This window comes from Schistocerca gregaria, chromosome 2 (genome assembly GCF_023897955.1).
Source record: "Schistocerca gregaria isolate iqSchGreg1 chromosome 2, iqSchGreg1.2, whole genome shotgun sequence".
NCBI classification, from domain to species: domain Eukaryota; kingdom Metazoa; phylum Arthropoda; class Insecta; order Orthoptera; family Acrididae; genus Schistocerca; species Schistocerca gregaria.
Window position 1 is genome coordinate 143,392,764 of NC_064921.1, and position 72,089 is coordinate 143,464,852.

General features: G+C 41.5%; 1 protein-coding gene across 1 annotated transcript; it reads left to right on the plus strand.

Moving 5' to 3' along the window:
• Positions 1 to 13,439: 13,439 nt before the first annotated feature.
• Positions 13,440 to 51,985, plus strand: LOC126336547 (uncharacterized). The gene is made up of 4 exons (XM_050000380.1): positions 13,440 to 13,502; positions 34,478 to 34,667; positions 51,307 to 51,458; positions 51,543 to 51,985. Exons 1-4 carry the CDS (start codon positions 13,500 to 13,502, stop codon positions 51,651 to 51,653), a joined length of 456 nt encoding a protein of 151 aa, XP_049856337.1. The 5' UTR covers positions 13,440 to 13,499; the 3' UTR covers positions 51,654 to 51,985.
• Positions 51,986 to 72,089: the final 20,104 nt, after the last annotated feature.

The window sequence follows — 72,089 nt, forward strand, 5'->3', positions numbered from 1 at the left end:
TTTGAACTTTTAGATGACAGTGATAGAGTAACAAATTACAATGACGGGCAGTCGAGATTCATTAAATGTACATCAAGAAGGACTTAGTGCTGAATTTGCAGGTGTGGAGAACTTGAAGAAATTAATGCTATACGCAGTAAAATTTCTGAAATCACACCTGTTATTCCATTTTCAGTTGAAACGTTTTTCAATAGCAATGACGGAAGAGTCAAGTACGTTGATTAAGTTAAGGGGCATTCCTGGAAATATTTTTCGATTTAAATCTCACTATTCTTGAATTTACGAAAGAAAAAGGAGTGCACGAACGAAAATTAGAACGTCCAGAATGGATTGCACGATTCGTATTTTGGGTGGACTTGACAGCACACTGCCCTCAGTAAGATACTGCAAGGTAACTTCTTTCTGCTTTGACTGAGACGCATTTAAAAAGAAAATCTGACAAGGACCATTCAGTTCGCTTAGCTCTCTGGCGTTAAAGAAAGCGTGAAGTCGCAAGATTTCTTTGAGGCCTTGGAAGAATTGCACCGATAGTTTTATACAGGTTTTCAGGACACTGTCAGTCTTGTATCTATTTTCGTGCAGTTTTCGAGACTTTTTGCCGTTTCAATCGAAAGCGCCCCTTTGCATCTGTATATGTAACTGACCTACCAGCACGGTAATTTCAGTTTTAATTAAAACTCTTTTTACATTAAACAGTCCAGGATGTCTATAATGTTTTTCTAATGTAGATGTTCCAAGTCTCCGTAATAAGATTGCGAAAGTACTATAATATTTCGATCGACATATTTCTGCGAAAGAGTTTCTTCGATTATGAAACTAAATAACTCACGATTACGTGGCAACTTGAGTCCGAAACTCGATGAAACAGTCTGTATCTGTCCGTGTGCCGACAGTCTGAATCAGATAAAAATTATATTGTGTTTTCAGCGCATTAAAACTCATACTGAAAAGTTATTTTATTTGTGTTCTGTGTTGTTGATAAATGTGAAATATTAAACCAAGTCATATGCAGTGTGACAGTACTGCCATGCAGATGCAGCGCGTTCGCTGTTTGCCCCTCTTCGCCCTCCCCGTGCTCAGACAGTGCGGCGTGGCGTTGGGGGAAACGTGAGGCGAGGATGAGTGCTGTGGCACTCGCGTCCGCCTATCGCCTGCGAGCCGAAATCTTGGCCACCTCTGTTGTGGACGGAAGCTGTAGAAATATGTGACACCTATGAAAATTTCATGTTTTCAATCTTTGTCGTCAAATGACTTCTAATGCACTAATAGAAAAACCAGACAAATACCACAGACCTGGTGTATACCAGTTAGAATTTGAAGACAAAAAATCTCCATCTCAGAATGACAGGCAGAAATTAAAATTCTACCATTGCTGAACATCTAATGAAGTGGGGACATGAACCAGCTGATATTGAACAGGATATGAAAATTGTTCAGATGAACAGTCAGAACAGAAAACTACCAACATGACAGTGTGTACGAAGAGCCCTTGCAATGAAGAAGAAAGTAATAAATGATCAAATTTACTTTATTAGCAACACAGTCATCATGTTAGCTACTAACACAAAAAAACAGATGCATAAAATACACCAAAACATAAATTCTCCATATATATATATATATATATATATATATATATATATATATATATATATATATATATTAGTTGGCAATACTACATTCAGTAAACTAACCAAACCACACAAAGCTCAATGGAAGTGAAGTGATAAGTCGGAATATGTTCGTTAAACGACGAAAATCAGAAAGCCTGCAAACCATCAAAGTACACCTCTAGAACAGCACATATGCACTAATAAGATCACATACAGTAAACAGAAACAAATATTAATTTAACACCACAACATGCTACAAAAGGTTGTTAATATTTTCCTCGTGTAATAGCAAAAGAAAAAGCAAAAACTTATGTGGTAACATCTCTGTAATTATTGTGTAACAATCAGAACCACTGTGCCTACAGTTGCAGGTAGAGTTGCGAGAATACACTACGGGCCATTAAAATTGCTGCACTACCAAGATAACGTGCTACATACGCGAAATTTAACCGACAGGAAGAAGATGCTGTGAAATGCAAATGGTTAGCTTTTCAGATCATTCACACAAGGTTGGCGCCGGTGGCGACGCGTACAACGTGCTGACATGAGGAAAGTTTACAACCAATTTCTCATACACAAACAGCAGTTGACCGGCGTCGCCTGGTGAAACGTTGTTGTGATGCCTCCTGTAAGGAGGAGAAATGCGTACCATCACGTTTCCGACTTGGTAAAGGTCGGATTGTAGCCTATCGCGATTGCGGTTTATCGTATCGCGACATTGCTGCTCGCGTTGGTCGAGATCCAATGACTGTTAGCAGAATATGGAATCGGTGGGTTCAGAAGGGTAATCCGGAACGACGTGCTAGATCCCAACGGCCTCGTATCACAAGCAGTCGAGATGGCATGCATCTTATCCGCATGGCTGTAACGGATCGTGCAGCCACGTATCGATCCCTGAGTCAACAGATGGGGACGTTTGCAAGACAACAACCATCTGCACGAACAGTTCGACGACGCTTGCAGGAGCATGGACTGTCACCTCGGAGACCATGGCTGCGGTTATCCTTGACGCTGCATCCCAGACACGAGCACCTGCGATGGTGTACTCAACGACGAACCTGGGTGCACGAATGGCAACGTCATTTTTTCGGATGAATCCAGGTTCTGTTTACAGCCTCATGATGGTCGCATCCGTGTTTGGCGACATCGCGGTGAACGCACATTAGGAGCGTGTATTCGTCATCGCCATACTGGCGTATCACCCGGCGTGATGGTATGGGCGTGAGATTAGCCGAGCGGTCTAAGGCGCTGCAGTCATGGCCTGTGCAGCTGGTCCCGGCGGAGGTTCGAGTCCTCCGTCAGGCATGGGTGTGTGTGTTTGTCCTTAGGATAATTTATGTTAAGTAGTGTGTAAGCTTAGGGACTGATGACCTTAGCAGTCCCATAATATTTCATACGTATTTGAACATTTTTTTGATGGTATGGGGTGCCATTGGTTACACGTCTCGGTCACCTCTTGTTCGAATTGACGACACTTTGAACAGTGGACGTTACATTTCAGATGTGTTACGACCCGTGGCTCTACCCTTCATTCGATCTCTGCGAAACCCTACATTTCAGCAGGATAATGCACGACCGCATGTTGCAGGTCCTGTACAGGCCTTTCTGGATACATAAAATGTTCTCCTGCTGCCCTGGCCAGCACATTCTCCAGATCTCTCACCAATTGAAAACGTCTGGTCAATGGTGGCCGAGGAACTGGCTCGTCACATCACGCCAGTCACTACTCTTGATGAACTGTGGTATCGTGTTGAAGCTGCATAGGCAGCTGTACCTTTACACGCCATCCAAGCTCTCTTTGACTCAATGCACGGACGTATCAAGGCCGTTATTACGGCCAGAGGTGGTTGTTCTGGGTACTGATTTCTCAGGATCTCTGCACCCAAATTGCGTGAAAATGTAATCACATGTCAGTTCTAGTATAATATATTCGTCCAATGAATACCCGTATATCATCTGCATTTCTTCTTGGTCTAGCAATTTTATTGGCCAGTAGTGTATGATTGTGAGGACACGGTGTGCCGCTCGTAGAGTAGTACGGATGCTAACGATTTGACAGTGTAACATTTTTAACAATCGGAAAGATGAGAAACTGGGACATTTGGAAATCCCGAAAGATGTTACTGGGACACGGGAACTTCAAATACAAAATCGGGCAATCCCAATTAATCGAGACACCTGGAACCCTCGTTAAGATAAAACCATTGGATCAGACTTTGAGATAAGTTCCGTAGCCAGATGAATGTTTTAGGAGTGGTCCTAGAAAGTAAAAGCGAGGCATGGAGACAATCGTGCTGTACTTCGAATGCTGCGAAGTGTTTTAGTTAATGCAAATACTTGCTCCTAGGTACCATTGCTTCATTTAATGCTTGAATTCACTACAATGTATAGGTCTTACAGCGGCTCATTTATTGTTGCCGAAGTATCAACGGCTGCTGATGTCACATTCGAAGTTTTCTTGTTGTTTCTGCTGCAAGGAGAGTCATAGAGATATTTCTTCCCAATTAAACTATACATTTTTCATGAGTATGAAGATTTGGATGTTGTGTACTAAAAATGTGCCTGTTGATTAAATTACATCTACCTTAATTTATACTGTTGTTTGTCACAGATACTTACGATCAATAGTAATATGTTTTATCTTTCGCTATTAACACTTTTACTGTCATAATATAAAGAATTTGTTGATAATATCACCGGCACCTTAACTGTAATGAGAAATTTTTATATGGTTACACATATCCAGCATGAATAGCTTAAAGGTCTTAACGTAATACGCACCAAACAGTCGTGCTATAACTTCTTCTCGTTGTGTGTTTCATTGGTACTAAATCTAACAGTTCTTCCGTCACGTGCAAATTTGTGTCGACTCCACCAACAGTTGTGCTGTGTCCAAAATGTCGATCGACTCGTCCAAAGCAATCGAGAATGCAGTAAACTTGCACGCACTATCAATTAACTGCCTGTACACATCCGCTGCCTTACCAGCTATGCGGCGAGCTATTCTCTGCCTGGAAACACTAATTTCACTAAACTTCTTTACTTACAGTGGCGTCAAGAGTTCCGCCGCCTCAACAATACACTTCTTGATGAAATCACCATCACTGAAAGGCTTATTCACTCTTGCAATTTTGGGCGCTATGTTGTAGCTTGCTCTTAAAGACAGGTCGCTACGTTCGGTTGCAGACTAAAAAAAGGAAACAAAAATTGAGTGAACTCTAAACTCGAATTCTAACGACAAATATGTACAAATCCAAACATCAGAAACACAAAAATTTGTAAGTGGTACTCGCGTTCGCTCGGTCTTGCTGCATAACACTACGTCTTCTTAATTCCGCCAACTTGTTTGATCTATCACCCCAACTAAATCATTAAGTGCTTCGTGTGTGGTGTTATAATGCCGTTCTATTGCAAATTTGCGGTGGCCGGCGAGTGTGCGACTTCATAATAGACACTGAGAATTTTCATTTCTCTTCGAAAAAATACTGCAATTCCCATTCAGCTTCGAAGGCTCGTGACATTGTGTCACTACCCCGCCTCTTTGTGAGCGTTTGTTTCATTGCAACAACCACTGTACAGTACTTATAAACTTCCTACGAATCGCTAACAAATAGCGAGGAATAAATAAGGCTGTCACTACGAATCAACTAATGCACCCTATTCCGGATGAAAAGATGTCGCATCGCACAGCTAGTCTAATGTCGCGCCGTGCCGATCAGTGCCGCAAAAGACCTAGGAAAGCCGAGTAGTGGCGAGGCGGACCCAGCCCTGGACGGCACGCGTGCAGCACATCTGTACACGCGTGCAGTTTGGCACGCCGTGGCCATTCCTGTCTTAAAGCGACTGTCATGGAAGCGATTGGTAAATAATCTAATAATCCATACATTACGTGATAGACTTAAAGCCTTACAGGAAAACAAGGTGGTGACCATGAAACTTATTTTAGGAAATAATACGTTGTTTCCGAGAACATTCGATGATGAACAAGAAACTGTATCGTCTAATCGTGTTGAAAATTTGGATAGTCAGGTTATTCCTTACAGTAAAGATGAGTTCGTAAACCTAAGGTGCAAACATGCAGACCAAATGAAAATGAAGTATCGGTTCACTAATCATAACTGATAGCAGATAAATCTTTTGCTATGACTTTATGACAACACATGACGACATAAGGCTGCGGGCAGCTGGCAGCGAGAAGCGGGTTGCAGCAAGGAACAAGCTCACAAATTCTTCGACAAACCATTTGAACTGATGGACAATTTCATGTTCTTACCATTTGCGACCCAATTAAAACTTTTTGCAACAAAAACGACACAATACAATTTTATGTCTGATACATCCCTCTAAAAATATAAACGTCCAAAGTCAAAGGGTGGAAAAAATATTAAAAATTCAACGACATCGAGTTTTATTATCCTGCTGAGTAACGTATCACAGTATTGTCCTCTGCGAATGATGTTCCACAAGAAAACCTTCATGAAATACAATTATTTTAAAAATATTTCGTGTCCGATACCACCGAACGCCCCTCTAATAAATGAAGAAGTCCTATAAATAATCAACGAGGAAAGATGACTCAAAGAACATACTGAATTGAGAAGCTTGAATGCTTGGATGTGGAATACGGTATGAACCACTGCTGGATATTTTAGTTGAAGGGATCATGCATAGAAGGACTGACAGGAACGGGACGAAATGTAATATATGTTTGCTAACGTAGGGTACCAAGGTTATGCTGAAATAAGGAGGATGGCTGACAAGTGACATAAACTGAAAACTCTACCAAAGCAACTTAATGAGTGATGATGGAAACAACTATAGTTTTAATTCAAAGACCGCAAAATCTGTCGAGCAACGTGAATGTTCTACAAGTTCGCAGTCCATATATATCGCAGCTATTCGTTGCCAACTTACGTTTGCGGGTTGTAAAATTGTTCCGATGAATGACGAATTTTTGTTTTGCAATCCAGACACATCTCACATAAAATTTCATTTAATTCTCCCACGTTAGTGTTGCCACACGACTTGGAAAACCGGGACCGTCCCGGACTTGAGTGGTGCAAATAATGTCCCATCTGGTTGAGTACGGGTCCAGGACTTTAAAAAGTGATCCATTTACATAGATATCGAGGAAATACAATTGAAAAGCTCGCTTGACCTTTCAGACTTCTCTTCAGTTGAATGGTCGAGTCTCAAAAGTTATCGATTACACTTACCCTTATCTATGAAGCAAATAAACTGTCGAATTATCACCTCTGTCTACGTCATTCAGGTGAAACCATTTTCTTTCCAACTGGAAAACTGGAAAGAATCTTATTCAACGTTCCGTGATTTAAGTAGAAGGTGAATGCATATCATTTTGTAAAACAGCTATTGACTTTCTCACGAAATGCAGTGAGTCTCTTCGCCCGTCTCTTCCTCGGGTCCCTGCACATGCACCCACATAGATCCCTCCTTCTCTTGTTAAATTGGTATACGCGTTTTCACCTCTTTATTGCATTTCATGAGTTACGTAATTATGATTCTCAGATGTCTGAAAGCACTAACTTATTCTATATCTTCCCGCCCTAAGTCGTTAAGTCTTTCATGAAAGTTGTAAGTTCTTTATGAAAAAAGATAATTCATATGCAGAACTCAGTAGTTTAAGTAACAGAAACTTTCTTCAAAAGCTGTGTGTCAGAAGAACAAGCTCCGAGCTGTTGTAATGGTCCAGTTTTATTCCTCTCTTTCTTGGACAGAGTGTTAATGTAGAGAGAGTGTTCTCACCTAATGAATGCTCACTTGACTGAAGAATGAAATATGTTAAATTTGCCGTCAATTAGAGCCATTCTTCAAATCCAGAGTAATATGATGGATGTCAGTTGTTCTACATTCTATAAATTAATCTCCAGTGGCAAAATATGAAAATACCTTGACTCTCTACACTAATCACAAAAATACAGTTGGCATAATAAAATATAAATAGCAATTAGCTGCAAAAAATTCATGTTATAACTGTGTCAAATAAATTTGTAATATTTATTTCACAGACAATGCGTTATATTTCATCGTTAATATGCATTTTTTGGAAGAAAATTATAGTAACCTTACTGCAGATGAGTTTCTTCATATTCTCCAGTAATTGTTTAATCTTTTCCAAGGTAATCAATTAGAGGAGTCCCTTCCACATCCCTGAAAGCGCAAAACAAAACCTTTCCAGTAGCTGAATTTTACTTCACCTTTCTTGGTACCTTGTTTTTGCAGTCATAGGACTACCACCTCATTCATAGTAAGAAGTCGATATAAAAACTCAGTTCGATTCGTTCTAAAACAAACATTCCTGATTCTTTACCGCGTTTGTTTGAGGTCATCATTCAGTAAATGTGGCACTTGGATTAAGCAGCACTTTCTCACAGATCATTCTTTGCATAAAGTAAGTGACTGCATAACCCTATCACCGACTGTCGCCCATTTCTATATTGCGCACCTTATAAACTATTTCAGTTGTGGCTGCACAATCAGGATGTCCCTTAAGTGGATCAACTTCAGAAATAGCGACCTCTTTTGAAGGTACCAATTCATTTTTTAACTAACCGTATGGCTTTTTCCTAATGGTGTCAGAAGCATAATTACAGCTACATACATATTTATACTCCGCAAGCCGACTCACTATGTGTAGCGAAGGGTATTTTGTGTACCACAGACACTCCTCCCCCAACCTCCCTTTCAATGTTCCAATCGAGTGTGGCTGACGGGAAGAAAGAATGCTGGTAAGCATCCGCATGAGTTCGAATTTTTCCATCTCGGTCTTTTCGCGTGGTATACGTTTGAGGAACATACGCTATCTCAATTTTTAAAATACACCGTGATCCACCCCTCTTATTGCGCCTGCCACCGGAGTTGAGCGAACTCTCCCTGACACTTTCCCGATTACTAAACGTCCCTATCAGGAAATACGTTATTCTTGTTTGGATATTCTCTATTTTATCTCTCCCATCTTTTAAGGGTCTGACACTGACGTGCAATACTTAAATATCAATGGAACATGTATATTGTAAGCTATCTCCTTCGTGGGTAGGCTACGCTTCCTCCGGATTCATGCAACGAATCGTTCTCTGGCATCTGTCTTTCCTAAGATTAGTTTTATGTGATCCATCCACTTTACGTCGCTCCGTGCATGAACAGCAGATATTTTATGGCGATGACTGCTCCAAGTGAATTTTCCGGAATGGTGCGATCATATAATATTGGATTCTGCCAACTATTTACGCACAGCAAGTTACGTTTGTATATGTTGAATGTCAAGTGCCAGACCCCTGCACCAAATGTATTTCCATTGGAGGTATGGATTAAACAACGCCTTCAGTCACAACTTTTTCGTATTTTACTAACTACTCGATGCATTTCAGATCCTGTGGGTCCATAGTCAGGTATAATTTGTCTTAACACATGTTTTACCTCTTCTCCCGAATGACGCGAAATGTATATTCCTGACACGAAAAGGTTTAATGTGAGGTTATGAATTTCGTAAGTCGGACGTCGAAAATATGTGCAAAATAGTGGAAAATGGACAGTGTAAACTTACCATATAATCCAAGGAAAGCATTTTTAACGTTTCAGTACCGGCAAACATTCTTTTCTCCATCGTTGTAGTACATGTCACTTCACTGAAGTGTTTATAAAGATTTGTGTGTGCAAATCTGCATCTTGTTCATTTTCCACTATTTTGCACATATTTTCCGCGTTCGACTTACGAAATTCATAACCTAACGTTAAACCTTTTCGTGACAGGAATATGCATTTCACCTCATTCAGGAGAATAAATAAAACATGACGATGGACCCAGAGGGTCCTGAAGCGCATCGCGTAGTTAATAAAACACGAAAAATTTGTGACTGAAGGCGTTGTTTAATTCATACCTCTAATGTTTTGAATACAGTCACGTTTTAAGCTGCAAAATATGGATAAAATTAAAATGTCCTTCCTCTGCACGACCTCTTGCACTTCACTACAAATTCTCTAGGGTTGCTACGTCTATCCGCAACAGCACTAAAATGTCGAATGCAGATTCAGACGTAATCCAGTAGGTCACAGAAAACTTAAACAAAAGAAAAAACAGAACAAATAAATCAAGATGAACATATGGAGGTATGGATGCATAGAATATTACACAACAGACTACCAAAACGGCCGGCCTCTACAGTATTTTCCCTTTCATTAAATGAATCTTCCTTGGTGTAGGACGCTGGAGAGAATCGACAGCAGAGTTAATACACTGAAGCGGCAAAGAAACTAGCATAAGTAAGCGTATTCGAAACAGACATGTGTAAACAGGCAGGATACGGCGCTGACGCAGGCAACGTCTATATAAGACAATAAGTGAGTGTCTGGCGCAATTGTTAGGTGGGTTAGTGCTGATACAATGGCAGGTTATCAAGATTTAAGTGCGTTCCAACTTCGTGCTACCGTCGGCGCACGAGTGATGGGGCACAGCATCTCCGAGGTAGCGATGAAGTGGGGATTTTCGCGTACAGTCATTTCACGGGTGTACCTTGAATATCAGGAAACCGGTAAAACATCAAATCTCCGACATCACTGAGGCTGGAAAAAGATCCTGCAAGAATGGGACGAACGACGATTGAAGAATATCGTCCAACGTGACAGATCCCTGCAAATTTCAATTCTAGGCCGTCAACAAGTGTCAGCTTGCGAACCATTCAACGAAACATCGTCGACATGGGTTTTCGGAGCCGAAGGTCCACTCGTGTACCCTTGCTGACTGCTTGACACAAAGCTTTACGCCTCGCCTGGGCCCGTCAACACCGACATTGAACTGTTGATGACTGGAAAAATATTACCTGGTCGGATAAGTCTCGTTTCAGATTGTATCGAGTGGATGGACATGTACGGATATGGAGACAACCTCATGAATCCATGGACCGTGCGTTTCAGAATGAGACTGTTCAAGTGGTGTAGGCTCTGTAATGGTGTGGGGCGTGTGCATTGTGAATTCTGAGGACTTGATCAATTTCAGCAGGTCAATGCGTCAACGCACACGTCCAGGATTGCTGCAGAATAGCTCCAGCTTCACTGTTCTGAGTTTAAACACTTCCGCTGGAACTGCCCAAACACGAACATTATTGAGCAAATCTGGGACGCTTTGCAACGTGCTGTTCAGAAGAGATCTCCAATAACTTGTACTCTTGCGGATTTATGGACAGCCCAACAGGATTCGTGGTGTCAGTTCCTCCAGCACTACTTCAGGCATTAGTCGAATCCATGCCACGTCGTACTGCGGGACTTCTGCGTACACGCGAGGGCTCTACACGATATTAAGCAGGTGTACCAGTTTCTTTGGCTCTTCAGTGTAGATGGTTTGAGCTTCTTCGCAGACGCAGGCACTACTGACAACTGGAAATGCCCATTTTTCGAAATTATATTTGGATTCTCGTGCTATTGACAGACCGCCACATATGAGTTCATATTTCCTTCCGGCCATCCCTATTAAGGTTTCGCGTGTTTTCTGTAAGTCACTTAAGCGAATGCTCGCATAGCTCTTGCGAAAACACCACCTTTCTCATCCTTGCTAAGTCAGAGATTCCTATCCCCATCTAACGACTTCATCGTCGTTGAGATATAAAACTCTAACCTTACTTACTTCATTTCTTAATATTGTTGATGCTGAGCGAGCAGTTTCATCTCAACCATCCGAGAACTATGTGTAAATTTTTGTTGGGTTTAAACCGCCCGAAACAAGGAATTGTTGGTAACACGCTGTTCCACTGGATTTCGTTCAGTTCCTTGGATGATCTTCCATGTTTATGTTTTTCGTGGTTTGCGTAAAGCGATCGATATTCTTCTCCATCCTTGTGAAATCACAGCTTTTGCTGCTTATCCAGCGAACTCGTCATCGATGAGACATTAAACCCTATGACAGCCACCTGTTCTGGCCATCTTTCGTAATGTGTATTCATATGCACATAGATAACCACTTGTATCTCTCAGAGAACGTACAGTCATTCTTCTGTTTGTTGGACTAGCTGACAAGGAATGTCTTAACCAAGCGATTTCAACTCTGAGATTGTTCAGCCAAGTAGCATTGCTTGGCGCTGAGAATTGGAATGCGAGACCCTACAAGGCTTGTGGTCAAAGGGAATTTTCGCTTCCGCCTACTACTGTGAACACACTCCACTTTCGTGCTTGGGCGTGTACATGTATTTGGTACAGAAGCCAGTCTCGTCATTCTGAAATGGCCACACTGGAACGACATCGTCTAGGATTATGGCGAGATGGTTACTTGCTTAGATGGCCTTAGCGTAGCTATACGTTACGCGGTTTTCCACATTTATTCACATGATATAATTTTTAATTCGTGGGAGAAATATTAGTTTATTTGTTCCGTTTCACAACTTTGTTGGAACACTTGGGAATCACTTCATTCATCATCTTCTGTAAGCTGTCTTTCCCACTGATTTTCCACTCATTAAATAAAATTTTGCCCGCAAATATGAATACTGAAATGGGTGGTCATGTAAAATCACACTGTCCATTGAGGGGCAGTTGTTTGTAGGATATGATACTTTGTATTCATTGTCTGTACACTATATACATGTTTACTCAGTATTCATATAATTTGCTATTGTCACGAAGTCATTTCCCACTCCTCTGATCTTTGCTTAAATCCTCATATGTGGTCACTTAAGAACCTCGTTCACGAGAGAATCGGATAGAGTTTTATTATGTCTCACGACAAAGACGATATTTAGCTACCGTACAAGCACGTTTCTTTTTATTGGGTGTTGTGGTAAACGATGTGTACGTCCATATGCACTGGACGAATTACTCCTACAAGGAGTGATTCATTAACTCCTATAGGGAGTAGCTATAGCAAATTGGTTGCAAAGATTATGGTTTCAAGTTATGTTGATTTAGCCTATGTTAAATCGCCTTTCATTATTCTTCTGCACTATGATAAAGTTCCTTGTCGCTACAGTATATAAGGTAGATGTCAGATCGCGTTGTTCATCAATTAAGGGTCGGATTTCATTAAAAGCGCAGTCTTCCAGAAAACTGGAACTGGGGTCAACAGGACCGAAGTTTAGATGTAGTGACCGCCATTCATGTAATCACCCCTTTCTTCCCAATTTCCAAAGAAACACTTGTTGCGTCATGCTCTGTAGCAAACACATCGAAGATTATTCGATTACACTTATATGTCATTGGTACCAATTGAATGTAACATACTATATGGCAATCTTTAACAACGTTGGCGGTTTCCAGCAGGGCAGTGAGACTTTATGGTTGCCGAAAAGTCTCACGTGATCGTTCCTAGGGTAGTATAGAGCTTCGCATTTACTCTTTGAGTAGGCTCTATGCTGCTTAACGTCTTCCGCAACGCTCATTTTATTATCAATTCTTCTTCGTAGTCCAGTTTTCGGAATCACCTAGATAAAAATAAGCTGGAAACAAATGGACAAAATTATGATAAAACTACTTCAGAGTGCTTACATCTAAATTTTTCCAGTGTATGTGGTAATGTATCTTCTTATTCTTATCTTTAAGTACATAATTCATCTAATGCAATAATTATTTTCGCCAGACGCTTTCAGCAGGATACAGAAGTGCTGTACTACTGACTTCTCAAGTTTCGAGCATCCATTTAAATTAAAACGAAATTATCTGCACACAGCATCCCGAGACTTTGATGCATCTCAGTGTGGAAAACACAACAAGTTGCTACAAAATGAGACAATTTATCATCATCCGCTCGAGGATAAGAGTAACACAGTGCATTCGTTTTGTTTTTACTCTTGCGAGAGATAACGTAGTGGGGCAGTCCGCTGAGAATATGCGTCGCATCGAAACGTCAGTCGTTGCAGTAGCAGAAAGCGGACGGGCCAGTGCATCATGGTGAGTTGTGCACTACACGTTCCCACTGCCTTTCCTTCCAGAATGGAGAACTGACACTGTACGAGAATATTTTGGCGATACAGAGACTGTCACACTTATCGAGAAAGCCTGTTTATGTGATGAAATATTAGTGAGTAACATCTAAATGTAGACAGCCTCCCACTCTTTCTAGTTACTTTGAAATCAGCTTTTTTTCCACACTAATTTATTTCTAAGTAGTTAATTTAGAGTTTGCACAAACTGGATAGGTAGGCACTGTAATGGTTTCTTAGCTGTAACAATGACTAATGAAATTAGAGATAAAATTTGCCTAGCCGTCTTCTACACAGTCCACTCACGTTAATGTGACCACCGCCTATGTTCAACGACAACGTGAAATAACCACTTACAGATGATAGGTGGCACTACCAGCAGTGGAGGATATGTAAAGCGTCTTGGGTGGACGCGGACACAGTATGCCGATGACACCGCCTTCCTGCCCTCGGCCCCACCCTGCAACGCTCCCAACACCTTCTCCAATCCCATCTCGACCGCTTCACGAATGGTTGCTCAAGGTCAATCCTTCAAAGACCCAGGCGATCATTGTAGGCAAAACTACCCCTTCCTTCCTTCTCCTCGACTTCTATATCACCATTTATGGCCGTCCTATCACCCTCACCACCACCCTCAAGTACCTTGGCGTCATCCTTGACCGTCGCCTCTCCTGGAGCCCCCATCTCCGGACTATCCAAGCCAAGGCACACTCCCGACTCCGTCTCCTCAAGCTCCTTTCTGGCCGCACATGGGGTCCTCCACACCTATAAATCCCTCATCTGCTCAATCCTCTGCTACACCCATCCTTTCTGGATCTCCGGCCCTCCTTCCTTTTACAAATCCCTTCAAATCCTAGAACACCATGCAATGCCTATCGCATCCACCTCCCCTCCCCCATGAGGATCCCGTATGACCTCATTCCATTCCCACATATCCTCCTTTGCCTCGAACGAATACCGTCCTCTACACCTCCCGTAAACTTGATCCCCCTCACCTGCTTGTCTCTCCCATCCTCTCCCACCCCCATCTACTGCTGCTGCTCCTGTATTCCCAGGTCCCACCTGCTCTCCATCTCTCCACTCTCCATACCCTCGCCCAAGGTGGCTTCTGCCAACTCCCCCTAACTGATGATGCCGTCATCCCCTCCATCTACCCCTCCTACCAACTTTGATCCTCTCCTTCCACCCCCTGTGTCTTTTCCCAAGGGCACCCTCTCTCCATTCTCTCCCTCCTCCCTTCCTCCCTCCCTCTTCTCCCTTGGGCTTCTCCTACCCCCCTACCTTCTTTCCTCCCCCTCCCATCTCCTCTGCCAGTGGCATCTACACCCTCCCCTCTCGCTCCTCACCCACCTTTTCCCCTTTGGCAGGTTCCTGGACTCGTGCACGTTCAGTGAAAATTCGCGCTCCAGAGATCGTCGCCAGTGTTTGTGTGTACCATCGTGTTAGTGATACAGTGTTTCATCGTTTGTGCTCCTTCGTTCACATCTGTCATTTCTGTCCGCTCCGTTTCGTATCCGACTGTTGAACGTTTTTTAATTGGACACTGCACCTGTGAACTGCTTCATATATTTTAATTTTGCCTGTCAACTGTTGTTTATCCACCGTGTTTGTTTCGTTTTTCGATGTCTCCTCTTGTACTGAATGTATTATCCATGGCCGAAGAGCGACGTAGTTTTGACCTTCAAGCCTGCCTTTTGTATGAGGTTTCAAAATGACAATAAAGTAAAATGCGGACACAATGCAGTTGTTGTAATGTAGAAACGGAGTGGTTTATTTGACGTCCAAAAGGATATGATATTGGCTTTTGGGCCAAGGAGGGAGACTTTTCCGAAACAGCTAAGTTTTTAAACTGTTCTCGTGCCGCCATGGTTAAAGTATCTCGTGCATGCCAAAATGGCGCCATCCAGAAACGGCGCCCAGGCAACTGTGGCGCAGCACATGTAGCAGACGACAGGGTAGAACGACGGCTGCGAAGATGTGTACAGGTGAATCGGCGTGCAGTCGGAGAGCAACTAACCACCAGATTAACCAAAGGAAGCAGTGACACCTCATCCGCCGTTCTGACGAGTTCATCGGCGACGAAGGCTGGAGTTTGCATACCAGTACTGCAACTGGTCGTCCACTGAGTTTTATGCTCCATCAGTCAGATGGCTAGTGGCGTGTATGGCGTGAAACATATGAACGCAAACACCCTGCATGCGTTATGGTCTGGAGAACGTTTGCGTTGCATTCACTGGGTGATCTCGTCATTCTGGAAGACTTAATGGATCCGCTGCAAAAGGTCAGGCTTCTGACAGGTTGTCACGTTAACGTGACTTGTCAGTCTGTGTCTTCCACTTCTGCCATATGCAGTAAATTAATGTTAGCTGTGATGGGTATGCCCTATTTATATGACTTCTCAAGCACAAAAATTCGTAATTCCTTGTTAAAATGGGGAGATAAATAATATCATGAGATAATTAAACTGGAAGACCACTTACTTAATGAAATTCCACTGAAAATATAAATCAACTTAAAAAGACAGTGCTCGCCTGAGAGTATAATTTAGTGTAAGTCCGGATATTGTAACAATTATGTAAGATGTGCGCTTCAACCCACCGAACCGTATGTGTATCGTGAACAAAACTCCGTACTGTCCTAATAGCCTGCATAACAATACAGAGTATGCATGCATACGTCAGTGCCATTCAGCGGTTCTAGATTTTCTTACAGGTTTTGCTCTGTCGTTTATCATCACGATCATGATGATCCCAGTCATATAATGTCTACTCCTGGACACATACCTCCTCTATAGTTTTTCACGCACTTTGATCTCCAGCATGCTTTCTATTGCCATCCATCCGTACTCCATTAGATAGTCGTACGGTCTTGGCTTATCTTTTGGAATCAAGCAAAGAATTTCTTGAATCTATCTATAATTCATATGCCTGGTTAGACTTTCCGAACACATGATAAACTTTTCATTCCAATATGATCTCTTACCTGTTTGTTTCTTTTCTTGCCTCACGTAGTACGTAAGTACTAACACACTCGTCAACATTGACCGCAGCCCCCCTCATCTTAGTGGTTTTAGCATTAAATGTTCATCACACAATAAAAGATTTCGTGACCGGTTGTTTCGGTTGCTGGTGAATCGTCCGAGTTGCTGACACCAAGAAACAGCGGAACAAGGAGATATTCTGAAGATGTACAACGCAGCTCTGTGCTAAAAGTAAGGAACGAGAAAGCCTACGTTTTTCGGCAAAACGACAAAAGTGACGGTACCCTCCGATTGCAAACTTTCCATTTCAGACATATAGGAATCATCATTAGCTTGCGCAATAGTAATCTACAGCTACATGTACATCCATATTCCGCAAGCCACCTGACGGTGTGTGGCGGAGGGTACCTTTAGTACCTCTATCGGTTCTCCCTTCTGTTCCAGTCTCGTATTGTTCGTGGAAAGAAAGATTGTCGGAATGCCTCCGTGTAGGCTCTAATCTCTCAGATTTTATCCTCATGGTCTCTTCGCGAGATATACGTAGGAGGGAGCAATATACTGCTCAACTCCTCGGTGAAGGTATGTTCGTGAAACTTCAACAGAAGACCGTACCGAGCTACTGAGCGTCTCTCTAGCAGAGTCTTCCACTGGAGTTTATCCGTCATCTCCGTAACGCTTTCATGATTGCTAAATGATCCTGTAACGAAGCGCGCTGCTCCCCGTTGGATCTTCTCTATCTCTTCTATCAAACTTATCTGGTACGGATCTCACACAGGTGATCAGCATTCAAGCAGTGGGCGAACAAGTGTACTGTAACCTACTTCCTTTGTTTTCGGATTGCATTTCCTTATGATTCTTCCAATGAATCTCAGTCTGCCATCTGCTTTACCGACGATCAACTTTATATGATAATTCCATTTTAAATCACTCCTAATGCGTACTCCCAGATAATTTATGGAATTAACTGCTTCCAGTTGCTGACCTGCTATATTGTAGCTAAATGATAAGGGATATTTCTTTCTATGTATTCGCAGCAAATTACACTTGTCTACATTGAGATTCAGTTGCCATTCCCTGCACCATGCGTCAATTCGATGCAGATCCTCCTGCATTTCAGTACAATTTTCCATGGTTACAACGTCTCGATGTACTACAGCATTATCCGCAAAAGGCCTCAGTGAACTTCCAATGTCATCCACCAGGTCATTTATGTATATTGTGAATAGCAACGGTCTTACGTCACTCCCCTGCGGCACACTTGAAATCACTCTTACTTCGGAAGACTTCTCTCCATTGAGAATGACATGCTGCGTTCTGTTATCTAGGAACTCTTCAATCCAATCACACAGTTGGTCTGATAGCCCAAATTCTCTTATTTTGTTCATTAAACGACTGTGGGGAACTGTATCGAACGCCTTGCGGAAGTCAAGAAGCACGGCATCTACCTGGGAACCGGTGTCTATGGCCCTCTGAGTCTCGTGGACGAACAGCACGAGCTGGGTTTCACACGATCGCTTTTTTCCGAAATCCATGCTGATTCCTACAGAGTAGATTTCTAGTCTTCACAAAGGTCATTATACTCGAACATAATACGTGTTCCAAAATTCAACAACTGATCGAAGTTAGAGATATAGGTCTATAGTTCTGCACATCTGTTCGACGTCCCTTCTTGAAAACGGTGATGACCTGTGCCCTACGCTCTTATAGAGACCTACGGTACACCACTGCAAGAAAGGGGGGCAAGTTCCTTCGCGTACTCTGTGTAAATTCGAACTGGTATCCCATCAGGTCCATCGGCCATGTCAGATTTACCCTTACGTTTATTTTTTTTCCTGTTAATCAGGTTTTTGTCTTCAGGTTCTCTAAACACAAATAACTGGTTTCAATTAAGAAATACTCATCGTCCTAATGAAGTCTAATGCGTAGATATATACAATGTGTGATCAAAAGAATCCGAATAATCCTGTGTACTGCGGAACTGACCACTAGAGGCGCACCCACCAGTATAAAAGGTGTTGTCAGTACAGAAGCAGCAACAGAAGAATGGATCGATCAGGAAAGCTCAGTGACTTCAAACGTGGACTAGTCACCATTCCATCTCACATGAGTAACAAACACGTCAGCGACATTTCAACCCTTCTAAAGCTGTGCAAGTTGACCGCTGATGCCGTCATTGTGAGGTGGAAATGCGAAAAAACAATCGCATCTGAACCAAGCCCAGACATATCTCATGTTCTGATATACAGGGACCGCCGAGTACTGCGGAGGTAAATTGTAAAGAACCGCACGAAATCAGCGGAGGGAATCACTAGAGTTAAGAAGTGCGATCTTAGTGCATCTGGCACAACGACTGTGTAAAGGGAGATAAAAAGATTTGGGTACAGTGGTGGAGCAGCTGCTCATAAACCGCATATTCATATAGTCAATGCGTCTGACAACTGCTGGATGCTCAGCAGTGCATGAGAACGTGTTGCAATACGTATCCGCATGGCACTCCACACTTTCTCGATGGTATTTGTCGGTGAAATTGGCAGGGCAGTCAATTCCCCAAAAATCCTTTCGTTCCAAGAGCTTCTTCGCCAGCATTGTTCGATACGGTCGCGCATTGACATGCATGGGCGTACTGTATTCGAAATCTTTGCACACGATGCTCACTAAGGTTATTGTTATACTGTACTCCTCACCATGTGTTGTCAGGAGTACATTCGGCGCTAACTTCACTTTTACGGCTGGCAATGCTCGCTGCGCGATCATTGCAGGTGGAAAGCTCTTGCCACAAGAGCATAGTCGGCGAATGGACTGGCCTCCCCTTTCCCGCACTTACATCCCGTCGAGCACCAGTGGGATGCGTTGGGGAAGACGTCTTGCAGCACGCCCACATGCACGAATGACCATCCAGCCGATGTGGAGGAATGGAACGGTCTGCCACGAGAACCCCTTCACCAGCCTTATGGCCAACATCGGAACACGTCGCAGAGCATGGATTGCCTTCCGCGGTGGTCACACAGCCTCTAGAAAACGATGTCCCGACTTGTTTAATGCCCACGGGACCATCATGAGTCGGCGAGACTTCAGTGTAATCGTTGTCTTTCAACAAAACAGCAATTTCTATTCGTTTCATTGCATATTTCTTAGTTACTTTCTAAACATCCATGGTGGTGTCTGTCTGTTCTATATCATGTCTCCCTACCACTTACGCGCAACGACACTCTGAGCGTGTTTTTTAGGGAATTGACTAGTTTGAACCTGGGACCTGTTGCTGGTAAGGAAACGCCAGACCACACATGACATGTAGAATTCAGAAGAGTTCAGTGAGACTAGCGATGATATAACCAAATACTAAATGATCTCAGCGTCAGCTCCACTGCACTCCCTGTAAAAGAATCTTAATACTAACTAAATTTTGTGGAAGGGGTTCAAGGCTTTCCTATTTTTAGTTAGCTGGTAAAATAACGTCGAAAAAGCAGTTGCATTTACCATTGGAAATTTTATTCTACTCACAAAACATCGTTTATAAATTGCACTATTGATAAAAGGAAAAGTTTTAATACAGGATGGTAAAAACCAACTGCGTTCAACAAAATGTGAACGAATATTCCCTGAGTGGGTTTCCAAGTTCTACAATGGATCGAAGGATGACCTATGCCATATCACATCTATAACCTAGGTTTAAATTAAGTTTCACAAAAGAGAAAACTATCAAAATAGTCTACAGTGACCATCAGTTATCTTTAATTACTTATCTAACTTGTCTTAAATTACAGTGGCTGATGTGGCTTCTCAATAAGTATATAACAGAAAAATCATCGCGTTTCAGATTTTTCCTTCAAGTGGCAAATGTGAACACCATGCGCTTTAACTTACGATCGACACTAGTATTACGCAAAAAAAGGGGTGTAACAGATGAGACTTCTGCAGTTCTGAGTGAAGCCTTATGCGCTCAAAAATGCGGTATCGCGTGCGTTGATTACCTTGTCGGTGTTTAAGCAGCGTCAGGGCGGCAGCGGCCGGCGCAGCAGCCATCCAGCTCGCTGTCTCGGAACTCTTTCCTAACTTCTCCTTACTACAATTTACCGAAGTTGGTTTAAAAAAAACTATCTAGCTGTGTTTTCATCTGACCAATCAGGGTCTCAATGTTAATCTTAAGCTCCGCCGACAAAAATTCTGTCTATCCAATGAGAAACGTTATACTTTTCGTAGTGGGGCAACGTTTTTAAAGTTTGCAACGTAACAGAGACGCGAAAAGTCTCACGCTAAAACCTGCAGCTGGTGTGGTCCTTTTAGCGTTATCGTAAGATCTATACTGTTCTTCTAGAGGGCTCTATCTTTTAACATGGGCTGGGGGGTGGTCCTAATGTAACAGAGATGCGAAAAAGTCTCACGCTAAAACTTGCGGGTGGTTTATCGTAAGATCTATACTGTTTTTCTGGAGGGCTCTAGCTTTTAACATGGGCTGGCGGGTGGTCCTTGACATAACAAAGACGCGAAAAAGTCTCACGCTAATACTTGCGGGTGGTGTCGTCCTAAAAGTTAGCTGGCGACGTGGGTGTCCAGTCCGTCCCTTATCGTAGGGCCTTCTAGCTTAACACGGTTCTGCTCTCGGCTTCTGTTCTCGTTTCTCCCCTCGGAACTGCGTCGGTCTCACGGTGGGAAGGTACGACATGCATTTAGGCATTCTTGTGTTAGTCTGTGGTATTCGATTTGCTCACTCGTTACTTGTATGACTTTGGTTAATTTAATGTCACGATTTATTCGGAGCTATGTGACATACTACTGGATTTGCTTATCATGTCAGGGTTTTAATGGAAGGTCTTGGATTTGCCTGACACCTTACAACTTCCTGTACTACTGTTGTGGCCACATGTAGTAAGCGTTGCTTCACACAGTGGAGAATGGCAAAACAGAGGCACGCCGGAGACCGAGGCGTTGCGAAGTAGGTAGGCACAGATAGCCTTGCTGATAGCAGCAGTCTACCAACAGGCTGACGCAAGGACGCACACAGACCGAGCGCGAGCGAAGCCTGGAGAGTGCTGATTAAGAAGTGCGGCCAACACGCTAAGTTACGCTGCAATATACTGCGGGAGTAATAACAAAAAGTTACCACCGAGGGTAAAAAACGTTCCCCTGCCGGATATAAATAGTGGGGCGCAGGCAGCAACAGACAGAAGCCATTAGGAAGCAGTTCAGATCTGAGGACGGACGTGCTCCGTGACCGAATGTTCAATCGTCGTAGGTGACGATTCCGGAAGTCTGTTCCAGCTCGCAGGGGTCATCTGTTCGCCGCCAGATGTCAACGTCAGCTCGGGAGGTCAGGCCGAGTTCGGTCGGCACCATGGCTGATTAACAACAGTGAGAACTTCCAGCAGGACCGGCCACAGCGCGCTCTTAGGCGCCGCCGGGGACTCACGCCCGGACTTCACGGCAACCTGGCCCCACGGGGTGTGGTCCGTCCATGACGGGACCTCGCGGACATCGCGACTGAGGGCTTCCCAGCCGCCGTTGCAGCAGGTGTCGGCAGCTGCTCTCACGGCGACGAGTTCATTTCAACCACGGGGCATCCTGGCTAGAGCGGAGAACTGGTGGCCTGAGGCTCCCGAGTGCGATCAGCGGCGCGCGTTGCGCGCATTGTCGGAGAATCTACACAGAACCAGCCAGGTGGAGGGATCCGCAGGGCTGGGCAGCGCCGACGAGGGAGAAATTGTAAATAAAGTAAAACTGAAGTGATATCGGGTGTTCCCCAGGGAAGCGTCCTGGGACCTCTGCTGTTCCTGATCTATATAAATGACCTGGGTGACAATCTGAGCAGTTCTCTTAGATTGTTCGCAGATGATGCTGTAATTTACCGTCTAGTAAGGTCATCCGAAGACCAGTATCAGTTGCAAAGCGATTTAGAAAAGATTGCTGTATGGTGTGTCAGGTGGCAGTTGACGCTAAATAACGAAAAGTGTGAGGTGATCCACATGAGTTCCAAAAGAAATCCGTTGGAATTCGATTACTCGATAAATAGTACAATTCTCAAGGCTGTCAATTCAACGAAGTACCTGGGTGTTACAATTACGAGCAACTTCAGTTGGAAGGACCACATAGATAATATTGTGGGGAAGGCGAGTCAAAGGTTGCGTTTCATTGGCAGGACACTTAGAAGATGCAACAAGTCCACTAAAGAGACAGCTTACACTACACTCGTTCGTCCTCTTTTAGAATATTGCTGCGCGGTGTGGGATCCTTACCAGGTGGGATTGACGGAGGACATAGAAAGGGTGCAAAAAATGGCAGCTCGTTTTGTATTATCACGTTATAGGGGAGAGAGTGTGGCAGATATGATACACGAGTTGGGATGGAAGTCATTACAGCATAGACGTTTTTCGTCGCGGCAAGACCTTTTTACGAAATTTCAGTCACCAACTTTCTCTTCCGAATGCGAAAATATTTTGTTGGGCCCAACCTACATAGGTAGGAATGACCATCAAAATAAAATACGAGAAATCAGAGCTCGAACAGAAAGGTTTAGGTGTTCGTTTTTCCCGCTCGCTGTTCGGGAGTGGAATAGTAGAGAGATAGTATGATTGTGGTTCGATGAACCCTCTGCCAAGCACTTAAATGTGAATTGCAGAGTAGTCATGTAGATGTAGATGTAGAAGTTCAATAAATAATTGTATAACTCCACGCCATCTTAGTCTTTGGCTGTGTCTGCTGCTAACAAGTGGTGCAGAAGGCGTAACACTACTAATATCCTGCCGCAGCTCGTTTTACGTTTCATCGAGCTCTGTCACCTGCCAATGACACATCACGCGAAAATTACCTTCGTATGTAAGTTCTGTATACCAATCTATGTATTCGATTTCTTTAATAATTAATCAGATGGTTCAAATGGCTCTAAGCACTATGGGACTTAACATCTGTAGTCATCAGCCCCCTAGAACTTAGAACTACTTAAACCTAACTAACCTAAGGACATCACACACATCAATGCCCGAAGCAGGATTCGAAGCTGCAACCGTAGAAGTTGCGCGGTTCCTGACTGAAGCGCCTAGAACCGCTCGGCCACTTAGGCCGGTAGTAATTACTCCACAAACGTATGCGACATTACTAGAGCCAATGTACACCCTGAAATATTGAGACAAAATGTTACAACACGCCACTGGTAACAAAACTCTCACGCAGGACATCTGTGTACACCAGAATTCCGTCGACAATGCCGGATTCCATGCGTTACATCCATGGACGTAAAAGAAGTTAATTCATTAAATTTAAAATGCATGCATCTAGTGCTCAATTATTATATCCATCATTGTTACGGATTACTTATTGCGTGTGTACTAGAACAACGCCCCCAGTAAAATCCCAACCGACTGTACGTTTGCTCTTTTATTTAATATCCTCCTTTCTAACAACTAGTTTAAGACAAGCTTTAATTTTTTTAAATAAAAGTTATTCTTAATTGAAAGGTTAAATGTTACATAAACGTCACGTTGTCATCTCAGTTTTGTCGAAGTGATTGATTTGCACTGTATGTCCACGTGTTCAGCCCAGCTATTTCCATTTTATGCATAATATTTTAATGACAAGCCACTCTTTTTCACGTGTTGCTAGTTTTGCTGTTATGTGCACTCCCTGTCTGGACTCTAACCATCCGACATTACACCATTAAATGTAACGTTACAAGCTTTATGTTTCACTTTCTCCTCTTCGGATGGATTTGGATGCACTCAATCTGTGTGTCTGTATCCTTTACCATTGCACCAGAACATTTTACAGGTATCATGTCAGTGCACTCATGAATTAAGGGGACGAGTCCACCGAAAATTTAACTTTTCTCCTACTTTGCCGATTTGAGCCTAATTTTAATATTATATCTGCCACCTAAAGATGTGTTAATACCCAAACTTTTAAGACCGTAAGTTCATTGCTAGTTGAGTGAATTTTTAAATGTGATTTTAATGGTATGTTTCAAAACCAACTTTTAGTGCCCTAAAGAAAATTCACAATCCAGTTTTTTAGGTATTTTCACAGGGTATCGTTCAAGAGTTCTGTGCATTCGTTTTATGAGAAACTTTATTAATTTACATTCAGTATTGTTTTTTCAAGTTTCAAACTTAAATTTTCTTTAATTATCGATACATAAAAATGATAATAAAACAGGCAAATTACATTTTTCGTAACATTAATGCACAGAAGTATGCAAATACCCCTCAAGACTACTTCCTGAAAAAAATTCGTTAAGATTGATTAACAATTAGTGTAAAAAAGTTGGCACTGAACTTAAAAAAACAAACTTACCGGAAAATGGATTTTAAAATTTTATTAAAAACTGAATGCTAGTCCAAGGCACATAGCCATTAAAATTCACTGACACTATACATTTTAGGTTTGCGCTCCTGTAAGGCTTCTGCTTGTTGTAATTTCAAGACCAGGACAGCCTTTTTCTTGAAATTTTCCTTCTCCAAAGATGGTGTTGACTACTTGATACCTCGTTGACCTGTAGATACGAAAATCGTCTGGGAGGGTGACAAAGGAGAGCTGGGACCTCTGCTTTCTTCAGTCTGCCAAAAATCCCATACTGACCTGAGAAACAGCTGCTACAGACTCAAAAGTATACATTTCTTCTTTACTTTTCCTTTCGGACAAGTGGACCAAATAACACTGCGCAAACTTTCATTTGCATTTTGCGTCTTGCCAGTAGTGTATCAGATGAAAATGTGTGATAGACAGCTACTATCGTGACCACTTTGGCATCTGTTAGTGCGTCAAGGTCCCTCGTGTGGTCCACATTTTAAATATTTCTTAGACGTATTTGTAATTCGAATACAGCAACATCGTTTTAGGATATAAAAGTACAAACTCTAAAGATGTGAAACAACTGTTGAATTATTTTTTTTTAATTGAAATTTTAGGTTCGAGGCTCCCCTTAATATGTAGCATATCGCTGTTTCTCCTCTGGTAATTTTTACTGTACCATCCTGTTTTTTAGTGTTGAATGGCCACCTGAAGTATTATAATCACTTTTGAAATATGCTATTACTTCAAATGTACGCATAATACTCTCGAAGATGACACGAGAGGTGTAATAGAACACAACAGCAACTCCCACCCTTCACTTCTGATTCTTTATAGAATCGAACTCTCATGCATAAAAACAGCTTCAGACGTCTGATTACATCACAAAATAGTTAATCTGTTAAATACTTGACATTAAGGATGTACAATCTTTATGGTTGAAAGCACAAAACCCTAAGTTTACCACAAAATGGTAAGGAACGTGTTGGTCGTCTGGAAAAATTGCGCAGTAAAGTTTCAATAAAATGTCGTACAGAAGATATTTCAGGCACACCTATGGGAGTTTTTTGCTTGGCTAAGTCATTGTTCTCAAATATTTCTAGGGATAATTTGCGCTTTTACGTAACATTACGCCTATTTTAGCTGGATTTACTCACGAATTCAAACTAACCACAAAAGTCGTTTCACCGCAAGTAATCTGCAGACAGAGAAAGAAATTAGACAAATATATATAATGAACTAAATAAGAAGTACGATGCTATTTTAAGGTAGTGAAGCGTCCCAAGCTAGCATATCATAAAAACGCAGTTTTGTACTATATCTCGGAAATGAGATCTAGTGAAGCGTTCTCAAGTAAGATGAACATGGAAATCTGTATAAAGGCCAGAGTAAGTCAAGCTGCCAACATTACTGCATACTACAAAAAAAAAAACTGTGGTATTTTAAGGAAAGTCACTGAAATGTCCAGTAGTATGTACATTCTGACAGCAATAAATAATATTGGCAGTAAGATTAAAACTACGTAGGGTAGTGTCAAAAAGGAGTCATGACAGTTAGTCAGTGCACAAGATAACGTAATGATTAAAATAAATGACTATGTTGCAACTGATAATTTATATTTTTAAAGTTTATTTGTTTTATTGTTTATTTAGGAATAGCAAATGTTTCGGCCTTTTAAGCATTCGATTTTATGTCTTTAACATATATTACAGGATACTTAAGATGTTATTAAAGACATAAGATCAAATACTTGAAAATGGCATAAAAGTTCGAAACCTGTGTTGTGTTTAAATAAACAATAAAACAGTGAAATGGCATTGTGTTCCTCTACAAATTACTGAATGGCTCTTGCCCAGCAACATAAAAAACTGACAATTTACAGGCTGTAAATAATTTAAACAATCACTTTTTAAATGGAGTAGTAAAATAGGATTAAATGGTTCTGTTGGAGAATAAAAAGAATGTATTAAAAATTTCATTCCATAAAGCATAGTAATTACTGAAAGTAATATAATTGTAAAACTTCTAAAAAGCAAAGTTCAAGGGGTGCTCTTGGAGTTTCAAACAGAACTGAGACAAGTTGTTCCAACTTAATGTCCTCGATGACATATGCAATACCTAGCTCGCACAGGGAATTTTTCCAGACAGTTTAAAATATGCAACTGTTCAAACTTTGATGCAAAAATTTGACTAGATAGACTTAAACAGTCATCGTACAATTACCTTACTGACACCGTTTTCCAAAATATTCGAAAAAGTAATGTACTCAAGAAAAGTCTTACACCTAAATGGGCCGGCTGGTGTGGCCGTGCGGTTCTAGTCGCTTCAGTCTGGGACCGCGTGACCGCTACGATCGCAGTTTCGAATCCTGCCTTGGACATGGATGTGTGTGATGTCCTTAGGTTAGTTAGGTTTAAGTAGTTCTAAGTTCTAGGGGACGGATGACCACAGATGTTAAGTCCCATAGTGCTCAGAGCCATTTGAACCATTTTTAACACCTAAATGGAAACAATTTACTTAGCATATCGCAGTTAGGATTTCAGAAGGGTTGCTCGACTTAGAATGCTATTTATACATTCATTCATCAAATAGTACCAGCCTTAAATAATAACATATCGCCAGTTAGTGTATTTGTGATTTTTCAAAGGTGTTTGCTTGTCTAGATCACGTTACTCTCTTAGAAAAACTCGAGCTTTTATGGAGCTGATGGCTTTGTGCACAGCTGGTTACAACCATACTTCATAAATTGAGGGCAAAAGATTGCAGTTAATAACTGAAACAATACAAGGAGAACAGAAGATTTTAGTGACTGGGGAGATTTCAGAAAGCGAGTCCCACAGGGTTCAATTTTGAATCTGCTCCATTTCTTATACATATATATGAATGACCGTCCACTTAACATTGAAGAACCTGAATTGGCTCTTTTTCAAATGGTACTAGTGTTATAATAAACCCTATTAGGGAAAAAGGAACAGAAAAAGTGGTAAATGATAGTTTCCAATGAATTTTGAAGAGCTTCTCAGAAAATGGACTCCTTAAATTTTGAAAACATTTACTATATTCAGGCCTTTGCAATAAATAAAATATTACGAATTATTGATGTAGCACGTTAGTAGAAGTCAGTAAATAGGGAATAATGCTAATTTTTGGGTGTTCACATTGATGAAAACTTGAACAGAAAGAAGCATATTGTTGAGCTTCTCAAACTATTAAGTTCATCTACTTTTGCTCTTCGTATAGCAGCTAATCTTTGAAAAAACTGAATCAACCTCCTGAAAAATTTTGCTTATTTACTGTCTATAATGTCTTATGGAATAATTTTATGTGGTAACTCATGACTTAGAAAGAAATTATTGATTGCACCAAAGGGAGCAGTAAGTGTACTACACTCCTGGAAATTGAAATAAGAACACCGTGAATTCATTGTCCCAGGAAGAGGAAACTTTATTGACACATTCCTGGGGTCAGATACATCACACGATCACACTGACAGAACCACAGGCACATAGACACAGGCAACAGAGCATTCACAGTGTCGGCACTAGTACAGTGTATATCCACCTTTCGCAGCAATGCAGGCTGCTGTACTCCCATGGAGACGATCGTAGAGATGCTGGATGTAGTCCTGTGGAACGGCTTGCCATGCCATTTCCACCTGGCGCCTCAGTTGGACCAGCGTTCGTGCTGGAAGTGCAGACCGCTTGAGACGACGCTTCATCCAGTCCCAAACATGCTCAATGGGGGACAGATCCGGAGATCTTGCTGGCCAGGGTAGTTGACTTACACCTTCTAGAGCACGTTGGGTGGCACGGGATACATGCGGACGTGCATTGTCCTGCTGAAACAGCAAGTTCCCTTGCCGGTCTAGGAATGGTAGAACGATGGGCTCGATGACGGTTTGGATGTACCGTGCACTATTCAGTGTCCCCTCGACGATCACCAGAGGTGTACAGCCAGTGTAGGAGATCGCTCCCCATACCATGATGCCGGGTGTTGGCCCTGTGTGCCTCGGTCGTATGCAGTCCTGATTGTGGCGCTCACCTGCACGGCGCCAAACACGCATACGACCACCATTGGCACCAAGGCAGAAGCGACTCTCATCGCTGAAGACGACACGTCTTCATTCGTCCCTCCATTCACGCCTGTCGCGACACCACTGGAGGCGGGCTGCACGATGTTGGGGCGTGAGTGGAAGACGGCCTAACGGTGTGCGGGACTGTAGCCCAGCTTCATGGAGACGGTTGCGAATGGTCCTCGCCGATAACCCAGGAGCAACAGTGTCCCTAACTTGCTGGGAAATGGCGGTGCGGTCCCCTACGGCACTGCGTAGGATCCTACGGTCTTGGCGTGCATCCGTGCGTCGCTGCGGTCCGGTCCCAGGTCGACGGGCACGTGCTCCTTCCGCCGACCACTGGCGACAACATAGATGTACTGTGGAGACCTCACACCCCCCGTCTTGAGCAATTCGGCGGTACGTCCACCCGGCCTCCCGCATGCCCACTATACGCCCTCGCTCAAAGTCCGTCAACTGCACATACGGTTCACGTCCACGCTGTCGCGGCATGCTACCAGTGTTAAAGACTGCGATGGAGCTCCGTATGCCACGGCAAACTGGCTGACACTGACGGCGGCGGTGCACAAATGCTGCGCAGCTAGCGCCATTCGACGGCCAACACCGCGGTTCCTGGTGTGTCCGCTGTGCCGTGCGTGTGATCATTGCTTGTACAGCCCTCTCGCAGTGTCCGGAGCAAGTATGGTGGGTCTGACACACCGGTGTCAATGTGTTCTTTTTTCCATTTCCAGGAGTGTATATGGTGTTCACCCATGGACATCATGTAGGTGTCTCTACAAGGAGTTAGGTACTTTAACTATGCCGTCGCAGTACATACATCCGCTAATGAAATTCGTCATAAATAATCCCTCAGAACTGAGAAGAACTGTGATGTCAATCCTCACAACATTAAAGGGAAGACTGATCTTTATTATCCATTATTGAAGTCGTCAGTGGCTCAGAAAGTTGATCAATATGCAGCAACAATAATTTTATATCATTTGCCTAATAACATAAAATATATGACAAGTAGCAAAACAAGTTATAAATCTAACTTAAAATTATTTAATCATTTCTGCTGGACGACTCATAGTCCACTACAAATTTGTACCTAAAATCTCGTAAACAATAAGAAATAATAAACAAATAAACTGTTTTTAAGTGTAGTAGCATGAATAGGCAAAAATAGTGTGTTGATTAATATCAACACTAATAATGTGTACTATAAAAGATTCGTTCAGTTGATCTATGGAAAATGTAACTATAGCTAACAAATTAAGAAAAAGTTTTTTTCTGTTTCAACTTAATCACATTTTCATTGTTGACCTGGGTTATTCGTTAAGTATACTTCAGTCTCTACCTTTCCCTACAGTTAATTCCATTACATTGTTTCAGCAAGTACCATGGAAGTTCTTTCTTGACCTCTTAACGCAGGATGTATCATCGTGTCTCTTCTTCTTGTGTACGGTATGTCTTCCAAGTGTCCATATCCTCACCAATTTTGAAAGAGTTTTCTCTTTTCTTATCTTGTCACCCCACCTAACTTCCAACATCGTTCATAGCATCTGTCTACACATAATAAATGTGCGACAGTGAAACGGGAAATTTGGCAAGTTTGGAAATAATATGTTACGTTAGGATTCGGAAGTGGTGCCATCTGAACAACAAAGCTCTGCCATTGATCCTAATATCGATGTTCAATCGAAATGTCGCAGTGTGTATTTCGTGCTCATTACAATCTCGCACGCCATGCTCCAGTCCCGTCGACACATACTATCAAAGTGAGGGTACAGAACTTCGAGGAAACGGGTGATGTGGTGCGAAAGAGGGTTCGAAGTGCAAAATGCATGAGCACACCGGGGATAGGAAGATGCCTTCCGCCGAAGTTCCAGGCGGTCTGCAAGCAAGGAGGCGCTGCAATCTGATGTGTTGGATCGCAGTGAACGGTGAAAATTGCATAAGGAACTGCAATACCAAAAGTACAAAATTCAGAAAGTGCAAAAACTGAATGCGGACGACCTGCCAAAGGTACTATGCTTTTGCTGGGAATTGTTGAACCTCATGATGGCATCTCAGGCCTGTTCGGCAATCTGATCTCGAGAGTTTAGGCCGATTCTTATGTGTCAGGCTTTGCTGACAAGCAAAACCTTGGACACTGGTCACGCAAAAATCCCGAAAAACGCCACTTCAGAGTCATAGAGTTGTAGTGTGATGCGGCGTATCATCGTTTCGAATCACAGGGCCTTACTTTTTTTTAAGACGATCGCAGCAACGCTGTTACAGTGAATATAGAATGTTATGTTCACATGTTGCACCATTTCCTAGTGCGACAGCTTGCTGATTTCCCTGTAACTGCAAACATGTGCCTCCAAGAAGTATGGAACCACACGCCATACCTTGTGGCATTCCATTAACGCGCTACAGAACATATTTCCTGTCATCTCATCTCAAAAACCGAGTACATTTCCTGGGATCCAAGATCCTCTGATATTTCAGCCTGCTATTTCTGCCTTTGGCGTCATTTGAAATGTCAGATCAGCATCTATATCTACATGATTACTATGCAATTCTCAATTACAAGCCTGGCAGAGGCTTCATTGAACTACCCTCAAGCTACTCTACCGTTCAATTCTCGAACAGCGCGTGGGACAAACCAAATATTAAATCTTTCCGTGCGAGATATGATTTATTTTGTTATGATAATCATTTCTCCCTACGTAGCTGGGCGCTAACAAAATAAACAGAAAGTTGTTGATTGAAATTTCATGAGAAGTTCCAGCCGCAAAGAAAAGAACGCATTTATTTTCATGACTGCCATCCCAATTCGAGTATCAGATTGTGACACGCTCTCCCGTATTTCGCGATAATACAAAACGAGTTGCCCTTCTTTGAACGTTTTCGTTGTCCTCCGTCAGTCCAGACCGATGTGGATCCCCCACCGTATAGCAGTACGCCAGCAGAGGGCGTGAAAACATAGTATAAGTAGTCTCTTTAGTACACCTGTTACATTTTCCAAGTCTTTTGCCAATAAATCGCAGTCTTTGGATTGCTTTTCCTACAACATTGCCTATGTGATCAGTCTAATTTAAGTTATTCGTAACTGTAGTCACTAATCATTTAGTCGAGTTTACACCCTTTAGAGTTCTTTGGCTCATCGTCTACATGAAATGTAGCTGATTGTTTTTTAGTGCCCATGTGGACGGTATCACTCATTTCATTATTTAGAGTCAATTTGCACATTTTTCGCCACGCAGATATCTTGTTCAAATAATTCTGCAATTCGTTTTGACCATATGATGACTCTACATGACGGTAAATGACAGCATTATCTGCAAGGAATCTAAGTGGATTGCTCAGATTGTCTCCTAAATCGTTCACGTAAATCAGGAACAACAGAGGCCCTTTAACACTCCCTTGAGGAACGGCAGATACAGCTTCTGTTTTATTCGATGAGTTTCTGTCAGTTATTACGAACTGTGAGCTTTCTGATAGGAAATTACGAATCTAGTCACCCAGCTGACACGACACCCACGTAATTTAATTAAAAGTCGCTTGTGAGAAGCGGTGTCAAAAGCGTTCTGGGAATCTAAAAATGTGTAATCAATTTGACGTCCCCTGTTGATAGCACTCACTACTTCGTGAGAATAAAGAGCTAATTGCGTTTCATAAGAGCGATATTTTCTGAATTCGTGTTATTCGAGGTGAATTCGTTTTATCCCAGGTGATTCATAATGTTGGAGCACAGTATATGTTCCAAAATCCTACTGAAAATTACGTTAGTGAAATGGACCTGATATCCAGCGGACTACTTCTGTTTCCTTTCTTGGGTATTGGTATGTTTTGTGCATCTTTCCAGTCTTTGGGTACGGATCTTTCGTTGAGCGAGCGGTCATGTATAATACCTAAGTATAGAGCTATTTTATCAGCATACTCTGGAAGGAACCTAACTAGTATGCTGTCTGGAACGGAAGCCTTGTCTCTTCTAAGTGTCTTAAGCTCCTTCGCTCCTTCTAAGTTACTCATGTTGCCAATTCCACTTCATTCGAATCCTGGAGTATTTACTTTGTCTTTTGTGGAGAATTTAAGGAAAACCAGGTTTAAAAAACCTGTTTTAGTGGCATTGTCATCAACATCACCATTGTTATCGCGCAGTGAAGATACTGATTGCGTCTTGCCATTGGTGTACTTTACATACGGACAGAATCTCTTTCGGTTTTCTGTCATATTTCGACACAACTTTTAAAAGTATCTCGTATTGAAGTTCGCACTAAATTTCAAGCTTCTGTAAAGCTTCGTCACTTTTCCGGTGTGACACAACACACGTCATCCAAGAACTGAAGGATCGATTCGGCAGGAAGTTAATCGAATTCCAGTGCCAGTACTGCAATATCTGTTGAGTAACTTCCGTAGAAGACTTGAAATATGTGTAAAGGGAATTGGAGGTTACCTGCTAGATATCACTTTCATGTACTGGGCACTTTAAATTGCAAGCATTGCGGATTCATTTTGTATTTCTTTCATATAGCTGTGAATAAATCTGTATCGCTGATGGAGGTTTCAGAATCGTCCGTTTCACTGTCAGACGTGCTATACGCAGTGTGTTCATTGTTTATTTGACGACCTTAGAATAAGAATGGAAGCCTCCTTCCCATAACCTACATAGAATTACACGAGGGAAGACCGGAAAGCAAAGCACAATAGTTTTATTACCAAAAAGTTCAATAGTACCTTGTTCGTAAAAGGCCGTTTGGTTGGCATATTGCCATCTCGGACTGCTTATTTCACTTCCGCCATCTGTCACAAAGCGCCGATCGACCAGGAATTTCTTGATTGAACCAAAGAGATGAAAGTCCAACGGTGTTAGGTCCGGACTGTATGGTAGATCCTGGGGCACGTCCCACCCAAATTTGGCGCTACTCTCGTGAACATGGGGGCAAGCACTGTGATGACGAAGTCTGATGTCACCATTAATGTTGCTGAGTACGCCACGAACGTCGCGACGCAACTTAACCAAAGATTTAATGTAATCTGCAGCATTCACAGTGGTCCCATTTTTATCGAAATCCACCAATAACACACCATGCCTATCCCAAAACACTGTCACAAGCACTTTGTTAGCAGATTGGGCCACTGTCAGTCTTTTTTTTTTTTTTCGTACCGGTGAACCAACACGTTTCCAGTCCGAAGAGGCCTGTGACAATTCCTTTCGCGAAAGTTATGTCTTTCTGAGGCGTAACGAGATAAGTGATCCAAGCTTGTCGTCATTCTCTGGCCCTTGTGGTTGTCTGTCAGGTTCTTAGGCAACCAATGAGCACTAACTTTACGAAATTTCAAAGTGTCATGAACAGTAGCGTACACTCCACCATAGGATATTCTGAACTGCTGCGATAACGTTCGCAGTTGCACAGGCCTATTGTTTCGGAATTCATGCCAGTAAAATGAGCGTCATGTTTGTTTCAAAGTCCAGGCTTCTCTCGCAAGAGCTGCACATGAAAAAAAATGAAAAAAAAATTGTGAATTTCTGTGAAATTTCAACATTCCAGCTGCAATACCAAGGGAGGAAACTAAATATTGCTTTACTTTCCTATCCTCCCTGGTACAAATATGTGTTTGGTGTGTGTTTTTCTCATTGCAGAGGCTGCACGTGTTAGCTTTGGTGCTGACGGCTGCATGCGTCGCCGCCCTTGTCCAGATGCCACGAGGTGCGTGCCGCCGCGGCTGGAACAGCAGGCGGTGCCTCTCCAGTCTGTGTAGGCGGAAGGGCGGCGTGTTCCTGCCCAACATTAGCGGTTGTCGTGGCTGCGGCGCCTGCGTCAAGTTCTTAGGCAAGTCTTTTATTGAGTTCCGCTTACTGGAAGCGCCAATGTCAAGAGAGCTGCCTCATGGGGTACGGGCACTCGCGAGAGCCCATAGCAAGTGCAAGTACAGTCCGATTAAATTTACTTGTTAGCTGGCGTTTGTCGCTTGCCGCTACAGTGTTGCCACATTGGCTACCAAGTACCACTCGAATACATGGTGGATCACCTAAGCTTGCACCGAAAATATCGCGGAAATGGAAAGTGCTATTGATGTGCGGTTTTTTTCAGAATGGGCTAGTAGTCAGGGCTCGTATTGTTAGCCCATTAGCACACATTAATAGTACTGAAAAAGTATATTTTTTTCTGCAAACATATATTATTTAAATGGAACAATGCCTACTAACATTAACAAACAAAAAGTAGGGTAAATTACACAATTGGCCATTAAAATTGTTACATCATGAAGATGACGTGCTACAGACGCGACATTTAACCGACAGGAAGAAGGTGCTTTGATATGCAAATGGTTAGCTTTTCAGAGCATTCACACAAGGTTGGCGCCGGTGACGACACCCACAACGGGCTGATATGAGGAAAGTTTCCAACCGATTTCTCATTCACAAACAGCAGTTGACCGCCGTCGCCTGGTGAAACGTTGTAGTGATGCCTCGTGTAAGGAGGAGAAATGCGTACCATCACGTTTCCGACTCTGATAAAGGTCGGATTGTAGCCTATCGTGATTGCGTTTTATCGTATCGCGACATTGCTGCTCGCGTTGGTCGAGATCCAATGACTGTTAGCAGAATATGGAATCGGTGGATTCAGGAGAGTAATACGGAAAGCCTTGCTGGATCCCAACGGCCTCGTATCACTAGCAGTCGAGATGACAGGCATCTTATCCGCATGGCTGTAACGGATCGTGTAGCCACGTATCGATCCCTCACTCAACAGATGGGGACGTTTGCAAGACAACAACCATCTGCACGAACAGTTCGACGACGTTTGCAGCAGCATGGACTATCAGCTCGGAGACCATGGCTGCTGTTACCCTTGACGCTGCATCACAGACAGGAGCGACTGCTGCGAACCTGGGTGCACCGATGGCAAAACGTCATTTTTTCGGATGAATACAGGTACTGTTTACTGCATCATCATGGTCGCATCCGTGTTTGGCAACATCGCGGTGAACGCACATTGGAAGCGTGTATTCGTCATCGCCATACTGGCGTATCACCCTGGGTGATGGTTTGGGGTGCCATTGGTTACACGTCTTGGTCACCTCTTGTTCCATTGACGGCACTTTGAACAGTGGACGTTACATTTCAGATGTGTTACGACCCGTGGCTCTAACCTTCATTCGATCCCTGCGAAACCCTACATTTCAGCAGAGTAATGCACGACCGCATGTTACAGGTCCTGTACGGGCTTTTCTGGATACAGAAAATGTTCGACTTCCGCGATGGCCAGGACATTCTCCAGATCTCTCACCAATTGAAAACGTTTGGTCAATGGTGGCCGAGCAACTGGCTCGTCACAATACTCTTGATGAACTGTGGTATCTTGTTGAAGCTGCATGAGCAGCTGTACCTGCACACGCCATCCAAGCTCTGTTTGACTCAATGCCCAGGCGTATCAAGGCCGTTATAGGTGGTTGTTCTGGCTACTGATTTCTCAGGATCTATGCACCCAAATTTCGTGAAAATGTAATCCCATGTCAGTTCTAGTATAATATATTTGTCCAATGGATACCCGTCTATCATCTGCATTTCTTCTACCTGTAGCTATTTTAATAGCCAGTAGTGTAGAATGTCAGTGTGTTTGTTCCAGGATTCTGGCACGAGTCGTTTACAAGCTGCTGTATTCCGTTAGAGTCCCACATCATCATTTGTACAACACAAGTGTATTTTCTAGTTATGTAGATTCTGACTAGTAACGAAACAATTGGCCATCACAGGTTGTGTTCTAAATGACCACCGGCAGCTGCAACACAGTCTTCCAGTTTGGTAAAGAACGACTGCTGCACATTTCCTAGCACTTCAGCGAAGATGCGCGAGCGGGCTGCAGTAATGTCGTTGCTTATCACCGGCTGTAGGTGGTATGTACAGCGTCTTCCAGCTTTCCCCACAAAAAAATTCTACAGGCGTGAAATCCGGACAATGGACCGGCAGAGGTACAGGTCCTCTGCGTCCAGTCCAACAATTTCGAAAAAAATCGTGAAGACATGCTGTAGTACTTCATGCACAATGGGCTGACAGCAAGGTACCACAGGTTTCCCTAGGCTGCAGAGGAACGTCTTATAGCAACCATAGAAGATGTTCTGTTAGGAGCCAGCGATACTTGTCGGCATTTATTTTTACGAAAAGCAGCAATGATTTAGCAAACATCAGAACGTGCCTCCACGTTGACAAGATTACACCGTGAATTGCGATTACAGTAGGTACAGGATCAAGGAGATTCGACCGTGGATCATCATAAACGCGTCGATTGGTCGGATGACTCGAGTTTCTCGTCACACTAGGTCGATGGCTAGCTGCGAGCAAAACGGTGCTCGAAATAAGCGTTATACCATCGACGCAGGTCGGTGGGGCCAGTATTATGCCATCGGATAAAGTCACAGGAGTTTCCATGGAACCTATGGTAATAGTCAAACGCACCACGACAGCTGCAGACAACGTGGACAGTACTGTAGACGCTCCGCACCCCTTTATGCTTGATGTCTCCCCCGACGGCGATGGCATTTTCCAGGATTACTGCCTGTGTCGTAATACCATAATCGTGCTGCAGTGGTTTCAGGAACATGATAGTAAACTCACGTTAATGCTTTGGCAACCAAATTCGACTGATCTGAACCCGGTTGACCACACTGGGTGCAGCTCCATGCCTACATACCACCAGTCTGTAAATTACGGGAACTAAGTGACCCTTTGCGTATAGACATCAGGTACCACATACCTCTGAAATACCTACCAAGTACCTGTCGTTTCATGCTACAGAGAATCGCTATTGCACTTCGTTTTAAAGGTTGATCAGCACCAAGCAAGTGGCGACAATGTTTTTGCTCATATGTAAACACAGAGGCGGCCTGTTATGTGCAAATGTATTACAGCACACAAACTATCGCACTTCAGTTATGCCTTTTCTCTTCAAATGAGAGCCAAAAATTTCATTAAAAGTACTCCATTTTTCTTCATATGTTTGCTACTATGCAAAGAAAATGGACGAAAACATCTTTTGAAGCGTACCCTGCCCGGTAACTAGCAACCAGCGTCGAGTGTTGAAACGATGGCCAGTCGCTCTACCATCAACACAGAGAAGGGACATAGATGTTTGTTTTCTACTGCACTTGCTCTGATGTCATCCCTTCTGGCACCATGAGCGCTACGTTTCTCATAACTCCTTTCTTTGAAAGTGCATGTAAGTATGAGGAATTTTTAAGGAGAAGTTGACACAATCTTGCTGTTGCACAATTCTTCATGCCACAGTTGAACGAATGTCATGCTACCGCCGTCAATTTGCTAAATACTTGCGCAGTGTAATTTATGACTTCCTCTCCCCAATCCGTTGTGGCCCGACACCTTACGACACCCGATTTCAGAACCGTACGGTGTAACAGCCTAGTGTTGACCAGCGAGCGTGAGATGCGCTCGAAGAAGTGCAGCCTACATCTCCCAAACTATCTTTGTTTTCTGCTTTAATCCTCCTTTATTTGTTTCTATTTCCTGTCATGTCCTCATTGTTGGTGTGTCTTGAGCAGTTAGGGAAGTATAGCCTTACTGAGCACAATCAGGACAAAAAATTTAATTTTATATAATTAAAAGAGAAAAAACCTTCTAAAACAAAAAACAAAATTCTATACCTTTCCTAGGTTGACACAGCGCGCTCCACTGGTGATGAAGACTTCGTGACCAGTTCTCGGGTTGCGACACCTGTCCCTCAACCGCCTAAAAATCGTCGTGCCTCCTCTTATTTAAAAAATAATAAATAATAATGCGAACTTGCTAGTCTCCCATCGGGCGCCTCCCCAGGTGGCGGATAGGGGAATGCTCACCAGATATGGTGGGACCGGGGAAATAAAATACCTGGGGTGGACGAAAACTAGTGGCTGCTCCCTTCCCTTCTAGTGTGATACTGACTTATCAAAGACTAAAGGAAGAAAATACTGAGAAGAAATAACCACACGAAGCCAGAAAACGTCTTGAAGCAATCTCTAGAGCGAACAACACTAGTTGCAACCAGTATGAGGATGCGTCCTAAACAAATACAATTCAAGAAGCATGATGGCACAACATTTCAAGAAAACTACCCCAGTGGGTAAGTCTTCGGATGAATCCCTCGTCGTGAAAGCTACGGCGCACGAGTCCCATTCGGATACTGGGGAAGGAAGACTCGTCGTCATGTATGGGACGAATAGGAGCGTCTTGGTGTATTCCGCTCAATCAAAGACTCAGAACTGAATCAAAAACCTTTCTAGCAACCTTCAGCATAAACTCACTCACATAAACTGCCAAGCTGAAAATCGTCACTAAAGCCCTACACGAAAATCAGATGTCCATAATTGCCCTACAAGAAACAAAGTAACCAGATGAAGAGACCTTTGAATCAGACGGTTACGGATTTTTCAAGACTGGAGCTCAGAAATGGATATTCAATGGAGCTGTGATGCTTGGAATCGCGTTTGCCGTGAGAATCACAATAGGTCACAAACTTTGAACCAGTGAATGACAGATTATCCATACTGACAGTCAAATGTGCCAACAAAACCTACGCACTAGTGAACGTGCATGCCCCTATAAATGAAAAAGCAGTTCTGACCCACACTGGAACCTACTGGATGAAAACTATCTAAAATTGCTAAACACCATGTGAAACTCCTTATGGGTGACTGCGATGCTCGACTTGGCCGAAAACGAAAATGCAAGATAATTATAGGAAATTACCTTGCTCATAAGAAAACCAACCAAAACGGCAAAAGATTTGTATCCATCTGTGAAAATCACAACCTGTAGGTAATGTCGATCCACTTTCGCCATCTACTGAGAAAGCAGACCACTTGGCGATCCCCCGTCCAAACCATCGAAAAGTTCCAAATAGACCTCGTCGCGATCTCCAAGAGGAACAGCCCTAAAATTATGAACGTTAAAGTAAAGAAAAACATAAATGTGGCTTTAGATCTTTACATGTCCATAATTAAATTCAAGCCTATACCCACAAACACCAGAAAGACCACAAAAAAAACTATACTCATTGACAATGACGAATTTCGACATAGGGTCATGGAGTTCCAAGAAAAGGCAAGACCAAGCGACCCTGACTTCAGTACCACCAAAGAGCGCCTTATAGAGGCTACCAAAGTAGCTGCAGAAATGAAAAGAAGCAAAAAGCATGCCCGGTGGAATGACATATGCGAGTCAGTCCTGAAGGAAAGGCTCAGTGCATGGAAACAATATTACTCAACTACATTGGAAACTGACTGGGAAACTTACAAAATCCAACGTGCCCAAACAGCCAGGGTAATCAGAACTGGAAACTTAAGTACGAAAAATCACTCATTGAAAAGACACAACAAAATTTTAGTAAGAATGAAACCAAAGAATAATACATGGCCTTCAAACGGAAAGTGACCAGTTACAAACCGCCGTCACTATGCTTTCAGCGAAAGGACGGTACATTGACGACTTCAAATGAATAAAATTGTCAGATTTCAGCAAACTACTTTCGAGACCTAGTGAACTGTAATAAACCCCCAAACCCCATTGAGGCCAAAGAACCACTGTTCAGGTGGCCAGAGTCCATACCTCCTGACAAAGATGAAATCAAGCGCCACATTGCCCGTTTCAAAAACTACAAAGCAGCTGGAGAAGACTCAGTCGTAGCAGAACTGTGGAAACATTCCCCAAAGAAATCACTTTAAATCTTACAAAAACAAATAGAAAAAATTTGGAATGAGGAAACACTGCCCGAAGATTGGAAAACGATCCAGATCCATCCCTTGCACAAGAAAGGCAGCATGAAAGACATTAACAACTATGGAGGAATTTTCCTGCTACCTGTAACCTATAACATTCTCTCACCCGCCATTCTGGAGCGTTTAGAAGACCAAGTCGCACACCAAATAGATGAATACCAAGGGGCTTCATAAAAAGTCGCTCAACAGTCGATCAGATCTACAACCTCGAAACAATAATCAAATATTATACGCTAAGATCCAAACACTACGTGTCAGTATTTGTGGACTTCAAGAAGGCACACAACTCCACAGACCCGGAGGTCTTGCTGAACATCCTAAATGAGTTCAGAATTGACCTTAAAGTGCAGTTACTAATTAGAGCTTCCCTAACAGATACAAAATCAAAAGTAAAATTCTTCGGATGTCTCTCGGATTCCTCTGATGTCAAAACAGGGGTCAGGCAAGGTAATGGCCGGTCCCCAACACTTTTCAACTGCGTCTTTAAAAAGATCATCAGAACCTGGTGCGAAAGATTAATGGAAACCAACTATAGCCCTTTGCGAATTGGAACCAAATCGAAGACGATCGAGGTAGACTGCTTGGCTTTTGCCGATTTTATTGCCATTCTGTTAAACGACGTACATACGGCTAGAGTACAAATCTATCTGTTAAAAGATATCGCTGAAGAAACTAGTCTGCAAATATAATTTGAGATAACAGAAGTCATGACAAACATTAAAGACGCCTCACCAAGACTCCGTAAGAAAGTACCTGGGTGAGGTCATCATGAAAACTGGACTGGGCAAGGTAGCGCTTAGGGGACGGATACGCAAACTAGAAACAGCTTACCAAACATCCCGCACGATCTACAAACATTAAGATACGTTACTACGAACAGTTCTGAAGCCAGTAGTTTTGTATTCAGTCGAAACATTATCCCTAAACGCTGACAAAAGACTCATCGAAGAATTACAGAAAAAAGAAGGCAAAATCATTCGAAGAATCCTGGGATCCAAGAATGGCATCCATCACAATAGATTCAACAAGGACGTATACAGCAAAATAAAAAAAATTACAGGCACAATCCGTAAAAGATGTGCACGATTTTATGGTCACCTCAAACGAATCAAAAATATATTTCTCTTTTTTGATTCAAAACCAAAAACTATCATGCCATGGTTTAAAAACACGAAAGAAGACCTCCAGATGCTATATATCAAAACGGAAGATACTTTCGACATTCTCCTCCGAATGCAGGTAGTGAAAATCGGTATAACTCAAGACGAACAACAGACAAGAAGACACGGTGTCCTTTGGATAGATGAGCGCAAGCAGGCCCCCTCACAAAGAATGAGGGAAATCTGGGCTCAGCCAAAAGCCAGATTCTGTGCTAAGTTCAACAAGACTTAACGTGCTCCTAGATAGCCCCAAAGAACAAATAATAATCATAATAATAAAAAATTTTATAAAATTGGTCACGTGCCCCAACTGTCAATTCATTGGCTGGGGCTCTCCACTGCTACCATCTTTCTTCCATTTTATTTTATTCCTCGCAATGTTCAACTAATGACTGCACAATTTAAATACATCCTAACAGTTCAGTTTATATATATGAAAAATGGATATATTCAGTTTAGTTACGACTACTACCATTGTCAGTGAAAAGGCTGTAGCTGGTGCTTGAAAAAGCAAGTATACGAGGAAGTTTAATTTTTTTGCTTTCCATATTCGTCATTCGTAAACCGTGATGCATGGAATACGGGGGAGTGAAAAATCTATGACACATCAATACGTTACTGAAAGAAACAGAGCGGAAATCAAAGCTGTAAACAACATACTTGAACTGTTTATTTTCGTGGTATTGTAGCTCAGGCATAAAATTTTGCGCGAGTCACAACTGTGTAAACACACACAAATGCCTCTGTTATTACGTCTGCAGGTACGCAATGTGTGGCAGTACCGGTACTCTGTGCTCAAGCACGGCTCGCTGAGCATAGTTCAGCAGCGGCCATTTTAAAATGGTACTCTGATCAAAAACATACCTCATATTATATAATGTAGAGTGTCGTCATTCTGCACCACTGTATCGGGTGATGGTCATATATGCTAATCATTAAGGGCCAGAGTTGTACTACCGGCTATTATTGTTCAACGAACATTCCAAAAAAAGCAGTATATTTTTTCTCCTTCAGTGTCATTTCATTTCCTCCCTTCTCCACGTGAAACACAAACAGTGTTACGTTGACATATATCAGATAACATGAATAACGTTATAATAAGGTAACAGAAAAAGGTAAGTTACAAATAGTCTTGATAGTATTGATGATCAAGTTATGCGTGGCCCATGTGATTGCGGCTAGCATCTTCATGAATCATAGCAGCACAGTTTCTACGAATTTATGAATATGATGGAAAGAGTCGTAGTGAGAGAAATGCAAAGGAGTGGCCTGGAATCTGGGAGGGAAAGAGGGTTCAGTAGGAGAAAAGGGGGAATCAAAGAAACGGGTGTGACGCAATTAGGAAAGAAGAGGACATGCCGTGGGAGTAGACGATTTAGGTGGGCTGCAAGTGTAACCTGTATGTGAATAGAGTTGGAGGTGCCGTCCAGTGATGCTCAATGTGTGCTGTAATCGAGACAGGTCTGGTGATCATGCAGGCCAAAGGACATGTCGACACTCCACTTTTCGGTTACAACAGCAGTATATCTGTCGGAAAACCCGCCTGGAATGCTATTCATGATTGGCAACACAAGAGTCAGGGTGAGTGGGACCGCAAGATTGCGATCGTGTTAAACCCAACTTGCTTTATTTGTTCATGAGACCCAGAAAATATTAGATACAGGCTCCCAGGAAGATGCCATTTTCCTTGACTTCCGGAAGGCGTTCGATACAGTTCCGCACTGTCGCCTGATAAACAAAGTAAGAGCCTGCGGAATAGCAGACCAGCTGTGTGGCTGGATTGAAGAGTTTTTAGCAAACAGAACACAGCATGTTGTTATCAATGGAGAGACGTCTATAGACGTTAAAGTAACCTCTGGCGTGTCACAGGGGAGTGTTATGGGACCATTGCCTTTCACAATATATATAAATGACCTAGTAGATAGTGTCGGAAGTTCCATGCGGCTTTTCGCAGATGATGCTGTAATATACAGAGAAGTTGCAGCATTAGAAAATTGCACCGAAATGCAGGAAGATCTGCATCGGATAGGCACTTGGTGCAGGAAGTGGCAACTGAGCCTTAACAAAGACAAATGTAATGTTTTGCGAATACATAGAAAGAAGGATCCTTTATTGTATGATTATATGATAGCGGAACAAACACTGGTAGCAGTTACTTCTGTAAAATATCTGGGACTATGCGTACGGAACGATTTGAAGTGGAATGATCATATTAACTGTTGGTAAGGTGGGTGCCAGGTTGAGATTCATTGGGAGAGTCCTTAGAAAATGCAGTCCATCAACAAAGGAGGTGGCTTACAAAACACTCGTTCGACCTATACTTGAGTATTGCTCGTCAGTGTGGGATCCATACCAGATCGGGTTGACGGAGGAGATAGAGAAGATCCAAAAAATAGCGGCGCGTTTCGCCACAGGGTTATCTGGTAAGCGTGATAGCGTTACGGAGATGTTTAGCAAACTCCACCGCTATCGGGTGGAGAAATGTAGGGTCCCCCTGAATAGGTCAGGCGTGCACTACACGCCGGAAGCGGCTACGAGGGTAGCGGAGTACGTGTGGAGTGCACATGGGGTTTTTTTAGGTTAGAGAATTCCCTCCCTAGGCCCGACAAGACGCCTCCTGAGACGCGGCAAGGCAGTAGGCAAAATGCAACAAGGAATAACAATATTAATGTGCTTATAGTAAACTGCAGGAGCGTCTATAGAAAGGTCCCAGAACTGCTCTCATTAATAAACGGTCACAACGCCCATATAGTACTAGGAACAGAAAGTTGGCTGAAACCAGACGCAAACAGTAATGAAATGCTAAACTCGGATTGGAATGTATACCGCAGAGATAGGCTGGACAGTGAAGGGGGAGGCGTGTTTATAGCGATAAGAAGTGCAATAGTATCGAAGGAAATTGACGGAGATTCGAATTGTGAAATGATTTGGGTGAAGGTCACGGTTAAAGCAGGCTCAGACATGGTAATTGGATGTCTCTATAGGCCCCCGGGCTCAGCAGCTGTTGTGGCTCAGCACCTGAAGAATAATTTGGAAAATATTTCGAGTAGATTTCCCCACCATGTTATAGTTCTGGGTGGAGATTTTAATTTGCCGGATATAGACTGGGAGACTCAGACGTTCATAACGGGTGGCAGGGACAAAGAATCTAGTGAAATATTTTTAAGTGCTTTATCTGAAAACTACCTTGAGCAGTTAAATAGAAAACCGACTCGTGGCGATAACATATTAGACCTTCTGGTGACAAACAGACCCGAACTATTTGAATCAGTTAATGCAGAACAGGGAATCAGCGATCATAAAGCGGTTACTGCATCGATGATTTCAGCCGTAAATAGAAATATTAAAAAAGGTAGGAAGATTTTTCTGTTTAGCAAAAGTGACAAAAAGCAGATTTCAGAGTACTTGGTGGCTCAACACAAAAGTTTTGTCTCAAGTACAGACAGTGTTGAGGATCAGTGGACAAAGTTCAAAACCATGGTACAATATGCGTTAGATGAGTATGTGCCAAGCAGGATCGTAAGAGATGGGAAAGAGCCACCGTGGTACAACAACCGAGTTAGAAAACTGCTGCGGAAGCAAAGGGAATTTCACAGCAAACATAAACATAGCCAAAGCCTTGCAGACAAACAAAAATTACGCGAAGCGAAATGCAGTGTGAGGAGGGCTATGCGAGAGGCTTTCAATGAATTCGAAAGTAAAGTTCTATGTACTGACTTGGCAGAAAATCCTAAGAAATTTTGGTCCTATGTCAAAGCGGTAGGTGGATCAAAACAAAATGTCCAGACACTCTGTGACCAAAATGGTACTGAAACAGAGGATGACAGACTAAAGGCCGAATTACTAAATGTCTTCTTCCAAAGCTGTTTCACAGAGGAAGACTGCACTGTAGTTCCTTCTCTAGATTGTCGCACAGTTGACAAAATGGTAGATATCGAAATAGACGACAGAGGGATAGAGAAACAATTAAAATCGCTCAAAAGAGGAAAGGCCGCTGGTCCTGATGGAATACCAGTTCGATTTTACACAGAGTACGCGAAGGAACGTGCCCCCCTTCTTGCAGCGGTGTACCGTAGGTCTCTAGAAGAGCGAAGCGTTCCAAAGGATTGGAAAAGGGCACAGGTCATCCCCGTTTTCAAGAAGGGACGTCAAACAGATGTGCAGAACTATAGACCTATATCTCTAACGTCGATCAGTTGTAGAATTTTGGAACACGTATTATGTTCGAGTATAATGTCTTTTCTGGAGACTAGAAATCTACTCTGTAGGAATCAGCATGGGTTTCGAAAAAGACGGTCGTGTGAAACCCAGCTCGCGCTATTCGTCCACGAGACTCAGAGGGCCTTAGACACGGGTTCACAGGTAGATGCCGTGTTTCTTGACTTCCGCAAGGCGTTTGACACAGTTCCCCACAGTCGTTTAATGAACAAAGTAAGAGCATACGGACTATCAGATCAATTGTGTGATTGGATTGAGGAGTTCCTAGATAACAGAACGCAGCATGTCATTCTCAATGGAGAGAAGTCTTCCGAAGTAAGAGTGATTTCAGGTGTGCCCCAGGGGAGTGTCATAGGACCGTTGCTATTCACAATATACATAAATGACCTGGTGGATGACATCGGAAGTTCACTGAGGCTTTTTGCAGATGATGCTGTGGTGTATCGAGAGGTTGCAACAATGGAAAATTGTACTGAAATGCAGGAGGATCTGCAGCGAATTGACGCATGGTGCACGGAATGGCAATTGAATCTCAATGTAGACAAGTGTAATGTGATGCGAATACATAGAAAGATAGGTCCCTTATCATTTAGCTACAAAATAGCAGGTCAGCAACTGGAAGTAGTTAATTCCATAAATTATCTGGGAGTACTCATTAGGAGTGATTTAAAATGGAATGATCATATAAAGTTGATCGTCGGTAAAGCAGATGCCAGACTGAGATTCATTGGAAGAATCTTAAGGAAATGCAATCCGACAACAAAGGAAGTAGGTTACAGTACGCTTGTTCGCCCAATGCTTGAATACTGCTCAGCAGTGTGGGATCCGCACCAGGTAGGGTTGATAGAAGAGATAGAGAAGATCCAACGGAGAGCAGCGCGCTTCGTTACAGGATCATTTAGTAATTGCGAAAGCGTTACGGAGATGATAGATAAACTCCAGTGGAAGACTCTGCAGGAGAGACGCTCAGTAGCTCGGTACGGGCTTTTGTTGAAGTTTCGAGAACATACCTTCACCGAAGAGTCAAGCAGTATATTGCTCCCTCCTACGTATATCTCGCGAAGAGACCATGAGGATAAAATCAGAGAGATTAGAGCCCACACAGAAGCATACCGACAGTCCTTCTTTCCACGTACAGTACGAGACTGGAATAGAAGGGAGAACCGATAGAGGTACTCAGGGTACCCTCCGACACACACCGTCAGGTGGCTTGCGGAGTATGGATGTAGATGTAGATGTAGATGTAGAGGCGCTCTGCATCGCGGTGTAGGTTGCTCTCCAGGTTTCGAGAGGGTGCGTTTCTGGATGAGGTATGGAATATATTGCTTCCCCCTACTTATACCTCCCGAGGAGATCACGAATGTAAAATTAGAGAGATTCGAGCGCGCACGGAGGCTTTCCAGCAGTCGTTCTTCCCGCGAACCATACGCGACTGGAACAGGAAAGGGAGGTAATGACAGTGGCACGTAAAGTGCCCTCCATCACACACGGTTGGGTGCCTTCCGGAGTATAAATGTAGATGTAGATGTCATACGAAATCGCACCCCACACCAAGACTCCAGGTCTGCCCAGCACGGAGACAGGTTCTCTGCAGGTGCTCATCTCGCTTCCTTCTAACCAATACATGGCCATCACTGGCGCCTAGTCAGAACCAGCTTTCATTAGAAAAACAACAGACCTCCTCTCTGGACTACAATGAGTGGTGTTGGTTTGGGGTCAGTGGAATGCACTCTACAGGGCGTCTGGCTTGGAGCTGTTCCCATTTGTAACAGTTAGTTGTGTCACTGTGGAGCAAACTGCTACTTAAATTGCTCCTGAAAAAGCACTACTATGCGATACATCCATATACCAAACACAATTGTCAGCCGCTGCTGTCCAGAGCCCAGTCTTCCTAAGATCGTACCTTCTTGTGACCATTGCTGCCAGCAGTCACTGTACAGTGGCCACATTCCTACGAAGTCTTGTGTAATATCGCAGAGGGAACATTCAGCTTCTCGTAAACCTACTACGCGACCTATGTAAATAATGACGTCTGTCACCTTAAAGGCATTCTTGACTAACATCAGTTCAGGAATTTGAAGCCATTTTGACTATTTTTCGACCGTGGCTGTCTCAAGAAATATGTAAAGTTTTTTTTTTTTTTTTTTTTTTTTTTTTTTTTTTTTAAGTTATCGCTACCGCTCACAAACTTTGTCACCTATTGTATTACTTACATATTTAGCTACATGTTTCGAGGATTATACCTCATCTTCAGGCTAAATGGCGGTACAAAAACAAATTTACTATAACGTCATGCTGATGTTTCATAGTCTTTTCGTAAATGCTTTTTCTCTTCTTTCACAGAATGACCACAGCATTTACGAAAAGACTATGTAACATCAGCATGACCTTATTGTAGAGTTGTTTTTGTAATGCCATTTAGCCTGAAGATAAGGTATAATCCTCGAAACATGTCGCTAAATAAATAAGTGATACAATAGTTGAAAAAGTTTGTGACTAGTAGCGGTAATAAAAAAAAACCTTTACATATTAAACGTAAATTCACGTCGTCCAAGATGAAAGGTAACTAGCGCCCACGACCGTTACAGCGTGTATTTAAAGCCAACCTGATATGCATCCTCACAGTAACGGTAATAGCTCCACTCACATGCGACTGGCGCGAAATTTGAGTAGACGTCATCTTTCAGATGTAAAAAGAGGCGTACAGTCTTTCGTTTATGTCGCACAATTCCTGCTTGTTGTTGAGATTCTTTTTACCTTCTATGTTGATAGACCTTTTTAAGAGGAAGATTTTTGCATAACTTTCGGCTGCTACCGCTAAGATGCTGGTGCAGACTGCTAGTTAGAATAACAAATTTAATAATGGAGTCGTTTTTAATACAGTGGGTTTTGTTTAAATTTATATATTGATGGATATTTATAGCTGATTGCAGTTTTTCAGTTACACTTGGAGAGTTATGTACTTGATCACGTGGACAGATGTGGGGAGAGTGAAGGGGAGGTAGATTCGTTTGAGTTAGGAAAGTTGTAATTATGGGAGCTCGAAACTTTCTGTACAGATCTGAAAGCAAATGTCTTCTTGTAGATATGACTGCTTCGGTGGAAGATTATGTGTGAGGTGTGTAGAATATTTTAGGTGATGGGGTAATATGTAAGTGGTAAAGTGTGGTAAAAAAGGTATCCTTAATATCGCATGTCTAGGAGTGTGAAAAGCGTCACGTAACGTCCAAAACAATAAGCTAAGCCGAAGCAGATTTGTTCCATGTTTCAACTAAAACGCATGCAATGTTAGTAGAAGTGCATCAACTGGTGTTCGTTGTGAACATTAAAATGTGTTTATGACTGGTCAGAATACGTTCGGAACAAATCAGAAACTGTTCGTGATGTCACGTTTCTCTTGCTGTTTGTGCTCCTCTATTGCACTGACAAAGTATTTTACTATAAGCAAAAAAGGCACTGTGAAGGACAGACAATGTCATCTGTCTTGTTTACATCCGAGAATTCGAGAAGAGGTCTCCCAGCGTCACAAGTCTAAGGTGTCATCTGCTACGTGAGTATATGTCTGCTGATATGACTGCGAAGTTGCTGTAGTTGCCCTCAGGTATCTAGGAGGGTCAGAGTTATCTCTGCAACTTATAGCACTGCCAGCTAGTGATAATTTCAAATGTTGGTAAAAATTCCGAAGATATAGTAGATATCTATTTTTATTCTGGAATATGGTGGAGTGTTTACCAAAAGAACACTCTTGCTGGTCGTTATGTAAAAACTAGAAACTAACGTTACAAGGAAGTGCCAATAAAAAAAAATTACTTCAGTCTGTGAAAAAAGCCAGAACACTAACATATTTGGACTGAAAACAACTATGAACATTATCAAAATTTATAGGTAAATGCGATACGAATTTTATTATAAAAAAATTAAATTTTTATGTGATAAAAAATAAAATACCGTGAGAGGTGTGAAACTGCTTCTCGTTCGAAATGAAAAATTTCGCAGGTAATGAATTTGATTTTTGTTGGACCTTACAGACAGTGTTCAAGTTGTTAAGAAAGCCATACATTTAATTTTAACTACGTCTGCGACATCATTGTATCATGCCACGTAAGAATACAGGTTATTTACGAAAAGTTCCGTGCACGACAACGTGGGTGGGCCTACACGCCGCCAGAAAGATTTGTTTCGACTGCTCGCCTTAAAAGGATCGAAAATATTCCTTACCTCACGAAGTGATCATATTGTCAGCTGTTAAAGACTCTTCATCACTGTACTCATTACCCAAAACAACGATGAACACTAGAAGAGATACAGTAACCATTACAGGACAAGTTAGGCAATGGTATCGAGACTTAAAAAGTGACTGTATAAATGAAGACCTAAGTGTCAGGTCTAGCATCTAAATCTATGAAGCTAAATAATTCAAACAGTGGTCGAAGGGTAGAAATTTTTTGTGATTAGGAAAAACGCATAAAGGAAGCCCCGCAGGGTTCACTTTTACGTACATTCCTATTCATTATACATGTGAATGAGCATCCATTTAACATTCAACAACCAGAATTGGCAGTTTCAGCAGGTGATACTAGGTTTATAAGAATCCCATTAGAGTGAAAGCAACGGAAGAGATTGTAAATTAAATTTTCCAAATAATTATTCGCCATTAATATTATGGCCCAGTAATAATGCTGTAGGTGGATGAGAAATGAGTTCAGTTTGTAAGAACGAAAATCTTTAGTCATTTGTCCAATAACATAAAATGTCTGACAGTTATAAGAGGAAATTTGAAATATAATGTAAAATCATTTCTCCTGGACTACTCCTCTTATTCCATGGACGAGTTTCTACGTAAAGCCTAATAGCCTGTAAACAAAAAAATAGAAAATAAACTTTTTTAAGTACTGTTGCACGGGAAGGATTAAAAAAACTACTGTGCTCTTTAAAGTTAACACTAATGATGTATTCATATCCTGTAAACTAATATTTCGATAAATTATTAGTACAAATGATCTGTGTAACATGTGACTGTTTAACTAATGTGAAAGAATTAACTTTCAATTCATGTTCTTATTATATCTATATTAATCGCTGTGGAAGACCTATTTCCCACAGTTTAAGGGTAATATTGTTTGTTTTTTTTTTATTTTTGTGGGAAGTGGTTTGAGGAGCACATTTCACTTTGCGTACGATGTACATCTATACATGTCTCACTGCAAACTTTCCCATGACAATATTATTTGCGAAGTAAGACACAAGGACGTTACAGAAAATGATATGTGTGCACAACCGCTGTTGTTTTATACATGTTTTCCTCGCTTCCCACTTGTTGCAGGTCTGGGCGAGTCCTGCGCTGAACGAGGAAACTCAACTACATTTCCGCAGCTCGTGTGCAGCAGACGCCTACAATGCGACCCGGAGACCAAGAAATGCGTTCCCCTTCTTGTCTCTACCGCCGCCAGAAACTCTACGGTACCACCAATGAAGGTAAAGCCGTAATCTCAAGTGGTCAGTTTGTTTCAATCGGCGCACAGTTGGCAGTTCTCTATATTTGACTGTCTCTTCTTGCAGATTAAACCCATATGTGGAAGGCGGAGGACGTGCTTCAGATGCTTCTGCCAGAGATCCCGAAGGCCAAAACTTAATCTGTCTAATTCCACCCTCCATAGGCAGTACCGTTAACATAAGAACAGGTGTTTACTTTCTCGATCGTTCTCTGAACATTCAATGAGTCGTCTTTTTGGAGGCCAATCATCGAAATTTGACGCATCTACAGCCATCCTATAAGAAAAAAGGTTGTTAATACAGAGTTGACGATATCTGCCGGTCATTCTTGCTAACTTTTAATTTTCTTTGGTAAATGATATGTAGATTTACTGACATTTATATCGTTCTACATTAGACTGCTAAGTGGAAATAAAGCGTTAATTTCGCCACTACTAAAATTATGCACTTCGACATGTTACTATTTTAGTGGTATGTTCCTTCGCAATAAATCAAAAATATTAATACAACACTGATTAATTAGCATTTTTATCGTGAGAAGTGTGATGTCATCAAATAACGTGACACAGAAATAAATGCTTATGCGTGAGGGGTAATGTTATTACTGCGTTGGTGCACAAGTTCGTAGCGCTTTTCCACCAACACACACACACACACACACACACACACAACAGAGACTTAAGTCATCGATAATATATTCTACTTTACTATTTACAACAGCCTCCCAGCGCTGGGGTAACTTTGCGATTCCGCGACTGTAGAAATCACATGGTTTTGAGGCAAAGAACTCATCGAGCCACGTTCGAAGCGCATTTTCATCCGGATATGAAGTTCCTTGAAGATTGTTCGATAGAGAGCGGAAAAGGTGAAAATCTGAGGGAGTATGATCAGGGGAATGATGTGGATGTGTAGTGACTTCCCAACCCAACTCCTGCATGAATGCAGTTAGGCGCTATCGTGGAGTAGCATAACGAAATCATCCTCGTCGTTGTTCTTGAACTGGGTCTGCAAGACGACTCAGTTGTAAACAATACATGTCAGTAGTGATGGTTACACCTCGGTGAAGCAATTCGTAGTACACCATACCGCCGCTGTTCTACGACGTACATAACATTTTCTTTTGTAGACGCGTGCAGGTCTTTGTACGGCGAGTTGCTGCTTTGTTTGGATTCAGCCGTTTCATATGTTAGCATAAAGACACCATTCTTCGTCACCAGGAACGATAAAGGATAGGAATGGTCGGTGTTGTTTACTAGCCAATTGATGACGAGCAAGCAGACATACACATATAGCCAGCCACAGATTTTTGTGATTTTGGCTTTGAGGATGCAGAGCCCATACACCCGATTTTTGAACATTCCCCACTGCATGCAAATGTCGCACGATAGTGGAATAATCACAGTTCATTACACTTGCCAATTCTCGGGAACATTGTGGATTAATGCTTTTAAACGATCTTCATCAAATCCCCATGGTATTACTGAACGTGGAGAGTCACTAACGTCGAAGCGGTCCTCCTTAAAGCGTGAAAACTATTTTTTGCTGTGCTCCCACCAATAGCATTATCCCCATATACAAAGAAAATGTTTCTGGCTACCTCCGCAGCTGTCACCCCTCTATTGAACTCAGACAGAAGAATATGTCGAAAATGTTCCGATTTCTGCACTTGGAATTCCAGTTTCTAGCGTCAACAGCTCCATTCACTATCTCCAAATGACAAAAACACAATATTTAAACTCAAATAGGAACAGTTAACTACTAAAAACCTCTTAGTAACCGGAATATCAAGATACAAAACAAAAACTCTACGAACTTATGTACCAAACTTATAAAAATCAGCGCAATAATAAATTAAATTTGAAGTATTTGGCAAAGAAAACATTTCTGCCACTAACACATACTATGTGATTTATTTATTAGGAAACTTTTGGTACATCCACAGCCCTAAATAATCAGTTAACATGTAACTGGTTTCAGCCACGAGTGTCCTCTAGATCTATGTAAATAAAAATCAATTGCAGCATGTATGAAAGATCACCACCTATGAACGGTTGACCTATTTCGTTTATTTATTTGTTTTTTGTTTTGCTCTTTTCATTATTGTCAGGACAAGGTTTGTATGAAAGAAAAGTTTTGGATAATCCAAAGCAAAATTCGGAAATTATTATCCATTGTCGTACGTATGAAATACCATCAATTAAGAACGGCTTGGTTGATTTTTTGTCTTTGTCGTGTTGATAATTGTCAGGACAAGGTCTGCATAGAAGATAATTTTTGAAAAATCCACCGGAAAAGTCGTAAGTTAAAATGAATATTAGAAGTTCATCACTTGATAACTGCTCGGCTGATTTGGTTGACTTTTTTTTCCTTTTTCTTCTTTTTTTCGTAATTGTAGATGTTAAAACTACTTTTGGTATTAAGAAGAAAATGAAAAAAACATCAAGTTTGACATTTCTGCTGTCACGTTTTCATAGCAAAAAAAAAATCTGTTTGACAGTTGTACATGTAATATATAAATATATATGTGATGTATAAAGGGAAGCAGTTGCTACAGAGAATCTCGAAAAGTTCTTGACCGATATACTACAAATTTTGTACGACAATCTAATGAACGTTCGTACGTACATGGGCTATATATATATATATATATATATATATATATATATATATATATATATATATATATATATATACTTCCTGCGTGTATATATATATATATATATATATATACTATACGCAGGAAGTGTAGTTACCACAAATCTCGATAAGTCCTTGACCGATTTACTTCCAGTTTTACACGACACTCTTAACATTCGGACGGACATAGCAATTAGGCTATATATTTTTGTAATATATGTAATATATAAATATATATGTAATATATAAGGGAGGATGCGTTGTTACCACAAATCTCGAAAAGTTCTAGAGATATTTATTTCCAGTTTTTTCCCGATACTATAATGAACATTCGGACGGATACAGGCTACATATTTTTATGGTATATTACATATATAAATACATATGTAATATACGAAGGGGAAACGTTGTTACGAAAAATCTCTAAAATGTTTTGACGGATTTACTTCAAATTCTGCATCCCTATAATATTACAGCAGAATAGTTGGATAAAGTATTTAAAACCTCAGATGTCATATAAAGCAGTGTAAATGAATTTGTAGACAGAATTCCACTCCACACTGTTATCTCGCGTCGCCAAATTCAATGAGTATGAGGGGTAATCATAATGTTCACCTATCTTTGCAAAAAATAAAGTTACGTAAAGTTTTGTTTGTTTGCAAGTACGTAACGGCGTCCGTATTGCACAACGAAATACCTGCACCACTCTTACGTTAGTACGCCATCAGAGGATCCAAAATAAGACGATGCGGACCACTGATAAGAGTGGAGATGGGTTGCTTCATTTTGTTTCGGATTGTCTGGCGGAGTGTTGCGGTATTATTGCGTGGGGATTTCAGTATATATATGGACTTGAAACAAGTACCGGCCAATAAGGAAACAAAAAATGAATTACTTAACTTTTTTCAGAGATTATATTTAAAATTGTATTACTACACTCGCATGTATTCCACGTTACCAGTAGGGTGCGCCATTTTCTTTTGGCTTGTCTAGTACAATTATTCACGGTACTGTGTACCAGATATTTTCCCAAAGATTGCCCCACGGTATGTTAACAGTTATCCGGGGTACCCATTAAACATCATCCGAAATTGTGCTAAACGCATTCTCTGATAATTATTTCGAATAATTAGTTCGTGAGCCCACTCGAATAGTAAACGGTTGTGAAAAGACACTTCACCTCTTAGCAGCAAATAATTCTCATCCAACAACGAGCATCAAAATGGATTAGTGAACACAGGGATGTCGTAGCGAGACTGAATACCCAACTCCAAATCCACCAAAAATAAATGAAAAGTTTATCTATTCAAAAACAGATAAAAATTCACTTGACGCCTTCCTGTGGGACAGTATCCACTACTTTTAAATTAATTCAAAGAAACAGTATCGACAGCAGTTGAGAGAGATTTGTACCAAATTAACAAAAGACGGAACAGCCCCCCCCCCCCCCCCCCCATGGTACATAAACCAGAACACCGTTCCAGAAACAGCAAAAAAACATGCCAAATTTAAACGAATGCAGACCCATAAAACTAAAGTCGATGTACCGTAGGATTTTGGAACATATACTGTGATCGAACATTGTGAATCATCTCGAATAAAAAGACTTATTCAAAACTAGCCAACACGGATTCACAAAATATCGTTTTTGTGAAACACAACTAGCTTCTTATTCTCACGAAGTAATGACTTCTCTCGTCTAGGAACGCAAATTGATTCCATATTTTTATATTTCCAGCTGGCTTTTGTGACCGTTCCTTACAAGTGACTTCTAATTGAACTGCCTGCCCACAGAGTATCGTATCAGTTGTGTGACTGGATGCGTGATTTCCTGTCAGAAACGTCAGAGTTCGTAATAACTGACGGAAAGTCATTGAGTGAATCAGAAGTAGAATTTGGCATTCCACAATGAAATGTTACACGCGCTCTGTTGTTACTGATCTACATAAACCATTTAGGAGACAATCTGAACAGTTCTCTTAGATTATTTGCAGATGCTGCTGACATTTACCGTCATGCAACGCTATCAGATGATTAAAAAAATCGCTGCCAATTGACTCCAAATCATGACAAGTGTGAAGTAATCCACATGAGCACCAAAAAGAGTCCGCTTAACTTGAAAAGAGGATAAAAGATGAACGTCAACAAAAGCAAAGCTAGGATAATGGAAGGTAGTCGAAGGAAATTAAGCGATGCTGAAGGAATTAGATTCGAAAACGAGACACTTAAAGTAGTAGGCGAGTTTTGAGAAAAGACGTTTGCGGTACAACCTGACTAGAAGAAGAGATTGGTTGATATGACACATTCTGAGACATCGAGGGATCACCAGTTTAGTATTGTGTGGTATTATAATAATATCAGTGTGTGTGGGAAGGGGGTGGGGTCGTAAAAATTGTAGAGAAGGACCAAGAGATGAATCAGTAAGCAGAGCCAGGGGGATGTAGGTTGCAGGAGTTATTCGGAGATGATCACAGGATCATAGAGTAGCATAGAGACCTGCATCAACCCAGTCTTCGTACTGAAGACCACAACAACTACTTCCTAGTTTGTCGAGAGCAAGAAATCGAGCCTTGTGAACCATAACGAAAGAGACTCATAATCGTGAAACGATCAGCTGAAATAGGCATTTACTTTGTGCTGGTTTCCAAAATGTTTCACTAGTTGACACTGTAAGTACCTTGTACACATCTAGCACCAAATCATTTTCTCATCCTGGTGCCTTTGATCTCCTGCTCTGTCTCCGCTCAAGTAACTCTCCATTCTAAACCTTCTTCTTCCTTTTCGCGTTTTTTGATATGAAGTATTGGCGAAAGGGACGAGCGCGGCACGGCGTCACGTATAGCGCGCCAACTTGAGCACAAACTTACACAAAGGCAAGCGGTTACGTCACGGTGTTTCCCACTCCACAATGTAACAGATGGTGTCATTCAACGAGACAGGCTCTGAGACTTCCAACTAGTTTGCGATACCATACTACGCACTGTTTGCTTCGTCAACAGGAAGACAAGGAAACAGCGGAATGCAGCCCAGAAAGAACAGTGCTGACTTAGAAATCTTTTAGCACAATAACTTTAGCGGTACTAGTAGGTACCGTACAGAGCAAAAACTGTAGGAGAAAACAGAGATTGTAATATGTACAAATAGAGCAAAAACTGTGGGAGAAAACAGAGATTATAATAAGTACAAATCTGGGACCGATTCAGTTCCCCATCCTAGTTTATGCGATCTAGTGCTCCGTCTCGACTCAAAGAAGGCTGTCCTCTAACCTTCCTTTGTTGTTGTTACTCCTCTGACGTTAAGGTCAAGAGTACCGACAGCGATAACCTCGCCACACCATCATGTGCAGCGGACCCGCATCTGTACATCCCCGCACAAGGACAAGTTCTTACGTCACAGTGCTCCTCGCTCCACAACGTAACAGATGGCGTCACCTGACTGACGCTCTCCCAGCCCTACTACGCCCTCATTGCTTTGTCAGTAGTCAGAAACGAATAAGCAAGAGGGACTCAGTCAGATTATGAAGCCGTAGAATCGAAGAGTCTTCCTGTAAATCATGACAAATGACTCTTCCATTCGTGACCCGTTACACTGTTTTGTTGCTCAAGAGCACCTTTGTTTGGATGAAGCAATTGCCTGGATATCATGACATACTTGTTCCAGCCAAACTGTGTTCTCAAGCACTAAAACAACATAGAGGGTCACCTGCTAGAGTTACATTGCGTGACTGAAACTACTCAAAAGGGTTTTAAAGTCTTGCAGTCGCTTACGTAAAAATTGCACTCTTCTTTCTTTTCTTTTCTTTATTTATTTATTTTGGGGGGAGGGGAGAGAGAGGGGTGGGCAAGGTAAAGTGAGTTGGGCTGGCGTCGGAGGATGATACTGTGACCAATAATATCATAGGTGGAGAATGTCTGTCACAACTATAAGCTTTGCTAATACCAAGTAATTCAAGTCTGTGGTTTATCTTACTCTTTGCTCAGAATTAGTTGATATAGCAGTCATTGAGCGTCGTTCTTTACACAACGTGAAACTTCCCCTTAGAATGTAAAGAAAGACTGTACTGGTAAACTTCTACATTATTTTATACTGAAACAGATGAGTAAAACTGAACGTACTCAGACAGTTTTCTCTTTACTTATTCTTATCATTTCTAAACTGACACACAATATTTTAGCGCAACGCAATCTGACTTCTAATAATCCCTACAAAAGAATAGCCCTGATTAAGAATAACCTATCCTTCATGAATCACTTACCTAACCAAAATCTTCGTTACTCGAACTACTGCAATACAGCGAGCGCCAATACTGCCAGCTAAACAAAAGATTCTAACTACTAAAGGTACTAACTACTGATAGGTATATATTTTGAAAATGAAAGATTTTGATAGAGAACAAACAATGTATTTACCTTAATAATTTTCATTCGTGACATCCAGTGTTATAAATTTCCTTTTTCTCACGGACACATGTGCAGATCGTCCGACAATATTAACATCTAAAAACTCTGGCATCTCTCTCCCCACATCCATCACTGCTGGCGGCTCACCTCCAACTGCCCAACACTACGCGCTGTTCACTACCAACTGCCCAACACTACACAAGCGAATAATGCAACAATGAGTCCAATCAGTCGCAGACTGCACACAGCGCAGTCAGAGATTTTAATACAGAGCGCTATGTGGCGTCACCAACATAAAAACCTAAACAGCCTACTTACAAACGTCAAGCTCACCACTTCAAGATTCGCTCGGCATTCACTACAGAAATGTGTGGTTTATGAGGCGCTGCTTTAATATTGTATCCCATTATTTCTAACTCCCTGCACACAGACATTGTTCTAACTGGACTGCTGGTAGCACTCAGGAACTCACCAGTGATTCCTTCGACTGATTTCACGCACTCTTTTACAACCAACCTCTGCAATGCTCGACAGTCCCTGTGAGGTCTGCCTATGGTCTTGGTTTGGCATCGTTGTTTCTGCCTAACAATCACCACCAGTTTCATAGAGACGCTAATGCACCACGAGAGTATCCTGTGGTGGCCACAAGGGGGAATCCTAAGTGCGTGTGTGTAAAAAGAGCAGGTACAGGAGAAGTATATGTCTTCTAATGCAGTGCTCCACTGGAATACTATTCTTTCTTGTGGTAAGAAATTACTGCAGTCTTATTAATGTAGAGCAAATGAACTCTTAGTTGGAGGGTCCTATGCCAGAGTGAACCAACTACAAATTACATGTTTCGAAATATTCAGCTCTAAAGTTCAACTACAGAAAAAAATATCTCATGAGATATTGAGGGCGGTAAATTATCTTCAACAATTGCTAACATATACTGAATCTTGTTTATAGGCTTTTCAATCGAAATGCACCTTTTACAGGTCTGAAAAAAAGATGGTGATTATAAGGAAGTGAAATAAAGTTTGAATAAGTACATTGTCTCAGCACAGCTGTAACTACTAAAGCACTTTTGTTTCGTCACACATGTTATGTTTATAGCAGTCTTGTTTCATTCTTCCACAGAAAACGTCATATACGATAACGAAACAGTGTCTGGTACATTTTATACAGAATTTTCGGGAATCTCATTCACCTTCTGATAACCCATCTTCACTGGAATTTCCAGCTATCTCTGCAGCACTTCGCAAGTTCCTGTAGAAATCATGGTAGATAGGGGAAATGAAGCACAGCATTGACTCAAGATCTTTCTTCTTTGCACTCGTAAGTGGTCTTCCTTTGGGATACTTGAGATTCAGAACTATGTGAGGAAGATTGGGTGTCCGACCTCTAGCTCGTTTAGAGGAACTAACTTCATAGTACTCCACATAATCATTGTGTGTGTACTTGAGCTGCATTACGTAGGGCTTCTCTTTGCTTATTCTGATGCATCTTATTTTGATCCAAGATACAGTTAGTCCATCAACTTTTTTTCTGTTTCTTAAAACTGATGTTAAGCTGTTAGAGACGAAGAAATCATCACGTTTCATTGCCAGAACACCGAATTTTTGTTTCTTGACTCTGCATGTTTTCATTATGTTCTGGATTTCATGCATATGGTAAATGTTTTGGTTGCATCTCATCTTGTTCTCAATATGACTGAAATCAGTGTCATTGGGTAGATAACTGTGACCTGGGATTAAAAATTTTTGAATAATTTCTTTGACATGCTGAGCAGGATATTGAACGATACGCATTAGTATTGTCACCAGTTTGAAATTTCTATTTTGGCCACCACATGAGTCTGACCAAAACACAACAGTTTCTTTCGTAGGATTAGCATTTAGGTGTTTCATAAGACACTATCCTATCTCATCTGGTCCACGACCGGCTATTCCCTCATGCCAAAGGTGCATAGTTCCTTTGGATGTACCCAAATTGAAGTAAGAAAGTTGACGTTTGTAATATACAGCACCAGTGGGAACTTTTGGGAGTGAAATTTTCTTTTGCAGATCAAACGCAAGGACTGTGAATTCACCATTTATTGCTTTCTCTTTGTCTTTTCGTAGTGTTGCCCTTGCAAGGTCAACCTGTCGATGATGTAGCTCTCTTTCCATGTTTACATCTTCAAGAGCTTTCACATTGTCAGAAGTGTTCTCTAGTGTTGGTTTTAATTTGAAAGATATCACATTTCTTGCATGTGTCTTTGCGTGGCAATTTAAATGAGAGGTTGAACTTAGTTTTGAACACTTTTTCATACAACGATTGTGACACAGTGTCAGACTCTGCATTTTCTGTTATCAGTTGCTCCTTATACAGCCTGTACATCAAGCTCAAATTGAGGTGACAGCAGAAATACTTCCTATCGGGACTATCCTTCCGACAATAGCATGGAAATGAATTAATATGGTCTATGATGCGACGAATTCTTTCTTCAGGAAATTTATCATGTGGCTCATGTTTTCCTCTTCTGTCTTGTAGTTGACCAGGCTTCACTTTCAGAAGAGCTCTGTGAATATTTGCACTGTTAACACAGAGTGTGTTTAGGAACATATTTTTTCAAACCTTCACATCACCTGATGTGGTAGGAATAAAGAAAGTCGAGTAAATGTTCTTAGGGGATCTTCAGCATTTGATCTTCTGTCCTTCACAATGAAGGACTTTACAGACCGTCCAATCAAGGCTGTTTGTGTTTGATACCGTCCATCGCTGTAATACATATCAAAAAATAACTGTCGATCCTGCAGTGAGACTTTTTAATAACATTTGCGACATGTAGAGCGGTAGTCCTTTAACGTTTTTCCCATTACTGTTTGTCCCGTCGATGATGTAAATGCGTTTCCGCTGTTTTTGCGAGTCTTCCGAACATTCTTTTTCCAGTTCCTGGATTGCATTTCTTTCGCTTCACCCTAATTGGTTTTTTGGATTCTGCAAAAAATAGAAATGTTTCTTAATGTAAAACAATGGCGTACATGTTCTCCACTTATATCATTACGAATACAATGTAGCAAGTAAAATAGTTAAATAAAAGTTGACAACTACAAAAATGGCTCTGAGCACTATGGGACTTAACATCTATGGTCATCAGTACCCTAGAACATAGAACTACTTAAACCTAACTAACCCAAGGACATCACACAACACCCAGTCATCACGAGGCAGAGAAAATCCCCGACCCCGGTAACCGGGGCGTGGAAAGCGAGAACGCTATCGCACGACCACGAGCTGCGGACAAAATTGACAACAGATGTGCAGTCAAAACGATGCGTTTTGTATATTTCATTTGCCAAAGCGTACCAACTACATTCCTAACGCTGACGGCATTCTCGATGTTCAGCGACTGTAATAATCGATCCGGAAAATGTCCCTATCGGTAGTGAGTATTCCACTACGTAGTTCACAGTTTACTCCCTAGATGGTAGCACAGTACATCATCATGTAGTTAGTTCACTTTTTCATATGACAGTGGCCTTCAATAATCGCCTGCAACGAAGCAATGTTGTACACCATTCTTATCTTTATAATTTTCTGCACCATTATCAATAGCTAACCTAAAATGTCAAAATTTGTAGTTGGTTAACTGTGGCATAGGACCCACCACTTAAGAACAGTAGAGTTATTTATTAGAAACAATTATGCTTTGACTCCTCATGAATGATTGGCGCCGTTTCAGTGATTTGGCGTGCAATGATGGTGTGGTTTCTTATAGAGGGTGTGAAGACCACTGCGTTATTGGACCATACATAGAAAGAGTTGTTACAGCGTAGTACAGAAGACAACCGAAAGGAATCTGCAATGAGATGAAGAGAAATGACACTTTTGTTCAAAGACAATAATTACACTGCAGTCACCATGATTCAGAGTGGTTCCCTGGACATTACAAAAGGCAGTCCCTGGTTGTTAATAGCGTGCTCCAATGCTGACCACAAGGTAACGGCTAGGCCAGTCAAATATGGCTCAAATGGCTCTGAGCACTATGGGACTTAGCTTCTGAGGTCATCAGTCCCCTAGAACTTAGAACTACTTAAACCTAACTAACCTAAGGACATCACACACATCCGTGCCCGAGGCAGGATTCGAACCTATGACCGTAGCAGTTCCAGACTGTAGCGCCTAGAACTGCTCGGCCACCCCGGCCGGCGGTACGCCAGTCCATTCGCCACATATAATCTTGTTCCAACAGCTGCTCCGCCTGTGCCATTCGACGTAGTCGCGCATTGTCGTCCATGAAAACGAAGTCAGAGCCGAAAGCATCCAATGGGGATGGATGTCACAATAGCATTTGTAAGTAGGCTGTTTACATTTTCTTATTGGTAAAGCCACGTAGCGCTCTGTATGAAAAATCACTGGCTGTGCTGTGCACAGTCTGTGGCTAGTTTGCATTGTTGTCTGCCATTGTAGTGTTGGGCAGCGGCAGCTGGATGCTAACAGCGCGTAGCGTTGCGCAGTTGGAGGTGAGCCGCCAGCGGTGGTGGACATGGGGAGAGAGATGGCGGAGTTTTGAAATTTGTAAGAATTGGTGTCATGAATTGCTATATATATTATGACTAGTGAGGTAAATACATTGTTTGTTCTCTATTAAAATCTTTCATTTGCTAACTATACCTATCAGTAGTTAGTGCCTTCAGTAGTTTGAATCTTTTAGTTAGCTGGCAGTAGCGGCGCTTGCTGTATTGCAGTAGTTCGAGTAACGAAGATTTTTGTGAGGTAAGTGATTTGTGAAACATATAGGTTAATGTTAGTCAGGGCCATTCTTTCGTAGGAATTTTTGGAAGTCAGATTGCGTTGCGCTAAAAAAAAATTGTGTGTCAGTTTAAGCACAGTCGTGTATAATTTTTCTAGGGGGACATTTCATACATTGACCAGTCAGTGTAAAGCCTTCAAAGATCTTGAGGTCGTATGCACATCCCTAATTACGCCTCTCCACACCGCAGCGAATGTAACCCCAAAACGATCATGTCCGACAGTGTTCCCTGGTACATTGCGTGTTCCCATACGTCGCCATATGGGGGCATGTAAGCCCCACTGGTGGAGGAATGGAATACCATATCAAAAAAACTCCGAACCAAAGCTGTTGCCAGCATGGGAGCACGCTGCAGACCAGGCACTTCCGTCCATGGTGATCACCCTCTCACCCTCTCCATTAAAAGCCGTGTCCGGCCATCAAGCTGATGAGAAAAATGCATCTAACATCTTAGCAGTGGTATAATTTAATCAACGTTTGACTGCGAGGCAGTTAAATGTGCGGGTAGGGTAGCCAAAGCACAGTTCTGCGAGTACTACTGTAATGTTGATGCATTAATTTGTTCTGAAAGCGGTGCTGGGATAAAAGCTGTGAACTGTCTGAGGATGTTAACCTTGCATTACTGCGCAACTGTTTCACCAGGTATCCAGTCTAGCTTACCAAATTTCCAACCTGACTAACATTAATTATAATCTTTTAGTACTCATCTTACGATAACCGGTGACATAATATAAAAAGACAATTTAAATAAAAAGAAATAAATCTGTTTACATTTGGACATTTATTTTAACATTGATCATTGTTCCGTTAAAATTTCAGCATACCAACTTGATTCATAACTAAACTGGTGCCTTACTTAGGAGCATGAAAATGTGAGTTTGTAATCTTACATCAAATATGGAGCCAAGTTTGGGAGACTGCATACTACACTGCATTCATAAAATAACACACGAAGAACGTTGAAACATATGCAAGAGGAAATTAACCACAACCAACCAATTCAATTTTCACACAAAGAAGTTACATTCGTAGCACAATCCTGTCCGCCATGTAATTACCACACACTGGTATAATAAATTCATACTAACTCTTTGTGAAATCTGCCCGAAAAGAATAGCTGAGGGCTACTTTGATGATTACACTACATGCTTCACATGGTCAAGTTGGTTTACACAAAGAGTGTAACTCCACAATAATTTTGATAATTAAAATACATTAGATAGAAAAGCAATTTACAAAAGAAAAACCTCGAACTGGTTACTATCGTCTTACTATTAACCTGGTGGGTCAAACAATTGTATAAGCACGTGGTACTAGTCTCACGAAGTACACCCCACGTGGGTTGAACATAAAGAAAAGTTGCTATATTGAAAAATATTGTTAAGGCGAGACGTTATAATCTCACGCACAATCGCATTTAAGATTGATGATCTTAGTTAGAGTTACTGATCAACACGTGGTTCCACTTTACTCACAAAGTAGTGACAAAGCAACTACTGGAAAATATTCTGAAGTACACACTCGAAATACACTGTGTTGCAATTTAAGATAACATTAGATATTTTAGAGCTAAACCTGAAATAAAGGTGATTAAATTTTCAGTTAGGCTGAACTTAAAAAATCCAGTGTCCTACGGACTTAGCAGACACACGCTTAACCGGAGATCTTACCACTTCAGACGCTCGCCGCGGACAGACTGACCTGGTCTCCTGCCGAGCGTGCTTAACAGATACAAAAGGAAGTGACCAGGGAGGCAGTTTCCTATACCAACATGACAAGGGACGGACAGGACCATACTAAGAATAAAAACCTCTCTGCTTTTAGAAAGCGTAGTTACCTGTTCCGACATTGGTCATACAGTTCTCTAGCAGACAGTCTTGTCTGCTACCATCAAGCATGCAACTAGAAATACATTTGCTCATTCATCCTCTCACACAGAAGGGAAGGGGGATGACAGTATCTTATCATATACAGTATATAAAGGAAATCGGATGTAGGTTCCATATGAGACTATGTGACGTGGATTACATATAAACTGTGTTTTAAAGTGTAGTAGTGTGGCAGATCGTTCTTGTTTATGTGTAAAAGTAACACGTTTCATTGCTCAGTCTCCTCCCAGATAGAAACATCACAGTAAATTTAGAAGAGGAATTTATGCCGTAAATGACAACAGATTTAAGAAATTAACATGAAAGGAATCCAGCAGAGACCTTTCAATACATTTCAACGCACTTCATCCTTTCAGTATTTCGATCCAACAGCAGCTTCATGGCAGGACTGTCCAAAGCCGTCTACAGATCTCTGTATGGTGTGTGCAAAATAATGCGGCTTTTCTAACAGAGATTTTGCTTGAGCGAATCATCATTTACAAACCATTTCAAAGTCTACCTTCCCAATATATGCTACCGGCGAGCTGAAAATCCACATTAGTTGAGAGATGTGGGTAAACTTGTGATGCGGGCTTTCCTCGACTCACATCACTGATCCATGTTTTATTACTGGGACACTAAATATAGCCACACTTATATACAGTTGCTATAATACGTTCACTATAAGAATAAAACTGATGTAAACATTGCATTATGCATTCTTGCGCGTTTGCTGGAACCTCATTGGATTTCTGTTTCACGTCGGGCTGCAGCCAAGCTGTCTCGAATGCTGTCAAGTACAACAATAAGGGTACATTTTGATTTCTCCTTTACTTGAACATCGACTTAGCGATAATACGGGACAACTGCTTTATCAGCTAATTTAACTTGGACAACACTGCCCGTTCAGCTGGTACAGCTAGCCTGCAGTGGCGTTTCCAGCTGCAGTTCAGACGTAAAAAGCGACGAGCAGAGGAGCAATACAGCTTCGAATGTCATTTAATTTTTAAGCAGAATGAAATAAAACATCACAAATATCCCACAATACGCTCCTTAGACGACTAGACGAAAACCGCAACACTTTATCGTTTTTAGATAACGTATTATTGTAATTAAAAACAAGAATGATGAAAACTCCTGAGTTAAGCACAGGGTAATTTTTCAGCGTAAGCTGTGTGTAACGTAGGAGGGTATTGAAAGATTTCACCGTATAGTTAAATATTGAAGCCACTGAAGGTAATACTTACAGTCAATCGTCTGGCAATCTCTTAGCTACTTTCTTATCCGAAACAGAGAAATGCATTTCAGTCCTGAAAGTGTCACCTGCTATGTTGTTAACGAGCCTATTAACAACAGAATCCACAAAGCCGGCCAGGCGCAGCATTTTCTCTTCTTCTTTTATGACGAGCCGTTCTATGTCCCGCCAGCGTTCGGCAGTGATGTGTGAAAAAGCGGTTCCAGTACGTCTGGCAGCTTAACAGTCTTGTTACCTCTCGGGCCAGATCCCGCAGCTTGGCTCCAGATAAGTTCTGTTGGGTTCATATTGTAATGGTACAGTAGCAAATGTAAAAATACAGCGTTTCTACGGAGTGTTCGATGCTGTGAAAATAGTTGTTTTTCAATGTTTCTACGGTACGTATCTACCTCTATGGTATAAAACGATGGACATAATCCAAATAAAGAGGATATGGTTTTTCATTTTTGCTTTAAAAATTAAATGGTTGTTTTATTAATTTCAACAACGTTTATGAACAGTCTTTCATAAAACATCGCTAATTAATAATTTGTATTGGAAATGGAAACAGGAATTTCGCGTCCAATATGTAATTAGAAACAAGAAGTGGTGCATTATTCATAATAAATTATGACGAGTTTTATAATTACGAGATGTAGATATATCAAATTGAACGAGAAAAGAAAATGACACTGTGGAGATTTGAACCACAGCACGTAGCAGTGAATTAGTTTCACAGTTTTTTTCTCTTTTTTTATTAATCTCATTTTGTTCATTTCTGTTCGTTGTATCTGCTTGGGGCGGACGTCGCAAAACACCCGTTTAAGTTCGTCGTTGATCCATTAACTCAGCTTTTTTTTAAAAAATTACTGAGGGCAGCTAACCCTCTGACCGAACACGCTGAGTTACCGTGCCAGCGCAGTTCAGTACGCAACCGACTACGCTACACTTTAAATGCCCTTATAATACGTGCATTATACACAACACTGAGAAAACTTCAAACCCGATTATCTTCGTAAATTCATGAAAAATATTAAGAACAGCCTACTTCTCAGCACTGTTCCACATGCGTGTTTCACTAAGGAACAGAAAGCAGCCTCAGCCATTTTCATATTTCGCATTATCAGCGGAACAATCAGAGCACAACGCTGGAGAGGCTGTTACTGTACACGATTTTTGTAATAAAATGTACGTAGCTAACGCGTGATAAAAAAAAGTTGACGGCTGTTGATACATTTGAATATCTTAAAGTTTTATTGAACGTAACTTAGTAATAAGATATGTAAAACATAAGTAGGACCTACTTCCAAGAGCGTAACAACACCAATGTACGTGTGCTCTGACCAATCATTGAGCTTGTGTTTGTTTACATCAGGTTTATTCTTATGCTGAACGTGTTATAGCAGATGTGCTGCCGCGGTTATTGGAGGATATCGCAGTCGACATTAGACGACCCATGTGATATCAACGTGACAGCCGTCCCGCGCATTCCGAGGAGGTTTTCCTAACAGAAAATTTCCATCAGTTTTTCGTGAAATTTATCTTCTACGCTCACCAAACTTAACACATTCTTCCAAATGTCATCACTGGGAATTATTAAAGAAAACGTTCTGCAAGAAAACATCGACGGTTCCTGAAAACAAGAAATACTACAAGCCGGGGTTTGCGCTGAGCTATAGTCTGGTTGGAGTGACTTTGTAGCATAGATTATTTTCCTTTGTTAGAAATATGGTTAGGTTAGGTTGTTACTGTGAATGATTATATCCAAAAGAAAAAACGTTTTCGTTCAATATTCTCTCAAAGTACGTGTTATTTTCACGCAAATGTTTAAAGATCATTAAACGTCAAGACATCGGCTCTGCTTACGTATATTACATGAGTCTGAACTGACGTTACTAGCGAAGTTGTGTACTTTTTCCCGCAAATGGTTTGGTTAATAATGATCGAAACGTGTTTAGAACTTTCAAGTAACAATGTAGAGCAATTATGTGAAGCCTGATATTGGATACCTTCCAAATTATCAACCATTTATGACTTACGCAGCACCGTTTGGCAACGAAGTCAGCCTACGTTTAATAGCACAAGAATTGAGCGCTCTGTGTACATTGTTTGGCCTGGCCGGAATAAACCATCAGTTTCTGAAGTAAAACCCATTATTTATCTAGGAACAAGGATACACACTGCTGTTATGTATCTTTATGAATTTGTAGTGACTTGTAATTGTTGCTGATGGGTTTTTTAAATTTTGTTTCAGGAAATAAAATGAGATCAAAAAAAGTGGTAAGAGTGCAGGAATACTATACTAAAGGACACGAGTTCGGGCACTGAGGGTTGATAAAGATTTTTTTTTTTTTTTTCATCTTCATATATGCAAGACGTTTTGAGACTTTGTTATTCGAGTAAGTTAAGATTTTTCTCCAATATTCGTTATTACTTACATGTAAGAGCGCACTTCCTCAATAATGATATCGTGAGTTCTGTGTGTTTAAAAAACGGAATATGAAATAGCTGGAGATGAAATTCCTGTGACTGAAACAACCAATAGTGACCTTTATATTTTTTCTTGTCAGAAATAATTCTCCATTTTTTACGAATATTTAGCGATTTCCTAGTTGCGGTTAGACAAGAATCTAAGAGCACAACATAAATCACTGGAGATGTAACTATCGGCAGTCATCTCCATAGTCCGCATCTCGTGGTCGTGCGGTAGCGTTCTCGCTTCCCGCGCCCAGGTTCGGTTCGATTCCCGGCGGGGTCAGGGATTTTCTCTGCCTCGTGATGACTGGGTGATGTGTGATGTCCTTAGGTTAGTTAGGTTTAAGTATTTCTAAGTTGTAGGGGACTGATGACCGTAGATGTTAAGTCCTATAGTGCTCAGAGCCATTTGAACCAATCATCTACATAATCTTGCTTGTCACAACTGTTTATCTGTGATCGAATCCTCAACATCAGTAGACAGAGATGAAAGCTCTCCGCCGTAATATTTTTAGACTGTAGCACCATATACGAAACATTTTCATTCATGAGATGCATGTTATAAACTACGACGAACTGCAGGATCTCTCGAAAAAGCGTTTTTTCAGTTTTGTTTTTAAGACCCAAATCGTTGACGTATCACATAGGGAAGTGGGCTACTGAATCATTTGGATCTCTAGGAGTGAGTTATAACCACATTCTATTTATCTTATCTGAAACTTTCAGAATCAATTTTCGGGTGTTTTTATAGATGTATTAGTGCAATGTGGTACTACACACTATTCCTAACTCATTTTCCGAAACGTAAAATCCAAAATATGATGTCAGTGTGAATGAGAATAAGATGAAATTATGCAGCATTTACGACAATCTGCAGAATGCAGTCAAATACGCTATCGTTATTATACATGCATGGAAACATGCGGTCAGGGAAACTGTAAGAATTCTATGCATTTCAGCTGAGAATAATAGAAATGGATATACTGATACTGTTAAGGAGGAGGTAAGAGCGATGAAGGCGGGCACGTCAGCTCAATGGAATGCGGCGCCATGTGTTATGGCCATGTAAACGCAAACTTGGAAGAACAGCGCGCTGTGCCGTCCGCTAGCCCTTTTGTGTTTGTGGCGCTGTGCGCGCTGCAGTGCGCATGCGCCGATCTGCGGCCGCTAGCTTTTGATTGGAGTGCGCGACGTGAACCGAAACAGCGCTTCGGTTCTCTAGACCCGAACTGTAATCGCTACGGAAATGCATACCGAATAATGCAGGGGCTCTAATTCGAGTACTAGACCTTTCGGTGCTCTTGAGTACCCAAATATCGGCACAATGGCGGAACGATACAGAATAGGCACCCTGAAGGGGGGCGGCATTTTTTTGCCCCGTGCTCATTTTAACCTTTTACGTTTTAAAATGATTCCGCTTAAAAAACGAGAAAATTTTGTAATATTCTTAAATAACTTACTAGTTTAAATCAGCCTTAAGAGCGAAATTCGACAATACAAGCTTGGAAATATACATAATTTACTTGGTGACTGAATGGAAATTTAACAGTGGGTTTCTGTCTGGTATCATCTTCATGATTGTTCAAAATATTTTGAAGTAAGCTGTCAGGATGGCAATCTACAATACAATGTTTGAAACGTTATTATTCCGAGAATATTGTCAGCTTCTACTTAACCCTATCATATTTTCCCCGTTAAAACACTGGGACCCCTGAAAAGCTGTTATAAATAAATCAGCAGTTTCTTAAATACTGTTACATGTGTCGGCCTCATTATGTAAAACCCAACTCTACTTAAATTTCTTGTAGGAATTACGAGGGAGTTTCAAGTCAGCCTTCCATTACTGTCATTAATGTGAAAGCTCTGTGGTCTTTAGTATCTGAGCTTTGACTTAATCACACCCGTTTAACAAAACATGTTGATACTGGAAATATTTTAGATTCTTACACACATTTTTATACAAAACGAACATAAGCAGAATATCTAATAATGTGTGAAATACACTTCACAACAGTTTAAAAATTTTATTTCTCTATTTACTTAGTTACTTTTTTTGACGAAAAAAGAAGATGAAACCAACTTTCGTTTGTCTCATTTATTGTGCTGCAGTCTGCACGATATCCGAGTTCTCACTCTGTGCAATCGAATAGTACGTGGCATTGCAAATTTTATATTAAACTTCTACACTAACCTTTTTTTATACGAGGAAAGATTATCTTTTTTTATGTTGGAACAAAAGGTGCATTTGCCTGTAAACATAACAGCAGTCTTCACACAAATGACAACACACCACATCAACTGACAAAAAGGCTACTTAAACTTTGTAGTCTGTCTTCTCTGCCCACAGAAACCGTTAACATGTTATAAGAACAAGTGGGATAAGAGTGTATCCAGCACACCTCACTGCAAGAAACTGCAAAAATTATTTGCTTTTTAATTTAGAAAGACAGTGTCAAGAATATTCAGACCCAATTTGCGTCCCAGCTAAAATTCCGGCGACGCGGGAACAGAAGCCAAAACAGGGACTGCCGCGTTTTCTTTACGAGACGAATTCCAGCTGGCAGGGGTGTTTCTACTATTCACTGACAACAGAGAAACAGGCGACAACGAAATTAAATTATTCTGCATTGTCGTTCTTTCATACCTCAGTTACGTCAAGTAATCCGGGTTGGTCAGTTCATCGCTCTGTGTTTAAAGGAAAAGTCTTTGTGCTCATGTGCCGTGTTTAAAGTAAAAATCTTTGTGCTCATGTGCAGTGTAGTACGACTGGAACTGGATACAGTCTTTCTTTCTTTCCTTTTACATTTTTTCTTTGTTTTGACTATTGCTTGACAATTTAGTAAGTGCCTCAACATGAATAACAGTGAAAATAGCAAACGTGCAAAATTAAGTGGGGCAGCATTTCGGAAATTATCTAAGGAAACGCGAGAGCGACAAGCCAATGTACTAAATACGCATGGCAGAGCAGATAAATTTTTCGCAAAAAATGTTGCCGGTTGGATTTCGAGTTCAAGTAGTACGGATGATATTTCTGGCGCTGCAGCTGTTGTAAAAGATGTAAATACAGACGAAACAAAAGTTAAAAATGAAGAAAAGCCAGTTGTTCGTGATTTCGAGTTTCTCGAAAAACTAAGTGTCGAGTCAGACATTACAAAAATAAATAACCATGTTGGTGATGATCCTGCAGAATGGTGTGTCAATGAATCAACAATCGACATTATC

Coding starts and splice junctions, on each gene's coding strand:
- LOC126336547 (XM_050000380.1), top strand. Junction 34,668..51,306: donor CGCCTGCGTCAAGTTCTTAG/GCAAGTCTTTTA, acceptor CACTTGTTGCAG/GTCTGGGCGAGTCCTGCGCT. Junction 51,459..51,542: donor CTACGGTACCACCAATGAAG/GTAAAGCCGTAA, acceptor CTCTTCTTGCAG/ATTAAACCCATATGTGGAAG.